The following is a 72,089-nucleotide window of genomic DNA, read 5'->3' on the forward strand; positions in this document are numbered from 1 at the left end:
GATCCCTGGGGCACAGCGGCTTTTAGGATCAGCCGAGCACTTTTGGAATTTCCTATAGATACGATTGGGGAGCGGTCACGAAATAAATTTTTAAGCAATGCGATAAATGGTCTACGGAAACCGAAATTCTGCAGTTTATAAAGAACCATCTTATGACTGACCGTGTCAAAGGCCTTGGCGACATCAAGAAAAATTGCACATGAACATAAGTTTCGATCAAAAGCACTGAGTAGTCGTCAGAAAAATCTTCCAGCAGTGGTTAAGTGTCGTTTCCAGCAACAAAACCATACACTCAAGCTTCTCAGGCGATCCTCCCACGAGAGCAGGCTTGACAAGTGCGGTTTTAGTTCAAATGGGGTGACGCCAGAGACCAAGAACTCATTTATCATGGAAAGAAGTACGTGCTGAACATTTCCAGTTTTGGTAGAGATCATTACTACGAATATTATCAACACCAGGAGATTTATTCCGTTTTAAAGAAAACAGAATGGGGTGTAATTCGTCTATCGTGAGAAGACGAAGAAACGCTGAGTTTGATACACTAGTACTTGGCTCATGGCAAGCGGTTTGAAATCACTGTCTCTCGCAAAGCCCGATGACGCAGCAACAAGTTTGCTAAAGTCGTTCACTACTCATTACAGATCTGTGCCGAGGTGTTTTTGAGGGAAGTTAATAAGCGAGGCCTTTCCTCCACGCCCTGTAAAATAATTAATCAACTTCCGTGTTTCACGTGGATTCGATCTTGCCTCAAAGAATCTTCGCTGAAAGTAGCATCATTTGGCAGACCGTATAATTGCATTGGCTTTGTTCCGAGCGCTTCGATACTCTGCTTTTAACTGCAAATTGTTTGGTGAATGACGGGAGCGTAACCACAGCGTATCTTTTTCTTTGATTGCAGTCATAATATCAGAATTAGACCATGGCTAATCGTCCTTTTAAATTAACCTTTTTCTTGGCGGCACAATAAAAGAATTGAAAAACCTCGACGGAAGCTTTATAAACCTTATAGAGGGTTCTACGGACATCAAGAGTTCGTTCCAGTCAGAGGCAGCGATCAAAGCATCGAATTTTACCGTATCCGTAATTGAAATACTAAAAAAATCGCGCCTGGTTCCTTACTCTTCGGGTGTCTGAGTGCCTAAATGACATCCAACAAAGTAATGATCGAATAGTCTATGAGTAATTACGTCAGACTTTACAGACATACCCGGAGCACGAATGTTGATATGGTCAATACAGGAAACTACTAATTATTCAACCAAAAGTTCTTCTCTAGTGGGTAAGGGGATAATATTTCCAATGCCATATTTTGAGAGTAGAGTCAGATAATCACAAACTATCGATTTATTAGGTATAAGAGTATCAATATTTAAATTGCCAAGGACGAAAAATTGTCCTTCCGAACGAAACTGGCTAAGCACAGCGACTAGTTCAGCAAGAAAGAGCGAAACATTTTCCGAGGGAGGCTTGTAAACCGCTAAGAAAAATAAAGAAAAACCTGACAAAGAAATTTCAACTGCCAGTGTTTCTCCATTGACAAGGGATATGCTCTGAGGCGACAGCAACCATGTATTTTTAAAGTATATAGGAATCCCACCACCTCTACCATGATCACGGGTGTAAAATGACTCCTTATAGCCATCGATAATCAATCGATTGCATTGCAAAGATGACACACCAATTTCAGTTAGAACGGAAACATCTATCGATGCGGTCAACGTATTAATTACTGCACGCAACTCATCTCAGTGTTTACGCAAACTTTGGATATTTACATGAATAATAATATTAATAATAATAATAAATTTTATATCAGCATTGCAAACATACCCACTTGTGTATCGGGTCTCGTGAAAGCAGCAGAGGTTTGTGGGACCATACTCAGCATTTTCTGTGGCAGACCGGATATTTGCACGGTCTCACATCACGTGCACATGGGAAAAACGTACACACACACACACACATATTTCAATGTTTCATCACAGTATAGGAGGAAAGTCAGAGTTGGTGTTTCAGTCGAGTTTCCATGTAGTTTGAAGATGAGTAATAAAATACAAACACTGACTAGCACACAAATCCGCACACGATATATCGTACTGAAGACACAAATATTTATCTGCTGAGTCTGGCAAATGCACTCTGGGTGTGTCCACACAAAAAACAAAATGCATTGCATCAAATAACAGATTTCACGCAATAAATCCACCAGTTAGTTTCTCCCGAAAAATCGGATAAATTAAGTTAGTCAGTAAAAAACAAAAGAATGGCACGAGGGAATATGCAAAATATAAGAACAAAGACATAAGAGTTAAAGGTACAAAGGTTCACTGTCTATACACGACACAGATCGACCTCCTCAGACATTTTTTTAATGTCTTGCTTGAAGTAAAGACAAGCAAAGAATCTGGGACATAATTAAATATTTTGGGACAAAAAATGAGCGAATACTTTCACCGTAATGAGTCATTAACCCGCAGAGTTTCATAACGCGGAGCAGACCTCAGATGACGAAGTGGACCTTACGACACCTTGAACTCACTTCCCCAGAACTATCGCCAGATAAGAGTTTCGGAGACATAGTGAGTTAAAACAAGGCACCTCGAGAGAGGCAAACAAGTTCTCACAAGATTGAAGGCTTTGCTATGATCGACACATTTCAACATTCCATTTAAAATATGATCAACTCTAAAATGGCAGAGCGAGGACAGTTAAAAAATACAGGGATGCCGCATCTGAGTATATTGTATGCTAAGCATGCGTAATGCTGTTTTTAGGTGACAATGGTAGAAATCCTTTTATATGGTAAACCAAACATAAAGCAGTTCTCAATCGTTGGCTTATTCAAGATATGTGTGTGTCCACGAAAGATCACAATCAAAGTTAAGACCTAGGTATTTTACAGAGTCTATAATAATAATAATAATAATAATAATAATAATAATAATAATAATAATAATAATAATAATAATAATAATAATATTTAATGCAGGTGCTTCAAATGGAACTATATACACATATTAGAACCGTCAAAGCCCTAAAGGCTTGTAGGACTAGTTCCTTACGAATTACTTAAGGCACACTCAAAGCAAGTTAGTATCAACCCTTCAGAGATCTAGAACGCGTGACAGAGAGAAATATATACAAACAGGGGAGTAGTGCACAGCGCACAGAAATCACATCAAGTAGAAAACAAAATGAAAACAAAAAAATTAATCGGCACTTTAAAAAATGACGTCTAGGCAGAGAGTCTTCAATCTACGTTTCAAAGCTCCTCGAGAACTTACGTCGAGTAGCACAGAAGGGAGGTTGTTAAAAATATGGGATACATAATATAGGCGAACGCATTTTCCAAAATGTGTTTTGATGCGTGGCGTTTGATATGTTCTCACGTCTCGAAGGGCACGACAGACAGTGTTGGGGGTCTTAAATGTGTTATCCCAGTAGTGCCTCAGCACTACTGTTTCCAAAAATAGTGATTTAAAAGTTGATAGCGAGAGGTCATTAAAGAGGTTATCAGATCTTTGGAAACTAGAACCGTAAGCTTCCTACGCAGGATGCCATTTAGTAAGGAGTTCACTTTAGATTCTAATAAGGCTGTACACTGTCCGAATAAAGTTATTCCGTAACGGAGAATACTATAAACAAGAGCGTGCGTCAGAAGTCTTTTTGTTGTAATAATAATAATAATAATAATAGTAATAATAATAATAACAATACTAATACATTTATTTTCGAGGACTATACTCATGAAGCTGTCAGGTTCGTCAAAGCCGACATGGGCTTGTGTGACTGAACCCTTTTGGGTAGAATCGGTAACATAATCGGTCAAAAAAAAAAGACGTTAAGACACTAGAAGTCCACAGTAAATGTCCACTTCAGCGGTACTAATCAATATAAATTATTTGAAGAAAACAGGAGAAAAAAAGAGTTAAAATTGGTTTGTCCGTCTGGTCACAAAACATTAAAAAAAAAATCGACACAAAACTTTGAGACACAGACTTCGGGATGAGGAGTCTAGCAGAATGAACAAAAAAAGGGCGCACTCTCACGGCACGTCTGTTCACAGCACATTCAAAGATCGACACAAAATATGAGGGACAGAAATACCACGCGATGAGTCTCTCCTAGTCACAAAAACATACTCCACAGAAATGTGAAAAAAAAGGACAGTTATCCTTTTTCTTTTATTATATCCATATGACGGAGGCGCTTTTTTAGTTCTTTCTTTGACGTAATGTTCCAGAGATCTGATGGTAATTGATTAAAAATGCCTGGAACGTAGAATGAACGCATAGTTTTGCCATACCGTGTGTAGCATTTCGGGACGAGATATTTGGAAACGTTCCGTAGCTGCCGTGAGACGAGACGTGGAGATTTAAAGTCGTCAGACCAGTAGTGATTGATCACAACTGTTTCTAGAAAATGCATCTAAAGTTCGGCATTGACAATGTCTCAAAAAGGTCTAAATGAGAATAATTGAGGTTATATCACACGTTTTTCAAAATCCCCTTTAAGATATTGTCTATTTTCGTTTGCCATAAATTAGAGCATGAACCGAAAAGAGTTATTCCATAGCGCAGGTGACTATAGGCTAACGAATAGGCAACGCGTTTGCGTAAGCCGAGGGGCGTGAAAGTTTTGATGTTATAAAGCAGACAAGAAACGCTTCTCAACTTCGAACATATTTTCGTTAGATGAGTATTCCACGAAATGTCAGAGTCGAAGTGTATACCAAGGTATTTTACAGAGTCGGAATACGGCACTTCAGCACAGTGGCACGAGCTACAGCTTGATGTGTGTAGCAAAAAAGGAATATTTAAGGACACTACTTTCAAGGGATTGCGAAAGCAGACGAGTTTTGTTTTCGACACATTTATAGAAATCAAGTTCCGAGAAAACCAGTCCATGACTTTGTTGGAGGATTACTGGAGCATCTGAAGGGCTTCTGGGTCGGAAGTATGACGTGTTAATAAAAGGGTGTCGTCTGCATATTGGTAAATAATGCAGTTTGAAACCATGCTATATAAGTCATTGACATAGATGTTAAACAATAGTGGAGAAAGAACGGACCCTTGCGGAACGCCATATTTTAAACTAACTGTGGAACTTTGCACATTGTTCACCGAAACCAACTGTGTGCGCCCAAGCAGAAAATTTTCTAAAAGTGACAAGAAAGGTCCACGAAATCCTATGGCTGAAATTTTGCTAAGTAGTATAGAGTGATTAACAGTATCAAACGCTTTTGACACGTCAAGGAAGCATGCGCAAGTGAACAAGTTATTCTCAAAGCCGTAATTTAAGTCATCGAAAACGAGTCCAAGAGAGGTTGTGTTCCTCGGCCAGCTATAAAGCCATACTGACTCGGAGACACAATCTTATATTTATCAATAAAGGATGCCATCGTCATATAAATATATTTTTTCTAATATTTGTGCCAGACATGGCAAACTAGATATTGGGCGATAGTTTTCTACCTCACTTCTCTGACCTCCCTTAAATAGGGGATTGACAGCAGCAGTTTTTAATTCACGGGGTATGATACCAGTCTCGATTATATTGTTGAAAAGTAAAAGGAGTGTATCTTTAATGTAAGTGAAATTTCTTCGAAGATCACTAATACGTATTTTATCTATTCCAGGGGATTTGTTCAATTTCAGGCTCAGTATTATAGATTCTAATTCGTTTGCTGTCATGTAAGGGAGAAAAGCGGAAGCAGGGTTCGAGTTAGGAATAGATGAACACATTGAGCTTTTTTTGGCTGTTCCGGAAAAAGAAGCAAAGAAATCGTTAAAGCGGTTTGCAGCATAATTGGGTTGTGTGTGTGTTTATACAGCCTAGAACTTGGTCTGCCTCACAGGGGCGACGAGTCTCCCAGCTGTAGATGAGAAATTTAGCCAGTGCGGTAGAGCCGCTAGCCTGGGGTCTTTAACGTGTATCACGCAGTAGTGATACACGACCGCACGCCGGTACGATGCTCATCCAGATCGAAACGGGCAGGGGTGGGGCTCGAACCCAGGATCCCTGGGTTCTGCAGCGCGAGCTTTCGCTCCACGTGCTCCGAGCTGGTGTGCGCTAGACCACCAATTCGTTTGCTGTCATGTAAGGGAGAAAAGCGGAAGCAGGGTTCGAGTTAGGAATAGATGAACACATTGAACTTTTTTTGGCTGTTCCGGAACAAGAAGCAAAGAAATCGTTAAAGCGGTTTGCAGCAGCGAGTGAGTTAATACCTAAGGTGTCTTTTAAAATGCTTCCTTGCACGCGCGGGGAGACACCGCGCAATTCGTTGATCAATGACCAGGTTTTAACAGCGTTGCTCCGAGATTCAGAAAACTGCGTTTGAAAATAAGCCCGTTTACCAGAGCGAATGAGTTCGCTAACTCTGTTGCGGATAGATCTGAATTCTACAAGCAGGCTTTGGTTGTGTGGTGAGCGCCGGCAGCGTTTCCAAGCAACTTGTTTAAGTTTAATTGCAGCTAATATGTCATTGTTAAGCCAGCGTAAATTAGAGTTCCTCTGCTTTAAAAAAAATACTTTTTTTGATGCGTTAGCAAACTTCTGGAAGAGTTCAACAAAGGAAGAATATACTTCTTAAGGACATACAGACCGTTGGAATGTTACCCAGTCATAATCGGAAACATGCTTGTCAAATCTCTGACGGTCAACTATTTCAATCTGGCGGATTTGAGTATTGGGCACAGCACCCACTACACCAGGAAATTCCAACTGACATGCTATAAAGTAGTGGTCTGATAGTTTCTGGGTTATAACAGCTGATTTGATTGTTGAGAAAGGTGCCCTTAGGTTAATGTGATCAATGGATGAGCTGACAAGTCTTGTATTTAGATATTCTTCTCCTGTCGGGGCTTGAATAGATGGTTCTATTCCGCAGTCGGCCAATAGAGTGAGGTATTCACAAACTATAGCTTTGGAAGGCTTTAAGAGGTCAATGTTAATGTCTCCTGTAAGACAAAGAGGTGCAGTGAGTGGCAACGACTATATACAGCACCGAAGTTCGGAGAGAAAGTCAGGAATGCTATCCGAAGGGGGTCTATAAATGGCCAGTAGGTAGAGTTCTTATGTAGAAGTAAAGACACGTAACGCCAGTGACTCACATGATAGGAATGATACAGAACTTTCCGAATATAACAATGTGGATTTGAGAAAAACAGCAATACCACCACCGCGCTTTTTGTCGCGAGTATAAAAGAAATTGTTGAATCCGGGTAACAAAAACTGTCCAATGTCGTCACTATGGATACTAATCTCTGTGAGAATGAGCACATCAGCTATCGGAAGCACGCTATCTACGGTTAATCTAAACTCATCCCAGTGCTTGCGCAAGCTCCTTATGTTGACATGGAATAACGTAAAAGATGTCCCTGTGTTCACATTAAAGTGTTCAGTGCAAGACTTGAGGTCCTTAAACTGAGAAAATTGAGCCATTAAGGTCTACACTACACTTAAACTGAAAAAAAAATGCGCCATTAGGGTCTACACTATTTGCTCCAAATCAAAAACATTCATAATGCGAAGCAAAGTTGATCCTTCGCATTTTTTGGCAAAAATGTGACCATGTCGAACCCACACAAACTTATAGCCCGTTTCCTTTCCTGTGGTTCTCGCCATCCAGAAGAGTTTTTTGTTGTAGTCGGTAAGATTGTCATTGAAATAGATTCGAGGCTGCGAGTCTCCGGAAGGAATAGAACTCAAGCGGCCACGACTCATCATCCAGCGTTCTTTTAGTGGAGACGATGAAAAACGAACCAGTATGGGGGGCACGGCATCACGTCTAGCAGGCAGGCGATGCGCTTTCTCGACATGCGCTGGCTGAAAGCCTTCAATGCTCAACTGCCCTGCAAGGTTAGTGAGAATGCCTCCAAGATTCTCATTTGGTTGAAAGGGAATGCCATGTATTTCAAGGTTGGACGTACGATTGGATTGATCGGCGTCGTTCTGTACCGCTCTCAGCTGCTGTATTTCAAGCGCCTGGTCCGATATTAATGACCTCAAGGCCTTGGTTTCTGTCTGAAGCTCTTTGACAGCTTTTTCGTGGGCTTCCGACGAATTCACCAGCGAATCATACTGAGAAGAAACAAAATTCAGGGGTGCTTGCATCTCATTAATGGAGTTGCGCATAGTATCGATCGTTAGTTTCAATGACAACAAGGCATCAATTTTTGGGTGCATTTCTTGAAGGTTATCCACGGCGTCTTTGAGAGAAAGTAGGCGATCAAGTTTCTGGTGCACCGTCGAAAGCTGATCTAAGAATCCAGGTGGCTCCACTTGCGAGGACGGGGAGTTGATGCTTAAGTTGGATTTTGCTTGTCCTTCACGGCATGCGAGGCATCGCCACTTGTCAAGTTTGGTTGCGCTCATACCTTTAAACGTGCCGTCGGCAATGCCAGAACATTTTTTACCTAAATGATAGTGGCTAGAACAGTCACAGCACCTCATGTTTCTGCCGTCGGTTGTCATAGGATCGGAGCAAGCACCACACACTGCAGGATTGGCCATGACCACAAAACAGCGACGACAAAGAAGTGGCACGAGACGGTGCAACGCAAATACGATTAAGAAGGACAATCCAATGTAGTAAAAAAATTCCAGGCTCACCCGCGAAATTAAATGCACCTTGGCGGCATTGCACGTGAGGCACCGGCGTCTGTCGTAGCTGAGCACTCTCCGCAGACAGTGCAGGAAACGTTCTGAATGTCCGCGGGTTTCTTGTCAAAGCCGTCGAACTCAGATGGTCCCGATGAGGCTCAACCACGGCGCTACAGCTTTCGTTGACAAGAGCTGGGTCTGATGTGGTTTGGTGGTGAGTCTTGAGCGATTATGTTGCGCCCGGGCACACGGAAGCGGTCTTAAAAAACAAAGACGGCCGTTGAATAAATCAAGGCGAGCATGCAGGTGAGCGAGGGATCACCATAGAGCATTTTTCTGCCTTGCGCATAACGGAAGGGTGTTGAGCGACTTCCATAGGCGCTGTCTTCGTCTTGGGTTGATAGAAGGACGTCGAAAAAGGTCTTCAATCGGCGAAATCATTAAACATTTCGAAAATGTTTAACCGAAACCAACATCCGAGCCCGGCGACTTCTTCTTCTTCTTATATTTCTAATTCTTATTCTATTCTAATCTTATTCTAATAATAATAATAATAATAATATTATTATTAATATCAATAATATTTTTTTATTATTTCAAAACACTACGTATCCACGTCGCAAGTCAGGTTCGTCAAAGCGAGCCAGGGGTTGTGTGACTGAACCTAATCTGCAGTGGTCTCATTAAATTAACTATACCAAGTAGTGAAGAGATTTGAATCAGTTCCAATAACAATTGTGAAACTCAGAAAAAATGAAAGAAAAACGTAGACACGAGGGAAAGCAAGTATACGCACACATGCATACATGCACAGACACGCAAACAAGTCATTTTCACCGTTCAAAGAAGGTCTTGAGAGGTGGTATGTTCTTGGTGTTGTTAATCTTTAGGCAGAAAAGCTGGGTGGTGTAGACGTTGTCATATAATCAAATTAAAACAAAATCGAATAAAATATAAAGTCTGGTGTTGAACAATTTTAAAATGTGTGAAGTATTATCAAATAAAAATTTAAAGAATTACACTACCCGTCGGTAAATAAAAAATAGCGAAGGGCTTTTTTAAGTTCCTTTTTGTATGTGAAGTCAAAGAAGTCGGACGGTAAGGAATCAAAACTCCGAGAAACTAAATAATAATACAATAATAATGATAAATTAAATGCCTCACTAACGCCTTATAATGAACCCTTTATCGCAAAGGTCAACAAGAGAATCGTCACCTCTGGGCTTTCGCTTAATGCCCTGACTCTGCACTAAGGAGAACTGTTTTACACCGATAGCTCCTTATGGGCTCTTCCCACCACTGCAAATAACGTCCGTCGTTGTTGTTTTGTCTCTAGTCGTTGTTAATGTTGTAGTTGATGTCGCCTAATTCTTGAAAAAGATTATCTGCCGCCCACGGGAGTCAAACCTGGGTACGCTGCGTGCGAAGCGGAGGTGTTACGGCAGAGCTACAGCACAGCGTTAAGAATCATCTTTACACTTAGGTTTGTTATAGGGAGCATTCACTGGCGGCCATAGCTGTATGCGCGAATGCTGTGCCCGTGCTGACGGCGAGCTTCACGGTTCTTTTGCAGCGTGCATTCCACACCATCAAGAGTGCCGGTCTTAGCAGCCTCTTGGTGTGAGCTCGTTCTGAGCATGCGCACTAAACAGTACCCACAGATATGGCGTCCAGTGAATACTCCCTATAGTACCCAGTGCCCACTTCCATAGCCTCCTCTGTACCCACAAAGCCTGGCAGTTCGACGACGGCGCCATAGAGTGCTCGGTCGCAGATTTGGAGTGCAAGGATCTGGCAGCACGGAGACTTTCTCCGGGAACCTTGACGTCGGTGCACACCTTTTGCATCGGCGAGCTCTCGAAACGTGGTCTTTCAATCCGACGAGAACAGGCGCGGTACCACGAGGAACGCGAAGAGCACCCGAGCGGACATTCCATTGTTCCGAAACAGTGTGTTTCGGAGTCTCCCTGTGGTGGAGCGCCCTTCACGTTGCTCTCTTCTCATGTGTTGTCTGCCGCTCTACCTTTTCAATTTCGGCGGCCGCCTCTCGGGACGACCTGCCAGCCTTTGTCAGTATAGAGGACACTGTGCCACTACATGCACTCCGGAATAATACAAATTAATACCCCCTAACAAAATACCATCGTAGCACTGTGCCAAGAGCTCATGCCCGAAGATGCGCTTTCACGCCGCTCCGGAACAAAAAAGAAAAAAAAAACAGTTTTAGAAAAAAAACGTTTTTATTTGTTAGCGTTTTTTTCATGCGCCCCACGACGCATGAACACTACGACCGTTCGCCGTGTCTTGTCGCCGCTATTCCTGTAGCTGTACTGTGAATTAACACAGGACTACTCAATCGTTCTCTAGTGCGTCCTGGCTAAGCGTGATCTTAATTCTCAACCACTGGATAATCACATGGAGCGCCGTATAAGTTATTCCGAAATCGTAGTGCTGGGTTTCCTAAAAAATACAAAAGCGATATTCGATCAAAGACAATAAAAATCTTCTGCTTGGAGCTCATTGACTTCGCCTGAGAATATATAAAAAACACGTAAAATAGAACGCATTTCTTTTCCTACAGGCCTTTGAACCGGATTGTTTAACGGGTCTAAATTAAACTTTGGTTTTACGGTATACCTAGAGCCAGGGTATTTTATGCGCGCCTCAAGCCGAAAAGGTTGATGCACGTAAAGGCACGTGTGCGAGAATAATATGTTTTCTTGCTTGAACAATAATTATTGTTCCCCAGCAGATGAGTGACAGGTTATTTTTCGCTAACAAAAATAAGAAAATGCGATCGTCCATTGGAAACCTACATCTGAGAGTAGCAACAAAAGCGTAACGCTATCCTAAGATATACACCGTTCCTGCGTGTATATGCATGTGTAAACCTCCAGTGACAATGATCGTTCTCTTTCTGGGAATCCTGTTCTTATGTTACAGTCATGTTACTTTATCTCAAAATAGCACAGGGGATTATCCTGATGCCAACGAGGTAAGAAAATACCATTCATGTAACCCGTTTATAGGGACGTAATGGATAATGTGTTTTGTTTAGTAGCTTAAACCCCTTACATGAAGGTGCGTATATGCACGTATGAAGTTTGGATTGTGAGGATGACGCTGTCGGCAGGAGCGAGGACAGGATAGCAAAAGATGAGAGAACAGACAAAGAAATTATGAAGGCAGGCCGTCACGTGGAACCTGGCTCAAGATGGTTGTGCGCCTTACTGCCCCGTCGTCGTCTTACCCTTGCTGACAGTATGTTCAATATGAAAGGGAACTTTCATCGCGTGACAGGTGGCTGCTAAATTAATACCAGCATTCTTACACCAATCATGAGCTTTAACAACTAATGTCCATGGGCAAGATCTTATGCAAAAAATGTCACGCCCGAGTGTCACAAAATATCGTTACGCACAGGTCGAGTCAACATAATAAATGCACACCCCATAGTAGGCAATCCGTGATATTCCAAGAAAAAAAAGTATCAGTCGTGATAATTCATACAAGCTTACGATCTGGCCAATTACAAAAAAAAAAAAAAAGAGAGAGATCAAGTGAGCAGCTCAGTGGGTATCAAACTCTCGAACATGCGAGGCGCCGAACAAAAGTCTTTGCTCGGAGCGACGGAAAGTTCTCTTCTTTCTTTTTAAATGGTGGGCAAGAAAATTACTGTAACTCAGTTTTCTATGCTTTCAGAGGCACGATGAAATAAACCACCTCGTATTTTTGTAGAAAGATTAAAAACCTCGCATCCAGAGCACGGCTTCAAAAATACTTGTGCACTACTATGGATGTTCAACCGCTAGGAACACATTTTACAGCTGAAGTACGCATATACGAAAAGTAACCTGCAGTTTCTTCACATCAGTATCAGCATGGCGAACCGACATTCACGAGTGTTTTTAATATGCTAAATAATTCTAGTAGCGTCAGCATGTCATTGGGAAGATCGTCGTAAGAATCTACGAATCCCAGTCGTACGTAGACAACTAAAAATATTATATTTTTATTCTGTGCTAGAGGACGTCCCAATTAAAGTATAGCATCCCAACAAAACCTAGATAGGCGAACGCGTGGCTCGACCGAGCAGCGCAGGCCAGTTTGAATATGAGCACCATTGAGACTAATCGCCCAGTCTCCGTCTTCCCCAAATTATTTGGTTGAGGTCTTGCGGAGTATCCGCGTCGCTAAAGAGAAGTTTATTGCACTCTGAAGCTTTGAAATCGACGACTGTCAGCTGTGATGAGCTCCTATAAAGAATCCTCCACGGGCGTTCCAGCCGCTGTAGCCTGCCCTGCTCCCAGCAAGTCCGACATCCTAAGGTTTTTGCTGGACTCCTTGAAGATGACGTGGAAGATTGGCTGGAAGTTTACAACAAATGGGATGATGGGGATATGCCCTGGAATGTTATATTTTTCCTTTCCAATGTGGCTCAGATATGGTTTACCAACCACCAAGATGAGATCGGTACATGATTACGTTCCAAAATTCAACTAGCCAATACAAACGACGAATTTAGGCAAAATAACAACCGAAACAAAAATATAATGTGTTCGAGTTTCGCCAGCATTCTGATGACCCTTATATATTACTAATATACCTGTCCCGGCGCTATATAAAAATTACCCCGTCGTCCAACTTTGTAAGTTGCTAAAATAATAAAAGACTTTTACAACTCCGTGTAATGCCAAATCAGAGTGCAGCTCTGGAGGAGGAGGAGGGGAGGGGTGTGCGAAAAGGAGGGTATGCTTTTTCTCTCTCTCTCTGTGCCCTCTCATCCTCCTACTCCTCTTCGTCTCCTTCCACTGCCCACCTCCTCCCTCTCCCACTCCTCCTCACCTCTTCCTCCTCCCTCCTCCTTCCCCTCGTCCTCTCCCTCCCTGCCTGCCCCCTCGTGACGTCAATCGTGACCCTCGTGACGTCATTCGTGAAGGCCTCGTGAAGTGAAGGTCGTGACATTCACGAGTGACCGTGACGTTACGCGTGACGTCACGTGTGATGACAATATAGGAACCGTACCATGATGAAATTCACGGGATCCTCGTGACATCACTCGGGATATCACGGTGACGTCATTATGGGAAACGTCCCATAATGCAACGTGCGGTCACGAATGAGACCCGCGCGTTGCACCATAGGACGTTTGCCACATTGCAACGCGCGGTTACGCCGACGCCGACGGTGACGGCGAGGCCGCTGAAGCCAAAAACGGGCGCTTGCGCTCTAAAAAACAAACCAAAAACACATAGGGCATAAGGTATACGGGTTATGAAATATAATTATTTTTATTGTAACCTATGCCCGGCAGCTTTTATCGAGCAGCCATTTTCTGCCTTCTCTCTACTTTCAAAGATATCGGGCGTGCATGTGATGTTTTATACCAGAGGTGGCCAAGCTGCGGCTCGCGAGCCGCATGCGGCTCTTTGCGTGTTAAAGTGCGGATCGCGGCTCCTTGCCCTCCCTACACACACACACACACACATACACACACTCCCCGCCTCCCTCCCGGTCACAGGAGCACTTCCCGAAAAGACAAATGGAAGGCGTTTTAAATCGAAAGACAGGTTACGGTTTGACAGTCTTGATACCTGTGCCACTCTACCTTGAGTGCAGGTGGGCTGCTTTTGACTAGGATAGATCCAAAGTAGTTCGAGTTTCGTTTAGTGGCCTAAACTAAATGTGCCCCCCCCCCCCCCCCCCCCCCCCCCAGCCCCCCGCGTCTTGTTGAAGTTTCGTGGTTTTGTTTGCGGCTCTTAGGCCGGATCAGCCCGGCAACTCCTGTTTTCTACTAAAGGACCAGCACTTTCACACATGTGCATGAGCAGGGTAAATAAAACAATAAATACTCTGACTAAGAAGAAGACAAAGTGAACATGTCAATGTTCTTCTTGTCTTGCTTGAGGGTTGACGGTTGTTGTTCTGTCGACGGTGGGAGTTTTTGCTGTCTATTAAGAAGATTCCGATATTAAAATGTGTAGTTGTGTTTAGAGACACCGTTGGGCTCGTTCCCTTGGTCCGCACATGGGTTGGGCACAGTGCTTTTTCATGTTTTGGATGGCCATGAACAACAAATCACATACCCCTCACAACTCCTTAGCAACGGATTCACCATAAAGTAACGCATTCACCATCAACGCGAACATAATGGAATGTCCAGCTGTCAACTAATTCAAAAACACCGCGCCGCGCCTTCACGTAACAACCTTGGAGTGGCCGACAGAGCGTGAGGATTCCACCGGATTTCGGTTACAGCAGTCCTCACTGGTTGCTGGTTCTTGTGGACTCCAGATGGGCTAAGGTCGTGTGCATGTCGGTCACAACTTCTGCGAAAACCGCAGAAAAACTACGATCAAATTCGCGATTTTCGGACTACAGGAAATCGTAGTTACAAAGTTGTTTTTTTTTTTTTTTTTGTCAGAGATAAAGCGAACCTTTGCGGAGCTAAAATGCGTCTGCGTTTTTTGCAGTGGTTTTGGTGGCGTCAGAACGACGCCGAGTTTTGATTGGTTCTGAATGAAGGATAGTGGGCGCTCCTGAAGGCAGCTTGTTTAGAGGTCTATTCACTATTTTTCAACCAAAGGGAATCAGAGCTCGGAGTCTTTCTGACTTTACCTGCACTCCTGCAAAATACATCAGAAGCCGTAACAATTTTACCACCCTGTGCCCAACGGGGTAACGTGTGGTTAAAGCTTTCAAGTATGTCATAAGTGCTTTCAAACACGGTTCAAGTGCGCGCTCGCCAGCAACCAAACACGCTCAGCGGCTGTGTATTTTTTTTTTTTGTGACTCACATGGGCATATGTTTTACGTAGTAGAGAAAAGAGCGAAGGGTAGGGGGGGGGGGGGCTTTAGTATTTGGCTTAACGGCTGCAGTGTTTCAGTTGTACACGGTCGCCGCCTTGGAGTTGATGCATGTTCTCGGAGGTTTGCTTGCTTACGGCCCTAATGGTGTTCTTTTACGCGCAATTATTATCACTGGTTGCTGACAGCCACTATCCGCTAGCCATCGTTTAGCCACCGCTATTTTTGCTAGTTCGTCCGCCTGTTCCGTCACCGTCAACGCCGCTTGGTTTACTGGCACGAGCCGTCTTATCTGAAACATAGATAGCTAAAAGGCCATGGTCGTCTCGTGCTTTCGAAAAGTGTGAGGCTCGAAAGAGTGTGAGCCAATCAGAGCACTGGATTTGCTTCATGTTTGTACTCCATGAGAAAGTTCCAATACAAACCACGGCTCCGACGCTCGGTGACCCATGCCTGCGTGTACTTCGCAGAGCGTGTCATTTCTCCGTCGGCACCAGACAGCGACCTGCAGTCTTACACAGCACTACAGAGTGAAGGAAGTCAACAGGGGCAAAGGCGTTATAAACCGGAATTTCGGGCAGAGGCCCGCCAGAAGCTGCCTCGGCTGCTTTTCAAGCCGAGGCAGCTTGGGGGGAAGTGGCATTAGCTGCCATGGTGTCGACATAAGCTTCTTTCGGTGAGCCTGCCAGCATAACCCATAATATGAGGTGCCCCGAATGAATTTCAATGATTTGTTTCCTGCGCACTATGGGTGTAATTGGTCACTGCTAAAGTAACTTTGTAAGGGCACAAATTAACATTAGGCTTATAATAATTACAGTTATAGTGTTTTACTTTTATTATGCTGGTTTAAGCTCCACCTTCTTTCCTGCGCTTTGCTTCGGGGGTTGCCAACGTATTTAACATAGAAGAGTTCCATCCATTTCCTATAGATACGGAAAAACGCCGATTTTGACGTAGAACTGCGTGTTTCTTCGCACTGGCAAGGGTGTCCAAAGCTGCGAAGTCGATGCCACGGAAACGTGATTACAGAAGTGACGGTACGCACGTCAAAGTTATTTTCAAGTTATATTGAACTCGGAAAAAAGTAAACAAAAGAACCCGAGAGCTCTCACGCGTGACGACGCTCCTCGCAGTGCGATACACCAACGACGCGGCAAACATGCCATCGTCTCCGCCACGGAGGCACCGTGGGCCCCTATCATCCGTATGGGCTTCTCACAGAAAAAACTTCGTATGGGATTTTAAAATGGCCTAATAGCGCTCCCAGTTTTTTTTCGTCGACTTCCTTCGCACGAAATTCCGCATATGCGACTCAGACATGGCGGCGCGGGGTGCTGCGTAATTGCTTCTACGGCACTCTGAGCCACAGGCATTCACTTCTGACGCAACCGCCATCGTCATACAGCAGGATTCAGGGGACGCATTCCTAGCTGGCATAAACAATATATTTCAGACGAGTATACAAGGCACGACATCAATTAAATCACTTCGTTCTTATTTCTTGTGCCACTCACACGTTGTTGAATAGAAATTTCGGCAGCATAGCACGCCTATGCACCGACCAATTTTAAATTATTTAAAATGAACGGTGATGCATTACTTTGAATCTTAACCGAATTATACAATGAAATATAGAAAAAAAATATTTTGTAAGTAGCATGAATAGAAAACAAATGCTGCAGTACATGTTCTTCAGGTTTTCTTTTTGCTACTTCATTTCTTACGCATACACGTGTTTTTCCCTTCTGTCCTTTCAGGCGGTTACATTGAGGTGATTGACCATTCTATTTAACTAACTAAATACATTTGCAGGTTATGAAGAAGCTACCTCAAACATTCTTGCTTCATTCACTTGGAAATTATTCGAGTTTAATATGTGGTTACCAACATTTCTACAATGAGACCTTGGGAGCTCAGACTTATAGAAAATATAACTTAATATTTAAGTACCCGAAACAAATGTAAGTACTAAATGTATTAATACAATTTAAAAGAAAACTGTAGTGTGCGTGTATCACAAAAAAAACTTGACTTTCAACCTGTTTACTTTGCAGATATAGTCAACCTCTCTATGTAAGAAATGTGACTGGGTACAAAATTTTTATGGACACTGATCCAGGTGAGCTCAGGTTAATTCTTTAAATTCTTAGTTTGTTCATTCGGAGAAGCAATGATATAACGATCAACGTCCGAAGTCTTTTGCGAAAAAAAAGGATATTGGCTTATGAGTATTCTTCGTTCGGATTATTCACAGAGTCTGTAAGCAATTGCGTATTCTTTTATAGTTATGCCAACGAAAATTAGGAAATACTCTTGATATTTTTAAGACAATTTTGCAATTCGTAATTTAATTGCTTTATATTTACGCAGATATGATGGCTGTGTCTTATTCTTTTTGATTTACTTGACAAGCTTTTGATGCGGTTTTCTTTAAACGTTGGGCTGATGTACTTAAGGAGGAAGTAGGCGGTGTTAATATTGTGTATGTGATACGAATGTATGCCAGTACGCTGCGTGCCAGCTTGCTCCTTACCTAACTGAATATATGTGCCACCAATAGCATTTCAAGTCCGTATGCAGTCTGTGGTAACGTTCTAATCTCGAAAGTATGGGTACGCTTTAAGATAAAAATTAGCAGAGAGCCCGTATGCTTCAAATGCTGCAGCAATCTCTGCCGCAAAGTTGTCACAGATTGTTTTCTACCCAATATATTCGCAATAACCTTGTTTTGCGAAACTACGCTAACTTGGTCGAGTTTTTTTTTTGTGGCTATATTTCATATACTTTTCGACAGACCCATGGATTCCTGCGACATTCAGTCACGAAATATTGTTTTCGAACATGAAATCTTGTATGATAACAAGAAACCCAAACCCAAGGTTTCCGAAAGGTTGGTGCCAAAATCTATCTCGTGAACAAGTGGTGTCTGTTGACGGTTCAAAGTATTTACATCAACTGAATGTTTAGAGTTTAGTGCATCTACATTAGTCAATAGAATGGAGCGCAAAACAATATTACCTGTGGTCAAGGTATTAAATGAATTTTAAAAATACAACATTCGTTTTTAGTTCTGCGATTTAGCAGTAATCTTAGCCACAATTATGAAAAAGCATTTGGCTGTGGAGTGGCATCCACCCCTAAAACCAGAAACGAAATCATCTCGCACTTACAAAGAAGCCGAGACGCTGTCCCAACTTTAATTCTGCTTGCGAAATCCTGTAACTTGACACGAGAATTAGTTTATTCTGACATAACTTGACCTGTGCCAGGGGAGGAAAAGAGAGATACAATAATGAACAGAAGGTAACGGCGCAAGTGAGCTACTGCACATCAAACATTTTTTTGAAAAAAATCCTAGACTATGGTATTGACAGACGACGACAAGGAAGAGAAGGAGAACGCCTTAGACGAAGTTTTCTTTTTCTTTCCTGTCGTCGTCTGTCGATACCTCCGTCTCAGCTTTTTCGCATAAATGTAACATATAAAAAGCGGTAACATGGTTGTTGTTATGTTCCTGAAGTTATAGCGAGTTTTAGGTTGACATAGTAGGATGAAGACTTGGGAGGTTTGCATATTCACGATTATAAACGACGCCCGCCATATTTCCGAATTTGAAGTTACTCGTCTCGTCTTCTAATTTCGCGCACCTCGAGATATTGGTTTGCCGCAATTTCTTTTTCCTAAAAAGTTTCTGGTGCTTCTAAAGTTTAACCGGTAGTCTGTGTTCGGTGCACAGGGCGGTCAACGCTATCTCTTCGGGACGCAAAACGCTTGAGCGTGCTTAAGAGATTGGGAAAATATCAATTAATCTACTTATCAGCAGTTTTTATGAAAGTCAATGTTCATTACGTCTTACTTAATGACCATCTGCTACAGTAACGGTTTACTTCTACTCCTCCGAGATTAACCTTATAATTTTTTTTATCTGCCAAGTTATATTTCTGTTACAAATGTGTGGGGTAATTTATTTACAAGACAGTTGCTACGACAGTTTTTTAATCACTGGATACTTTTTATAAGTATAAAAAAAATTCATGCTTCGAAGCTTCTATACCTCATTTCATCATATGTTTGAGCGCAGTCAAAATATTAATAATAGTAATAATAATAATAATAATAATATTTATTGTTCTCTTTTACAATACAGAAAATCGGGTCCGTCAAAGCCTAGTGACTCGTACAACGGGGCCCGGCAGCCGGAATTAGTTATCTATAAACGCTACTATTTTCGTTGAATAACCAAACAAAACAACAACAATACGTCAGTGACAAGTTCATTTACTTTGATTTTATACATGAATATAAGGCGAAAAAATTACTTTGTTGTTTCATTATCAGAACTAAACAGTTGACATACAAAATATCACGCCCACCAAAAAAAAGAGAACATCCTCTTTTTATTATCAGAGCCAAACAATAAAACGGCAACGTTTAATCGTAAGCATTTAGAGCAAAACAATTCTTGTAAGGTGAAGTAACTTACAGAAGAGAACAGCAATGTATACAAAAATGTTTACGTCTGATTTTGCAAGCACCATGTTCTAAACTTGTTTGTAACTTGTATTAAAATTCCTAACTAATGAATTCTTCTGGTATCTTATATTAAACATGAATGACATCAAAACTTATCATTCCTTTTTCGTAATCCGTGTTTATTCTTCGCAAATAATATCTGCCTCTATTTCTGAGAAGGTTTCTCTGTACCGAATGTTTGTATTCTTTTTTGGAGAAGTAATTAGTTGTTATAGCTATATATATATAAATAAAGAACTCAATTGCGTTATATAAAATGCTTTTTGTTAATGAGGTCCAAATGTTGAACATATGTACCTTATGAGATATTGATGCAGTGAATAAACAGGTAGAGCAATAACGAACACACACACTAAAAGCAATGTTTAGGGCATGGCTACGCGACGATATAACGGACACATAAATATAAAGTACATAATAACATTGCAGTTTTGAAGTTTTTTTTTTATTGGTCTCATCGGCTCGTAGAGTAGACGGCGCCCAAACTGAAGATGAAACGAAGCATAGCTATGCATAGGTAGTTGATAACGCTGCAATAATAGATTCAACCAATAGAACAGTGCTCATCAAACTCGTCTAAGACTTTGTATTATCTTTTTCTGAACTCATAGAAGCGCTATTTTGGCGGCATCCGAAGAACTACGGCTTTATATAGCGCTCAATCGAGGAAGCAGTCCAAGCAGGGGTGACCGCTCGCTCAAGACTAAAATTCCACCTGGACAGGAGAAAAAAAACAAGTTTGGCTATGATGCAATCTTAGGCTATACTGTCAAAACGTCAAATGTTTACTGATTAAAATATCCAAACATTGACTTTGCAACGTAATTAATCTATGCGCCTTTATACGAAAGGGGGTGGTTAATATTGATTGGCCGGCCGGCAAAAATATTGTCGTGTCCACGATTCAGGAAGTGGGCTCCCCTGCTTGGATTTTTCTACGGCCCCTACGTCGAGCCGTTCTTGAGCCGCCGACAGGAAAGATCCTCCTTGAAATAAGACACCGTTTGTGTGTCCCGCTTAAATTTGGTGACCACTGTACATACAGACTTCTTGAGGCTGACGGCTTCCCCTAAAAAGTGTGGAAACAAAAAAATCAATTCGTCACAAAGTACTCCGTGCCAAATAATACTTGCTTCGTTCAGCTGTGTGCCGTTAACATACATAAGATAGGAGCGATTGGTCAGTCATTTATAAGCGCACGTATGAAATGCAGAAACTACGCACTTTCGTATTGTGTAATAAGAACGTTCCTTATACAATTCAATCAAAGTATCACGTTAAAAAAATAAGTGTCGTGTTCCTATTAAACAAAACATAATAAAGCAGCTAAATGAATGCAAGTGCTTTCCACAAGAGAACAAATTACGTAACGACTACACTGTAGCCATAAAGCAGGGCTGGGCTGTACCTACTTTACAATTGTATGGCGATAGTTTATTAAATACATATTCTTGTATCCATAATTCTATATCGAAATGCCCAGACAGGTATAAAGGAAAAATAGATTTTACACGACAGTTCGATGTTATACTTAAAAATGATTTTATTTTTCAGCCTGTAGCCTGATGGTCACAAAAGAATGCTTTTCTGCACCTCTAATAAGATGCCGACAAAAATTTGAACAGCACTGCAAAGGTCCTGCATTCAACTATAGTATAACTAACTGTCCTTACCCGGAGACCCTGATCTAAAATTTTATAAACACTTTAAAGGTCGCGAAATTTTATTATGCAAGATATATAAAATTTATATTCGAAACCTCCTCGTTTCCCTCTCGATTTATTCGTTTGAACACCCCAAATTGTCAAAGTGATGAAAAGGTACAGTACTGCGTTAAAATGTTTATTTTTTTTTACGGGGTGTTTCTTTTCTTTTTTTTTAGCTGCACCAAATTTTCAACAAAAAAAAGAAGAGCTGCGTTAGGGCACTTTTAGTTACGCCATTAGAATGCCAGACCTTGCGCCCACTAGTAACCAAATATTTTGTGCAACTAGGCGACTAATCAGCGTAGATCTCTTAATTACGTTTTTAATTATTGTTTTTAGAGGGCCTATTGCATCTACGAAATTGAAGCCCAACCTTAACATGCTCCAACCCCACAGTGAAGTAAAGGCACAAACAATTTCTGCGCGCGTTTCTGGCTAAATTATTTCATTCCCGCGGGCTCTTTCAAACCTAAACTGACCAGAATAAGAGCGTCAATGACGTCGACATCTTCGCCCTTGCTTGGCGTCACAGCAGTGACGTCACCTGTGATACAGGCACTGCCTCAGCACTTTTGCATTACGTTGCTCTCTACTTAATGTTTTGCTTACCGCGGTAGATGTGATTTAGGCGTCTGCGGTCGGCGTCAACTGTGCTGTGTCATATCCCTCTCCTGACATGCGGGCGACGCGACGCTTTCGTTGGAACAATAAATGCAGCTGTACACATTACCAACGGCCGGCAACGGTAGACGAGCTTCTTGCGTGTTATTTGGGAAAAATATTTGTTTCGATGCTGGAGCCTTCTGCTACCTATTATTTGCCACCGCTGCTTTATTTCTAAGTTCTTGCTTTTTGATGCATTAAACTAGCCAGATTTTTTTTAAAGCGCAAAGTAATCATGCTTGTGTAATATCACTCGTTGGCCCCTCTGGCAGTTAAACTATTGCAGCGTGTAACAAAATATTCTTTCTTTGTTCTAAGTTTTATTGGCTCTTAATAAAATAAGGAAAGAACCTTGCATCGGCGTCCTGGCTCAGGTTACGGTAGTCATGTACTGTGCGCGCCACAGTGTGAACACGGCATCGGCGCCTTTTCAAGTGCAACTCAAACAGGTCACTGTTGAGAACTGAGTTTTACTGCCTCACTTAGAGCCGCAAATAATACTGAAAGAATAAACAGAGGGACGCACAGAACAACGCATCTTTCGTGCTTCCGTGCCTCTGTCCGTCCAACTCTCTGTTTATTCCACTGTCCGTCCCTCCGCTTATTATTTCAGTATGATTTAGTTTACCAACACGCTGACGTCTTACGTAGACTTCCAAACAAGAACTTTTCGCAGCACCAGTATTTTCTTCGGGAACCTTTTAGTTCGTCAAGAAAAGCAGGCAAAAGTATGGCTTAGCGCATTTTGGTACTTAAAAAAAAAAAAAGAAAGCTTGGCAGCCAAAGTGATTTTGGCATGTGATAAGCCACCCAGCGTGTGCCGCCACCTGGCCACTTTATGAAGTTGAAAACAGTTGCATTCAAAGCAAGTGCTCAAATTGAAGTCCATCTACAGAAACCCACATCATCAGTCGGCTCCGCATGGAACACAACACACGCTCGAGCATTTCCGGCTAAACTGCGGCACAGGCGGCGACAATTCTTTGTTTCAGGTTGTCCACGCTGCTGGGTTCTGTGGCGAAGACTTCATTCTTCAAATAACCCCAAAGAAAAAAGTGAAAGCCGTTTACAACTCCCTGTAACGCCGAATTGGAGCGCAGCTCTTGAGGAGGAGGAGGGAAGGGTACTGAGGGGAGGGTAGACCCCTCCTCCTCCTTCTCCTCTTCCCCTCATTCTTTAATATGCTCCGGGGGGGGTCACCTGACCTCGGGGGGAGGGGTCACCTGACCTCGGGGGGAGGGGTCACGTGACTTTGGGGAGGGGGCCACGTGACCTCGGGGGGTCACGTGACCTTGGGAGGTCACGTGACCTTGAGCTGACATTGGAAGGGGTCACGTGACCTCGGGGGGGTAACGTGTCCTTGGGGGTCACGTGACCTGGGGGTCACGTGAGCTTTTGAAGGGTCACGTGACCTCGGGGTGACCTTGGGAGGGGTCACGTGACCTCGGGGTGACCTTGGTTACGCCGACGGCGACGGCGACGCCGCTCAAGCCATAAACGGGCGCCTAAGAGCTGCGCTCTAAAATCTAGCGGGCTCAGATCTGGTGATTGTGCCGGCCACGGAACTGGACCACTGCGTCCAATCCACTGCTCTGGAAAAGTTTTGTGTAGAAATCGAACAGCACGCGAAGACGATTGCGCCGGAGCGCCGTTCTGTTGAAATTACGTATCCTTCAGCACGCTGAGAGGCAGGTCGGCAATAAACTCTTCCACGAATCCCTCAAAGATTCTCTCCGTGTATAGTTTTCCGTTCAGTGTGCCGTCAAAGAAATATGAGCCAACGATTTTATCATTAAATATTCCACACCATACGTTAATAGACCACCTCACTTGATGTTTGTGCTGACGGAGCCAACGAGGATTTACGCTGGCCCAGTAATGGGCATTGTGGAGGTTCACCGTTGAATTTGTGCAGAATTGAGCCTCATCACTCCAAATAATACTTTTCAAGAATCCAGGATCCCGGTCCATTTCAATCAGGGCCCAATTGCAAAAGTCCAGTCGTCGTTGGAAGTGAATGCCACGTAGCTCTTGGTGCAGGCTAACGTGAAACCGATGCATGCGATGCTTCACAAGCACTTTCAACACTGTAGAGATCGTTGCCCCAGAAGACCTCGCAATTTCGCGCACGCTTGCTTCAGGCTTAGCTGTTACGTACGCGAGAACGTCAGTCTCGAATTCGCGGCTAAGGACATATTTTTTCTGTCTTCGCCCACTCACCACCGTGCCACTTGATGCAAACTTGTTGAAAACGCGTATGAAGGAAGTGTCAAAGATGAAAGAGCGTGTTGGTGAACATACTGGAGTCAAAGAAAGAATAAAAACATTTAAGGACAAGGACAGACAGCACAGTTCTTTCAACTCAATTCAGTTGAAAGAACTGTGCTGTCTGTCCTTGTCCTTAAGTCTTTTTATTCTTTCTTTGACTCCCGAAGGAAGTGTGGGCAGGAACGAAGCGACCTGGGTGCTGAGCGGCATAAAGTTGCGCAGCAGGACTATCATTCTTTTGCATAGTTAAATATGCGATCACCATGTCTGTTCTTTCTTCAACCGAGAGCCTTGTCGCAATGAGCGACGCCATTCAGATGTGTTCCTTGCCACAGTCAGAGAAATAAGGCACTGCACTATGAATCGCATAGCGCCTGTGTTATTTGTAGCCTTCGTCCTTCCGAAGATATGGGTGCAAACCTGCGTCTTTTACGTCAGAGGAGCAAGTCACGCAGCGTTCGTCGCTTTGTAGCACCATTGGCACACGTCTTCAGAGCAGCCTCTATCATATCAACGAAAGGAAAGGGTAGCGTCACGATGCCCGCTGGGACAGCGTGATTTATACCTGCCGCGGTAAGCACAACACTAAGGAGAGAGCAACGTATTGCAATAGCGCTGACGGCAGTGCCTGCATCACAGGTGACGTCACTACTGTGATGCAAGGCGAGAGCGAAGATATCGACGCCATTGACGCCCTTGTTCTGCTCAGTTTCGGTTTCAAAGAGCATGCGGGAATGAAATAATTTAGCCAGAAACGCCCGCAGAAATTTTTTGTGCGTTTATTTTGCTGTGGTGTTGGAGCATATTAAGGTTGGGCTTAAATTTCGTAAATGCAGTAGGCCCCCTAAAAACAATAATTAAAAAGTTAATTAATATATCTCTGTAAATTAGCCGCCTAGTTGCCAAAAATTCTTTGTTCCTAGTGGGCGCCAGGTCGGGTATGCTATTGGCATAACTAAAACTGCCCTAACGCAGCTCTTCTTTTTTTAAAAATTTGGAGCTAAAAAAAAGAAGCCTGTATATATGCCGGAGTCATATTCGAGTTGTGCTCCACATCTGCGATCAATTAATGACCTTTAAACGTTCAGAAGCTACACATACACCTTGCCTAGAATGGGACTAAATAGTGCAAAGCATCCTCGTAAAAAGAAAGAAAAAACCTCGGTGAAAAGTGCGTGTTCTAAATTGAGAATTCACTGCTTTTTTTTATGTTGATTTCATTGATACCTTGATAATGAGAAAACCTGTACGTCTTTATATTGAACTGCACAGGTCCTTACGGGCCACCATAATTCACGCATCTTCCACTAACGTGGCTATACCGGTTTCCGGTGCACGAATGCGGGCCACCCGGTATCGAATACCGGCCGCCTATACGGGTTTTATGGCCACCGTTAAAGGGCTACTCTCAACACCGGTACGGTATTATTCGAGAAAGATCGCATTGCCAGGCGACCGCTATTCTCGTAATGGTACCGGGATTTTCATACCGGCCTCTATACTGCATCTCATGAGTTGCGTGCAGCAGAGGTAAAAGCACAGGCGCGAGGGCCTGGCTTTCATATTTGCTTTCCTTTCACGAGCACTCGCGAAAAAAAAAGCGAATTTGAAAGCCACGTGCTCGCGCCAACGGCTTTGCCTTTGGTTCACACAACTCCTGAGATAGAGTATAAGACATTTTTTACGGATGAAAAAGAAGAGACAATATAACACCGATCTGAAACAAAGGTTCAATCGGAAAAGCCGTGCTAGAAACAAGAGAAAGAGCATGCGTCACTAAATACGACAGCTTCTTGCGAACAAGAAACGAAAATAGATAGATGGTTGGTGTTTCATTTGCTATGCCTTTTGGCGTGCACATTATGTTTGTTATGTTTCAAGATTCCTGCAGAGTTCGGTTTCAACTATTGTAAAATACCGATCATGCGCCCAGGTCGCAGAAGCGCCTACCCTCTGATTCGGAACGATCCGCAAATAAGCAAAGGGCATACCAGACACCCATCCACCTGTTTTGAGCCGTGCTCAAAATATTGAAAGAGCACATCAAGCGCCAGGTGCTGTGGCGTCTTTGCCACAATAGCGCCAGTCGCAGAGCTGACAGATCCGTGCCTGGCACAAGCCATGGCATGGCCTTTGGGAACCAGGGAATCGAGATTAAAGAAGTAGCGCAGAAACTGAAGGCGAGTGGTGAAGGTGAGCAGAGTTAACAGAAAACAAGGACGAAGGGAGGTCCGTCGCATGAGGCATCTGTGTCCCGTGCATGTAATTTTGAGTGTGCTGTAGGTGGCTACCCCAAAAAATTGTTACTTGGACGTAACTAATCGCAAATCTCTCTTGCAGTTTCCACGGCCCACAAGCCAGCCCGCGCCAGTTCGTTCTCGTTCAAAGGTGAGGATTCTAGATTTTTTAGATTGCTCTGAAGCAGCAATATTGAAGCCAGACAAGCGGTACGGCATATTTAATTGACAGAACGACTGGGAACGCTTTCACTGAAGCTAGTTTTGCTGCAATACCCGTGTGTATTGCAGCAAAACAAGCTTCAGTGAAAGCGTCCCTACTCGTTCTGAGCTCCGCCAATTAAAGGTGCCGTACCGCTTGTCTGTCTGGCTTCAGTGTTGCTGTAGGCGACAAAACCTGTGCCCAGTTTTGTCACAAGAGGCATATTATGTCACGCACATGTAATTTTGAATTTATCCGGCTTAGTGTGCTGTAGGTGGCTGGTCAAAGAAATTGATACTTGGACGCAGCTAATCGCAAATTTTTCTGGCGGTTTCCATAGCCTAAGAGCCAGCAGGTCCCAGTTTGCTTTTCTTCAAAGATGAGAATTCCAGATTCCCGAAGCAGGAATACTGAAGCCATACGACCAGTACAGCATTTTTAATTGACGGAGCTCAGAACGACTGGGAGTTCCTGCATTGAAGCTTATTTTTCTGTAATACAAGCGGGCGACATTGACACGTGCCCAGTTACGTCGCAAGAGGATATCTATGTCCCGCGCATGTAATTTTGAAGCTTTCAGACTCAGTGTACTTTACGTGGCTACTCAAAGTAACTGCTACTTGGACGCAACTAACCGCAAATCTCTCTTCCAGTTTCCACAGCCTACAAGCAAGCAAGCACCAGTTCGTTTTTCCTCAAAGGTGAACATTCCAGATACTCTAGTTAGGTGCGAAGCAGGAATAGTGAAGCCAGACGAGCGGATACGTATATTTAATTGACCGAGCTCAGAATGACCAGTGGCAGTGGCATTGAAGCTTATTTTTCCACAATCAAACGCAGACATAATTTTGAATCTATCCGGCTTGGTGAAGGATTGCTACTTGTGGCTAACTAATCACAAATTCTTATTTTGCAGTATCTATATGGCTACAGCTAGCAGGTGCTGTTTTCATTAAGGTGAGGATTTCACAATCTGTTTTCAAACATCAAGTTTTTGAATGAGAGTCCTGAACAATTAACTTTTTTTTGCAGTAAATGCCAGATCCTCCAGTTCAGGAATATGTTAAATATATTTGGTATGGATAAGTCCAGTGTTTTGCTTCTTTATTCACAATTTGACAACAGCAACATTTTTTTTAATTTATCACTCAGAAATACACACAAGAAGAGACTGCGTTGCAGAGAAATGTTGCGCTAAACGTTATATTCCAAATCGTATATAGTTTTATTGGTAGCCGATATAATTGGATTCCAATATCCATGATACGCTGAGTATATTGGAATCGTAAACCCTTATTGGATCCCATTGTGATGAGGTGGACTATAGAAGCGAGAAGAGAGGAAGACGAAGTGGGGCCGGGCAGTGTGGTGCGCGTGAAAAAGGGGGCTTCTGAAGGCAGATCGGCAACTGCGACGCTAAAAAAGACATCGGTGGGCTCCCGCGGTCCCGACGGCAGCAACGACTGGTTCTGGACGGGCGGCTAGAGGCCCGTGAGAGCTAGCCCTGGCCAAGGGGACCGCCGCCTACGCCGGAGAGCGAACATTCCCCAAGCCGACCCAGAAGGCAGCACCCGTGGCCGCCGCCGACGACGACGTGAAGGTGCGGTGCCTGACTCGAGTGAGACTACGTCATCTATTTTCGTTTTTTCTTCTGTACATAATACACCTCTCTTTCTTTCACTCGCCGTCCTCGGGTTCTTCGTCCTTTATTCACCATCTTTACATCACAATATCTGGCGTCCGCGACAGGACTCTCTATTTGTTAACAACCCCTAGAGAGCAGAACCCCGGGACGGCTGTGTGGGAGAGATAAGAGCATGGATGCAGAAAAATTGCTTGGTGTTGGTAAAGAGCTCGGGTACGTGGGCGAAGAACTCCGTACCTGGGTTGAGCAAGAGCGTGGTAGGCAACGCGAAGAACGGGTCAGATTGCGGGAAGATGCGCGGGAAGCAGCTAAGGAGACACAGGACACCGCTGACCGAGAGCTCCGCAGGCTCCAACAGGAACAAGAAGTGTTACAGCTGCGCCTGCGCTTACAAGAGAATAGCGGCTCAGCTCATGATGAGGTCCACCACACCAATGGCAGGGGAGAGAACTCGGGAGCACAAACTTGTCACCGGAGTCCCCACAAACTAATTCCACCATTTAATGAAAAGAGAGACGACCTGGACGCGTATATCCAAAGGTTTGAGCGGGTTGCAACTAGCCAGGATTGGCCTCGAGAAAAATGGGCAATGTCCTTAAGCTTGTGCCTCACCGGTGAGGCATTGACAGTTGTGGGTCGGATGACACCAGAGCAGTCATTGGATTATTCTAAAGTCAAACTTTCCCTGCTACAGCGGTTTCGTTACACCACTGAAGGGTACAGAGAGAAATTCAGGGAAAGCAAGCCAGAGGAGGCAGAGACGGGGAAACAATTTGCAGCCCGACTTCTTGGGTACTTTGATCGCTGGGTTGAAACTGGAGAAATTGCGAAGACGTTCGAGGCCCTGAAAGATCTGATAGTTGCGGAACAGTTCTTAAAATATTGTCACCCAATGCTATCAGTCTTCTTAAAAGAGAGGAACTGCAAGACGCTCGAAAACATGGCAGTAACCGCGGACCACTTCTTAGAGGCGCAGGGCCAAACTAACTTGGCAAAAAGGAACAATGACAGCCTGAACAGTAACAAGGGTGGAGATCGAAGTAAGGAGGATACCCGAATTCCACCCACCGCTAGGGGGAGGAGTCAATGTTTTCTCTGCAACAAGCCAGGTCACAAGGCAGCAGACTGCTGGGCGAGCACCAAGGCTCAACGCTTACCCGTGTGTTGGAGATGTGGGAAAACGGGACACAAGGCAGCAGCATGTAACTGGAAACCGCAAGACAAGCAGGATAGACCTCCTCAGGCTTCCTGTATGCTTTCCGTTCGACCAACACCTGACGAGACCGACCCAGATGACACATATGTCCTACTGAAAAACGGGGACAAAATCCCAGTGGTGAATGCGGCACTTGGAAAGGCTCCACGATTTCTAGTAAAAAACATGCCAGTGGTTCGGGGAGAAGTGGGAGATCGAGCTGCCACAGTATTGCGAGACAGTGGGTGTAACACGATTGTAGTGAACAGAGACCTGGTTACGGATGATCAGCTAACTGGGGTTTCCAGTCCGGTGTTTTTGCTGGATAGGACGGTCAAATATCTGCCAGAGGCAGAAATGGATGTAAGAACGCCTTATTTTACAGGCAAGGTATTGGCGAAGTGTATGGAGAACCCTCTGTATGATTTGGTACTCGGGAACATTGAAGGGGCGAGAGGGATTGATGATCCAGATGAGGAATGGGAGGGAGAAGGATCAGGGAGATCTAAAAGAAGTGAGGAGAGTAACATGCTGATAAGCACGTCCGTGCGGCACGAGACTGCCGGCAGGATGACCCAAGACGAGGGTGAAAGGATGCCAGACGACGGTGTTCTGGATAAAGAAAGAAAATACGCAGGGGCGCTCAGAAAGGGGCGCTCAGACAGCCAAAGGACGTTTTCCGAGTTACCAGTCATGACATTGGATCCGATTGACATTGACCACGCTAAGCTGAAGGAGGCACAACGTAGTGATGAAACACTGAAGAGGTGTTTCGCTGTCGTTGGCACAGCGTTTGTGTCGGGAAAATCGCAGGAATCCGAGTTCTTTCTACACAACTGTATTCTCTACAGAAGATACAAGGACTCGTCGCAAAAACAGTGGAAACAGCTGGTGGTCCCCAAAGAATTCCGGCAGATTGTGTTGAAGCTCGCTCACGAGGGGATCATGGCTGGCCACCAAGGAACAGGAAAAACCACCGATCGTATCCGTGAGGAATTCTATTGGCCGGGAATAACAGCGGACGCGAAACGATTCGTGAAATTGTGCGACATTTGTCAGAGGACTATCCCGAAACACTTGGTTATCAGGGCACCCCTAGAAAATATGCCTATCATTAGTACACCATTCCATAGAGTTGGCATAGATATCATCGGACCTATCAATCCGGGTTCAGAGTCCGGCAGCAGGTATGTTCTGACGGTGGTGGACTTCGCAACCAGATACCCTGATGCAATCCCATTGAAGAGCATTGACACCGCGGAAGTCGCAGAGGGTCTGTTACAGATATTTGCCCGAGTAGGCTTACCACGAGAAATTGTGAGCGACCGAGGGTCATGCTTCACTTCAGCTTTAATGAAGGAGGTCAGCCGCTTGCTCTCGCTCAGACATCTGACCACGACGCCTTACCATCCAATGTGCAATGGATTGTTCGAAAGGTTCAATGGGACAATTAAACAAATGATTAAACGGATGTGCCAAGAAAAACCGAGGTGTTGGGACCGGTACCTTAATCCGTTGTTCTTCGCGTACCGGGAGGTGCCGCAAAGCAGCCTAGGATTTTCACCCTTCGAACTTCTTTATGGCCGACATGTTCGCGGTCCTATGACAGTGTTGAAGGAACTCTGGACAAATGAAAGCATAGACCCCGAAACGAAAACAACCTATGGTTATATGGTGGATCTTCGACGGAGACTAGAAGAGACTTGTAAGACCGCCCATGAGGAATTGAGGAAAGCTCAAATGACCCAAAAGAGGTACTACGACAAGAAAAGTGGAGTTCGACAACTGAAAGAGGGAGACAGAGTCCTCATCTTGTTGCCAACGGACAAGAACAAGTTGATTCTGCAATGGAAAGGACCATTTCCAGTATTGAAAAGGAGGAATAACGTGGACTACCTAATAGACCTAGGAAGAAAGTCTACTGTATTTCACATCAATATGCTCAAAAAGTACGAAGAGATGGAAGTTCTATGTGCTCCCCGTCAAGCCCTGGTTGGCATTACCATCGAAGAGGAGTCAGAGGAGCAAGACATTCCTAGTGTCTGCCTTAGCCAACTGGAAGGCTACAACGATGTACAGATGTCAGAGGAGCTAACTGAACGGCAAGCAGGAGAGGTCTATCAACTGCTAGAAGAATTTCGAGACGTATTTTCGGACTGTCCCGGTCGAACCAGTCTCGTACAGTGCAAACTGAGATTGACAACGGACACACCAATTCAAGTACGCCCGTATCCTGTCCCTCTAGCACTGCAAGACGCTGTGGAAATGGAGGTAGACGAGATGCTACAACAAGGCATTATTGAGAAATGTGACTCAGCCTACAGTTCACCGGTAGTTGTCGTCAAAAAGAAAGACAAGACCACAAGGCTCTGCATGGAGTTTCGCCAACTGAACAATGTTCTAGTACCTGATTGCGAACCTATCCCCCGCGTCGACGTGATGTTCGCTAGAGTGAGCACAAAACGTTACTACTCCAAATTTGACTTTGCGAAGAACTACTGGCAGGTACCAATGGCTCCAGGGTCAGAGGACGCAACGACTTTCTCGACAACAACGGGATTATATCGATTCCGGTTTATGCCCTTCGGCATCAAAACAGCCCCGGCAGTATTTACACGGCTGATGAGGAAGATTCTTGATGGCGTACCGGACGCTCACTACTACTTTGACGATGTTTTAGTTGCGTCTGACTGCTGGGAAGATCACTTAAAAGCAGTGCGTCAGTTTTTGACCAGGGTGAGAGAAGGAGGACTAACGATCAAACCCAAAAAGACAGAGATTGGCTTCTCCAAAATAACATTCCTGGGCCATAAGGTTGGGCAAGGATCCTTCGAGCCTCTAACGGAGACCCTGGAGAAAATCCAGGACTGTAAACAACCTCGAACCAAAAAAGAAGTAAGATCATTCCTGGGATTAACAGGCTACTACAGGGAGTTTATCCCAAACTACGCGGAGACCGCACTTCCTTTGACGGAGCTGACGAAACAAAGAGCGCCTGACAAAGTTATCTGGGAGAACAAACACGCAAAGGCATTCGATGAACTGAAAAGACTGCTTTCCAGAAAGCCTATCTTGAAATCACCAGATGTGACGAAGATATTCGTACTGAGGACAGACGCCTCAGAAAGGTCCTTGGGAGCCGTGCTCATGCAAGAGCACGACAACGTTCTTCATCCCAACGCTTATGCTAGTCGTAAACTACTACCCCAAGAGGTCGCCTATTCCACCATAGAGAGAGAATGTCTAGCTCTCATATGGGCAGTAAAAAAGTTTCATGTATACTTGTTCGGAAGACACTTCACCCTACAAAGCGATCATCAACCGTTGCAGTACCTTAATTCAGCCAGAAAATTAAACAACCGGGTACTGAGGTGGAGTTTACTACTCGCCGAATACGACTTCCACGTCGCGTACATCAAGGGAAGCGAAAACTTTGGAGCAGACTTTTTGAGTCGCTTGTAATCTGCACTGGCACATCACTGTCATCGTGAAGACCTGTCCATCCCTTTCTGTATTGCAACTTTCTATGACAAGATGAAAACATGGCTTACACATGCAAGTTTGGTAAACACAAGCAATATGATGGCTTGCGAAACTGGGACGTGAGAACGCGAACAGCCAGCTGAGTGAGTGTCAACACCGGCCAAATTACTTAGTTTAACTTAGAAAAGTAGTGCGATGTTTCTTACTCTTATGTTTTTAGTTCGATTGTTCGTTTGTCCCTTTTTGAAACAATTGGAACAATTGTCTTAAAGGGGGGGGGTCGTGTGATGAGGTGGACTATAGAAGCGAGAAGAGAGGAAGACGAAGTGGGGCCGGGCAGTGTGGTGCGCGTGAAAAAGGGGGCTTCTGAAGGCAGATCGGCAACTGCGACGCTAAAAAAGACATCGGTGGGCTCCCGCGGTCCCGACGGCAGCAACGACTGGTTCTGGACGGGCGGCTAGAGGCCCGTGAGAGCTAGCCCTGGCCAAGGGGACCGCCGCCTACGCCGGAGAGCGAACATTCCCCAAGCCGACCCAGAAGGCAGCACCCGTGGCCGCCGCCGACGACGACGTGAAGGTGCGGTGCCTGACTCGAGTGAGGCTACGTCATCTATTTTCGTTTTTTCTTCTGTACATGATACACCTCTCTTTCTTTCACTCGCCGTCCTCGGGTTCTTCGTCCTTTATTCACCATCTTTACGTCACACCCATACGACACATGGGGATCCAATAAGGGTTTATACGGTATTGGATTCCAATATTTTCAGCGTATAATTGATATTGGAATCCCATAACAAATCCTTATTGTAATACAATACAATAAATGTAATGTTTTCCAATACACTGTCTATATTGTATTGCAATACAATAAAAAGATATTGTTTACCAATATCCATAAAACGCTGTTCATATTGGGGTTTTCCAATAGGGCCTACACTCCGTCATACTAAGTCGCCAATCATAAATTCTTTGAAAACACATTACAGCCATATTTTAAATTTCTTTTAAGTTTATTACTAGAGGCAACCTGCAATGCAGTTTGGCGCTACATGTTACGCCATCTAGCGGCTGCAAAATAAAGAAACTGGGTAGGCCAGGACTACGCGGGTCGCGGGGGCTGCGGTCGGGCGCATCCAGAAACCACGTGTGAACGTTGCATTTCGGATCGGCGTAAGTTTTTTTGGATCCGTTTTTCGTAAAAGTAAGACCCAACTTCACGTCTCTATAACCTCACCGGGTTCCTGTGACATCTCGCCTACTCCTAGAATTCCCCCCAAAAAATAAACATTGCTACTGCTGCATGAAGGACGGCCACAGTCGCGAAGGTGACTCAAGGATCAAACTTCACCACTTCCCCAGCTTCCCTTCGAGATCTTGGGAAGCGACACGGCGACAGAAGTGGATTACTGCATTATAATAACTCTATGAATTACTGCAGTACGACGCAACAAGTAAGTGAATTTTACAGAAACTGTTGGGAGGGAAGTGAACGAAAATATATGTGCAGGCTTGGAAAGTGGTCGGACGAACTCATTTTGCAGGCTACTCGGCAAAATAACATATTTATACAAGTTGCATTACGAGTCGCTTTGACAGCCACATAAGGGAGGTACGATAGGAACAATCGGGGCGATTGTTGCTTCGCTGTGGCGTCGAGAATGGGGTGATCAGGTCTTCAAGCGAAAGGCCCGTCGGCCCGTTCCGGCACTCCTAATGCCGTTCGGCACGCGTGGTCGCAACCAAAACCTTCCAAACCTGCGAGTTTTCGAATAGTGGATTTTTGTAGCGCAAAGTTTTGTTTGTTTGAGCAACCAAATTTAATGCTGAGTCTGGTAACAAAATGTGACGGCGTGCAGAAAGCAGGATGCTAAAGTTTTTCTTTACAAAAATCTCATCCGAAGCGTAAATATCCGTCTTACGCGTACACTTTGTTGCCTGTCGCCATTTTACACCAGGCTTTGCAATGTGCGTACGGTTCTGTAGCATGCAGAGTTTGGTTCTAATTACCCAAATTTTATCCTAGTGTGTGTGGGCGTCGGGAGGAGAGGACGGCCCAGCGAGGCGCGAGCGGGGCCAGCCGGCGAGGAAAGAGGAACAGCGTGCTGCGCGAGGCTGGGGCCGGGCAGGAACGATAGAGCCGTTCTGGCTGGTCTGGCCCATGGCGATTCCCGGGAGCATTCCACCAGCGAAGTTCGGATCAGGACCGGCGGAAGCGGCGAACCCTGACCTAATCCATGACGATCCCGGAGTGGTTCCGCAGCGAGACTCTGGCAGTGATAGCCCAGAACAGCTAGCCTACGCAACACTGGCGTGGGAAGGGCGATCCGCAGGCCTGGACACGGGCTCCGACTGTGAGCTCTGAACGACGGGCGAACACCAGGGTCGGCGGGTCCGGAGTGCCGGCTCTCAAAAACGGGCAACCGGGATGTACAATTAACCCATCCGCTGCCTTCTTAGTGTATTGTGTCACTTCCTGGGAAACGAGCGAAGTACAGACCGATCGGGCGGCCACAAGTAGTGAAGACAACTCAAACTGGTGTCCAAATGACAATTCTACAATATTCTCTCAGCACTTGGACCTAGCAAGGCTCCCGATTAAAAAACCGCATAAAAACCAGGGACGCAGGTACACACGGGGACTGCTGAAATCGGGGTCGCCGCCGCTCGCAACGGCCCGACGGGAAAGCTGGCCGCCCCATTAACAGAGACGCCTCCGCTTGTGGCGCTGAATGCAGTCGCTCTCGTGGCGCCGCCTGGCCATTGCCGGCTGCCTGTACAATCCGATAAAAGGGTTTCGGACAACAGAGGAATATTTGAGCATAAAACGACCATGTGACAATTAAAACGATCCTTCGATAGATTGGAGTACTTTTTTAACATTGTATATCAAGACCCCAACCATGCGCGAGGCCTTCAGGAATTGAGTCAACATTTGCCATCCACTGCAAATCGAAAGTGAAGAGTACACCCGGATATATCTTAACAGTTTCTAGGCCTTTTTGATTTACTGAAAAACTATATGATGGCGGTCATAATTTATTTGTAAAGGTGGCGTGTACATTTGCTTTATGTTTAAAGTAATTTGTCGTGGGTGATACCAAAATTCAATGGAGAGCAAGTGTCTTTGCACAATCAGGCTAGCATGTGCGGTCTTGATCAGTCTATGCTACACAACCATCTGCAAACTTTCTGAAGTAGAACGGACATCATGAGCAATGACATTTAAATTAATGAGCAAAATAGTTGTAACACAAAAAGAGCCTTGCGGCACACTTGAAGTAATATAAAACATATGGGATTATAAGCTGTTCATAACCATCTATCAGTTTCTCAACGACCAAATTTGAAAAACAATTTACAAACTTTGTCATCAAGTTTATAGGCACAGAGCTAGAAATTTAAAAATCTTATGGAACTTCATCAAAACTCTTACTGAAATCAAAAAATACCTAATGACTAGCTGAACCCACCGTCACAACTTGATTGACATAAAAAGGTCATAAAAATTTCAATAGCGTACTACAAGAATAGCCCCGATGAAATGCGCGTTGCGATGAAAGAAAAAAATTTAATCCGCGAAGGTGAATCATAATATCACTATAAAAAGTGTTTTTCCTTGTCTTGCGAAATATGTTTGCCAGCGCTATCGGTCGATCATTTGTGACACTGATGCTAGGGCCACTTTTATGCAATGAGATGACTCAAGCAACCTTCCCATCTAAGGCAGAGAAGATTCGAGTAGTGATTTTTCGAGCAGTACCTTAAAGCAAAGGCACCACGAAATAAAGGAAGATTTTACAATACACGAAGGGATACCATCCGGACAATTACGTTTAGTTTTGTATAAGTTACTCAATTGATTTACAAATCTATACATACTGAATTTAACTGCGGGCATCAAGTTTGTCGCCGCTAGATCATTGAGGTGTGCCGAAGGCGGCATACAAGATCTCAAATCCGACCGAAAGTGTAAAAATAAAGTTCTTCATATTTTCAGAATCGTTATCGATGAGAGCATCACTGTGCCTGAGCGTCGGAAAGGAAGAAATGTGTTTACTGTTACTGCAGACGTATTTCCAGAACTGGTCTGGAGAACGCCAAATGCTATTTCCTAAATTGACAAAGGCCTTATAAATGCTCTAACCTGTCTCAAACCGCTCTTCCGAATTATTTTGTTTAGCAAGATACTCGGAAGCCACATCTTACTGAATTTAAGACAGGCCCTTCACCTCTTGTTGAGTAATACACGCCGCTCACGTGTAAACCACGGCTTGTCACGTGCTCATTTTTGCGTATGCATACGGGAAGGAACGAACTCTTCCATTGAGCGAAGTATTTTTTTCTTAGTTTTATTCATAGGCCATTGATGTTCGAGCGTTCCAACAAGGTTTCAAAAACAGGAAGATAAGATTCGAGCTCAGATATCCTATCTGCCTAATCTGCCCGGTCATAAAATTATCCTTCGTTCACGCCATTTGCTCATGCTCACACATTTAAGTTGGCTTTAGGCACGACAGATTTATGGTCACTAATCCCTGGGACAGTGTTCCAGTTGTCAAAGGTCCAACAAGTGTTACAACGTAAACAATCCACCAGATGGCTCATATCATCATTCAATTTTGGTTCTAGAACAAACTGTTCAAGTGAAAAGAAAAGTCCGATAAGCTGTATAACTCAGTGTACAATTTACCACCAGTGGCACCCCCGAAGTTTTCACCATTTTATGCAATCGCTTGAAGATTCAAATCCACGCTAATATTAACGTGATCACCTAGGTTACTGCAAATATGTTTAACCGAGTAAGGCACTGAACTTTATGGCCGAAAAAAAAACAATGACTAAGCATTTTTCGTTAAACAGCCTTATCTGGCAAGCCAAAATTTCGCCATCTTGAGCGTTCACTGGAATCTCGGTAGGATAACTTTTACTTCAGAAATCACTACTTTCGTTGTCTATAAATTGCGACAGCATTTGTCATGAGATTCAGGACGCAGTTCACTTTGATACGACGACGCGCATTTTGAGAAAACACTTTTTCATTACTGGTTTACGACATAGCTCGTAGCGCGACTGCAGAGAGTCATTTAGGAATCCAGTAATTCTTTCCTCTCTCTGTCATCGTTTACAGTTCTGGCTTTTTGCAATTATTTAATGTTCAACTTGTTTCCCCATCACCATTAGAGATGCATGTGTCTTGTCTTCCCACTGTGTAATCGTTTAATGTTCAAGTTGTTTCCACGCCATCATTGACCATGTGCCAACTAGCTTAAGTTAAAGCCATAATCGCTGCTTAGCTTGTGCGGAAATGGGAATCTGTGCATATTGCCGCTCCTTGCATCCGCGGCGCGGGTTTAACTGGTTGCTAAAAGGACATCTAGGAGAACATTCTAGCACACAGAGTCACGTACGACGACTAAGTTGACCTCTAGGACGACCTCTAACGCGATCTCAAGTACTATTCGTGCGAACGACCTCAAGGGCAACATCCTGCACAGCGTCAGGATGACGTCCGCATATGCGCAGCAACTTCCTATGCGGACGTACTTTGTTTACACGCGCCGCGCTTTCGCACGGCGCATTCGAGGCTGACAATAGCAAGAGACATCTGGAAGGTTGCTCGCGGGTGTTCACGTACTCAGTGCAGAACAATCCAATTTGTGACAGGATTCCAGGAATATGTTGCACTGTCTAAAAACAAGCTGTCAAAATTTAGGATTGCGTTCATGCCCTCTAGCCGAAATGCGTTTGTATAATCCCACAGATGTTAGTTACTATTCGCAAACAACTTTCGAAATATCAACGGATATGACGAAGAATTCTCCACCTTACGAGAAATTGTGAGGATGCTTTGTTTTTCCTTAAAATATCTGAAGTTAACAATATGCGGACGAAGTTTTTTTTCTGCAGAAAACTTGCCCAATCCTTGGTCTCACTGAATCACAGATACGTAAAATCCTAACTGAAATCAACGGAGCTCCTTAGCTACGGCTTCCGATCACAAAGGCGTTTTCCATAAACTGGTGTCCCGAAATTCATAGACAAGAAGATTGCAGCGACAACAGGGTTTTAGAGTCTTCAAGCTTTCCAGACAAAACGTCTGGATAATTTTAATGTCTCTGTCATTTTGTTTGCAAGTCGTTAAGAATGGCAAACATATGCCCCTCTTCCAAATTTTAACTCAATTGAACATACTGGCAAGCGAAAGTCGTTAAGCACGTATCAGATGCCTTTTGTCTCTCTTCAATTGTGACAAGGCTGTTCATCAAGCTGTTCTGAACTTCTAAAACTAATTAACACTATTACAAAATACGATGTTCACTACGAAAATCCCACGATAACATATTCCCAAAATCCCACTATAACATATTCCAAGCACGTTCACTTCATACATGAGTCTGTTTAAACATATGTGTGCAAAGCTTTTGTAAGCGATATCACAGGACTGTAAGACAATGACGAAACCTGCATCAGAGAGAATCCGCAGGCTGACCCTCTTATGATGACCTGGCGGTGTTACCACGGCTTAACGGTTCGTCTCTGACACAATCTGTAAACCTGGACAAACATGCCTCTGGCAAAACCTAGATATTCAGGTACTGTTTCCGGAAGAGACGTTCAACATGGGAGAAGCTAAGCCCCAATGAAACATCGCCTGTCACTTTGAAGTTTCAAGGTGTCTTTTTTTTTTAATTTTTACTCAAAAGCTTTAATCTTTTCTTTTTGTTGCTTTGTTAACTGTCGCTCGTGGTTTGGTGTAGGTTTTATTATGCAAGAGAGAGTTTTGAGGAGGCCTAAATATTTTAGGTGAAAACTTCCACGTGCATAGTTTTATACGCATTGCACTGCCTGCCTTTACATGTATGCGATACAAGGACATCGAAATAACCTAGCCCCATTAACCGCCTGTTATCAAGCTAAGCGGAATGAATCACATTTGGTCTGATTTTCTAGACGGATGTAATCGAATATTTCTAATTCTAGACGAGCACTCCACGTCCGCTATAGTATATCGAATTAAGTGCCCGCACGATGAATCACTGGATCGTTCCCTTTTGCCGGTAAGGGGTGCTGCGCTACCAACATGGCTGCAGCCAGGTAAGCAACTAGCCGCATCGTTTCCAAGTTCATGGAAAGTTGCCGAAAAGTAAAACTGATACCAGGCGGAACGGAACTGACGGTCCTTTTCGATGCACCGGAGAGACACAAAGAGCTTCGAACTTGCAAAGCTCGCAACTGCCGATATACTCAGAAACCTGCTAACGGTAGGCAAGTAACGGGGGTTGTGTTGTAATCACTTAACAGCAGGTGCAAACCGGTATAAACCCAAAAGACTATCGGTTGCCGAGTAGGCTACCGGACACCAGCTCACAGCACATGAAGCAAACGTTCGAGCTGTAACACCCAGAAAATCCTTTGTTCAAAAGCCGCTCCTGCCCTTTCCAATCTGAACCTGCATCGCACCGACATCCGGTCGTGCATCACTGCTGTATGGTACAGCCTCAACGGAAAAAGAATAGCACAAGTGACCGACGACCGGAGCGGCGAAATCGCGACACGCGGCGCTATTGTCCCCGAACCCGCCGATAGCGATAGTGCCAGTCACGTCCCATGTCTCAACGCGGGGGGTGGCCGGCAGAAAGCAGCCCATCTTAAAGCCCGCATTTGGAAAGCTATCTTATCCCTCATTTGTCGGCCGGACGATGCATAAACCTAGGGTGCCTCACTCCCTGCATAAACCTAGCGCCCACGCAAACCCGATTACCTTGAGCATAGTTGTAACCCGAGACTGGGGATACGGACAAGGGACAAAACACAGAACGACAGGGACGTTGTCCCCAGTCTCGGGTTACAACCCCAGTCTCGGGTTACAACTATGCTCAATTTACACCAGCTAGCCTGCACCCTCACCATTGGTCCGATTACCTTCTTTTTTTTTTTTTTGCTCGGGCGTTGTGAACGGCGCTATTCTCTTTATTGCATTTTTCCCCTAAAGCGACACTTTGCTGGGCGATAGACTGTCAAACGTTGTGGCCGTCAGAGCCTGTGTTACAGGACAGCAAAGGCAAAGGTGAAGTCCCCGTAATTTTTTTCAGAATGACATAGGATGCCGAGGATTGATAACGCGACAAGGGTTCAGATATTGACCCTTGTGCAAGAAGGTCGAACGAGGAGGGGTATTGCTGCAGAGATTGGGTGCTCACTAGGAGCCGTAACACGTATTGTGCGTGCTTTTCACGAAGGGGCGAGGATTAGGGACGCGGATCGAAGTGGGCGCCCAAGAAGGACCACAGTAGAGGAAGACAGATGGATTGTGGCCGCAGCCTGCTGTGATCCTTTTATTATTGCCCAGGAGATACGAGAAGAACTTGGCCTGCAGGTGTCCCTGACTGTCATAAGAGAACGCCTGCGTTCAGTCGGGCTCCGCAGTAGGATGGCTTGCCAGAGGCCTCTCTTGACCCAAAATCACAAGCGGCTTAGGCTGGTGTTTGCCACTAGGCACCTTTCGTGGACTGTCGACAATTGAATGAATGTCGTGTTCACGGTCGAATCAACGTTTTCTAGCAAGTGGAACCAACAGCGCCGTGTTTGGCGGCTGGTTTGCACGCGGTAGGTAACGTAGTTTTCTTTCTCGGAGAATAGAAAAGTGACACTTCTAATTTTTGATATATCTTCCATTGCACATCAGACACCGAGAACTGAGTGACAGCCATGATTATGGAAGTTACACCATTGGTCATTTTAATGTATTCTATTCTAACATTCTCGGCCATTTTACAAATCTGTAGCTGACAAGTTTACTCTTCAGTTCAATCATACTGTGCGAGATTCTCGAAAATAAATGTTAACCTGCTGGCTAAAAAACAAGGTCTTCATTTTTTATTTGTTGCAGGTATAATCCAAAGAACGAGCAGCACGTTACCGATAGCGGCCGCCGTTCTGTTAATGTGTGGGGTGTAATAACACATCAAGGCTTTGGTCCGTTGATCCGGATAGACGGAGCCATGACAGCTTCCGTATTCAGACCTACTAGAGAGGGTCTTTATTCATTTCATTTTGGATGGCCCATTTCCGGATGGGTGCTTTATTTTTCAGCATGACAGGAGCCCCATCCACACATCCAGGTTAGATGTCTTGTGACCTATGAAGTCCACACTGAACGAATTATAGAAAATGTTTTATTTCAAATGGAACAGAATAAAAGAGTGGGCGAGAGTTACGGAGATGCTGTGTTCTCCGCGTGTTTGTAGGGCTCGGCAGACACTATAAAAGAAGATAACCCTCAGAATATGTGTTGACTAATTAACCGAAATGTGTTAATGAACTTTTTATTAATAATTTTATGCGGCATGTCGAAATTGCAATATAAAGCGAGTCATTATTGAAGGCTATTCCAATTGACACGATTCGCGAAAGGGCAATAGGCTTTAAGATATTCATCGTTGTAACTTTGCGTTTTTTCACCTGATTTAAATAAACACGGGCTTAGAAAAGGGCAAGAGCTAGCGCCGATAATATCGCGTAGACGATTGTCGTTTTGGACACCTTGTCACTGTCTCTACAGCATGTCCTTGGTAAATGCGCCTCCCAGAGAGTAAGTTTTAGTATAGCGTATACGAGCGAACGGAAGCCCTGTGCGTTTGCGTTAGCGTTGCGTGTTCCACACTGCGGGTGCGCGGAGCCCAAACCTCGGCCTTGGATTGGCGCAAGGCGACTTCGCGCATGCGCACCGTGGAACACACAACGCTAACGCAAACGCATAGTGCTTGGGTTTTCTCGTATACGCAATACTAAAACTCACCAATGGCGACGTGGCCGAAACGACTACGTCAATCATCCACGCGACTTTATCAGTGCTACTTCTTGCGCTCTTTCAAGCCCGTGGGTTTGAAGTCAGGCGAAAAAACGCAAAATTGCAGTTGCAACATGCCCCATAAAATCAACCATTAAAAAGTTAAGACAGAAATTTTGGTAAATTAGTGAACATATTACGACACTTATCCCCTTATCTAATGCCCGCCCTGCCCCACAAACACAGGGTTAAAACGGCATCCACGTAACTCACCGCCTTTTTTTTTTAAGTTCTGTTCGAATTAACATGGAACACCCCGTATATAAAATCTGGGCTCAAAATTGCTCCCCGGATGCCATGCAGTGGAGGGGGCGTGTTAAAATAGAAAATTCAATTGCCTAAAAAAAAAAAGATGAATTGCGGTTGCGGTTTGCGCTTACGGATGCCTTTCTGGGGCTTGTGATTGTTGTTGCTAAATTGTACTCTTGGCCGCCACTCTTTTTCAATGTTTTCCAGAAGATCCTTAAAGAAGCTGACATTATTTTTTTTTCTTTTGCGAAACGATTGCTTTCTTGCGTTTTTTTAGGAAGGTCATACCACGAGAGGCTTACGAAAAATGGCGATCACTTTCATTAAATGTAACCCCATAACTCATGTTCATAGTGAGTCGTGCACAAATCTTTCCAAGACAAATTATCAGCTTTGATTAATATATATATATATATATATATATATATATATATATATATATATATATATATATATATATATATATATATTTATTTTGTTTTCTCTCTTCAAGACTGGTGCGAGAGAAGCTTGAGGAACTGTGCATCCAGGAGCTTCCATGGCCTCCAAAGGGAGCAGATTTTAATATCATAGAAAAGGTGTGGGGCGTGATGAAACAACGACTGGAAAAAAAGAACCTGCATGGAGCGTCACAAGACCTGCTTTGGGAGGCTGTGCGAGAAGAATGGACGAGACTTCAAGGCCTCCCTCATTTCGCGAGCAGCCTCTATAGATCTTTTCCGCTTACGCTCGCCCCCGACCGCCAAGTAGGCATATCCGGTATGGGCGACGAAAAAATATTAAAACGTCTCAACCTGCAAATAATAAAAAGATAAAGGGGAGGCAAAACGAGAATGTGTGACGGTTACGTTTTTGTCCTAAATGCCTTCTATTGGCGCGGCGACGGCAAAACAATGTTTTCGCACATACTGGAAGTGACGACAATTCAAGATGGCGGCACCCTTACGAAAGAGGTGTATACCACTCTGCCTGCGCGCGCACGCAATGTCCTGGAGGCTGGTGGAGTGTTCGCAAGACACTAGAGCAGCTACCTGCCACGGCTTCTATTTCATTGACTGTTGCAAATCCACTGTATATTTTTATTTTCTCTAGTGCACGTGCAGTGCTAATATTCGATTCGAATTTTTCTTTTTGTAATTAAAGGAAAATTACAGAGTTTATTTTCACTGCGAAAAATAAATGCAGCACAGTTTAAAACACCATCTTGGTATACTGCAAGTTATTTTACGGTGGCTTGCATTTGCACTGCCGCACATAATCTTTAACAGTCTGTCGCCCAGCAAAGGGTCGGTTTAGGGGAAAACTATTGATCCCTTTCGAAAGGCTGCCCCGTGCTGGCAGCTGTGCAACCCCTGCACAATGGTGAACTAAAATTGCAATGTCGCGGCACCCTGTGGTCGGTCTGCCTTGCTGCATACCCGACCCGGAGGAATAACACGGAGCCAACGGTTTCAACAACAAGAAACTACATTTAATGGGACGTGGACGAGACGATTAACATGGTTACCAGCGGCGCCTGAGTCCAGGCAGCGACTCTCCGTGCGCCGTTTCTGATCTGCCTTATCAAGGCGGCGCATCCGATGTGCGCGTGGCTGGCGTGACGTCGCCGCCACGCGGGAAAACTTCGGCACCTTTGCCTTGCAGTCGGGCAACTTGGCTGGGGAGCCGCCAGGGTGCCCACACTTCCCCCCCCCCTCAAGCTTTGTCCGGCATGTCGATGACGGGAGACGTTGTGGGTGTCAGGGGGTGGATGGCGCTGTTGGGCGGACTGACGTTGTAAGTCCGGCCGACGCCTGCTGGACGAGCGCGGCGGCTGCTGACGAGCGCGGCGGCTGCTGACGAGCGCGGCGGCTCGGTCAGCTCTAGCTTGTCACTTGAGCTTGTTCTGAACCAGGCCTCCAGCAGGTGGCTGCTCTGCACGTGGTCCATGGTTCTCTGGGCTGCCCCTGGCGCGCCGACGTCCTTGGTGGCCTGGTCCACCATGAGACCGGCCACCGTGTCATTCCGATGGCGGCTGTGGTGACGGTGGTGTCCATGAGCCAGCTCCACAGAAAAACAAGGAAGCAGACGACATGGAGCTCAGTTGAGGGTTGAGCCTGACGTTATCTTCGCACCCCTTCCAGAAAGTTTGACATATCGGATCTGAGGTGGGCACACAATCTTCTCCCCCCTCTCTTGAAGAGGGGGCAGATCCGTGGAAGTAGACAACTACTGCCAAAATGCGAGAGAGGCCAAGGAGACAAAAAAAAAAAGGGTTCCTCTCTCTTTGGTGTCACCGACGTCGCAGGTTATACCGCCGCCTCGGTGGAGACAAGGGGGTTTCCGGAACGGGACTGCCGTCAGTGTCGTTCCGGTCCTGCGAGAAATCTTCGTCTTCTGCTTGAAAAAATCGTTTAAGGTCGGTGACATGAACAGGTCCGGTTTCCTCACTAGACTCACAGTTAACTAGTTTGTAAGTGAGTGGCGGGCACTTTTCACGCACGCGAAACGGACCTTCCCACCTGTTGGCGAGGGAGGCTGCGAAGCCTCGAGCGGCGTCACTCAGTGGGTGAGTACGCCGGAGCACAATATCTCCCACCTCGAACTGCAAGTCACGTCGCCCCCGGTTGTACTGTTCAGCCTGCTGTACCCGGGCGACGTCTAGATTTTCTCTGGCCTCTCGAAGGTTATCCGAGAAGCGCTTTCGCAGGTCCTCTGCGAACTTCACGTAGGGGCGAGGCCTTCCTCCAGACTCTGTAGAAAGGAGGCTGTTAGAAAGCGGGAATGCGAGCTCCTTGCCGAAATTTAATTGGGCAGGAGTGAGACCCGTTGACCGATTAGTGGTTGTACGGGTTGCGAATGCCAGCTCAGGCAGTTTCGCGTCCCAGTCCTTGTGGCGCTCGGTGTAGGCCACTTGCATCATCTTAAAGTTTCGATTTACCCTTTCCGTGATGTTTGCTTGCGGGTGGTACGGGGAAGTTCTTTTGTGCTTGATTCCCAGTACCGCGCATGCGTCCACAAACACCTTACTCGTGAGATAGGAGGCATTATCGCTTACAAGCTGTGCAGGAAAGCCAAACCTAGCGAATGTTTCGAGTAGACACTCCCAGATTTTTTGCGAATCTAGCTTCCGCAAAGGGAATAACTCGACCCACCTCGTGAAGTGGTCGGTTACCACGAATAAGTACTGATTACCCCGGGTACTACGTGGGAAGGGGTCCATGACGTCACAGGAACAAATCTGCCAAGGGCTCTGACTCGCGATTGGTTGCATGAGACCGGGGGGCTGGCCACCGCGTGGTTTTGCCGTCTGGCACACCGAGCAGCTACGAGCGTATCGGAGCACATCCTGCCTCATGCCTGGCCAGGTAGCAATTTGGGATAACTTTTCGTAAGTCCTGCTCCCACTGCTGTGTCCTGCCAAGGCAGAGTCATGCATGTATTGGATGAAAAGCTTACGTAGCTTCCGGGGTATCACGGTCCGGAATGCCGAGCCATCCGGATCGTCGTCGGCCTGGGGGATGTAGCGCAGCAGGAGGCCGTCGTCGCGCATCAAGTAGGAGTCGAACTCCTCGTCACTTGGGCGGTCGACTGGACCTCTTGCTGCCAGCCAAGCGGACACGCGTTGGCAGAGTCCGTCATCCAGCTGCGCCTTGCGAAGCTCCTCGCGGCTCACCAATGTACCCCACCGTGAATCTGGGGATCCTCGTGTCGTGGCCGCGACGGTCACCAAGCCATGGGAATCCTGCGAGTGTTCCTCGGGAAGTGGAGCACGAGAAAGCGCATCAGCAACTTTGTTAGTTGACCCCGGGCGGTACACAAGGGAGTAGTCGTACTGTTGTAGCGTAAGCGCCCAACGAGCAAGACGTCTAGCTGGATTCTTAAGCCCCCTTAGCCATGATAGCGCTAAGTGATCAGATTGAATCTGGAACGTTGCGCCATCTAGGTACATATCGAAGCGCTTCAAAGCATGAATAATGGCGAGACATTCACGTTCTGCGACACTGTAGTTGCGCTCGGCTGGAGTTAGCGTGTGGCTCGTGAAAGCAACTGGCCGAAGCACACCGCCATACTCCTGCAGCAAGACAGCACCCAGGCCACAGTCGCTTGCATCTGTCTGCAGAACGAACGGCTTGTTCAAGTCTGGGAGCTGTAAACAAGCGTTGTCAGTCACGGCTCATGAAAGGGCTGCGAATGCCCATTGTTGTTGTTCGGCCCAACACCACTTGACGTCTTTTTTTAGAAGGTGATTGAGCGGTTGCGATATCTCGGAACAGTGTGGAATGAAATCCCTGTAGAACGCAATCATTCCGAGGTATCTTTGTAGGTTCTTTACGTCATGTGGGCTTGGGTATTCCGTTAGCGCGCGCAACTTATCTTCGTTGGGGCGGAGCGTGCCGTTATCCACAACGAATCCGAGGAGGTTAATCTTGGGCGCGGCTAACTGAAACTTTCCGGGATGAATCGTGAGCCCAGCATTACGCATTCGCTCAAGTACAATGCGAAGGTGCTCTACATGCTCTTCGATAGTTCTCGAGAAAACAACCACGTCATCCATGTATGCCATGGCAAATTCGTACTTCGAGTTCCCAAGTACAACATCCATCAGGCGTCGAAAACTGGCTGGAGAGTTAGACAAGCCAAACGGCAGCCGGGTGAACTCGAACAACCCTCTGTGGCAGATGAAAGCCGTTTTTGGAACGTCTGATGGGTGAATCTCGATCTGAAGGAACCCGCGACTGCAATCCAGCGTTGTAAACACGGTCGCGTTACCGAGCGCGTACATCACGGAGGAAATGCTGTGGAAAGGGTAGCTGTCTCGTACGGACACATCGTTAAGCCGCCTGTAATCCACACAGAGTCTGGCTGTTCCGTCTTTTTTCGGGGCGCGAACAACGGGGAATGCCCAGGGGCTCTTCGACTCACGTACTGAACCGGTGTCGATCATTTCCTCGAGCGCCGCATCAAGGAGTGCCCTTTTGTGGACGCTGATCGGTCGAGGGTTGCACCTCCGAGGCAGCGCGTCACCGGTTTCAATACGGCGCAGCAGAATGTCAGTCTTTCCAGGTGTTTCCGTGAACATCGGTGAGAAAGACTCCAGGACGGCTTGCAGCTCCTGCTTCTGCTGGCTGCTTGCGGGGCACTTTCGCAACGATTCTCGAACGCCGGCAGGCAAGACGTCTTGCACCGTGGTGAAGTGGGCTGCAGTGGTCGAGTTAGGGATGCAGTCCTCCCTTTTGGTAAACGGAGTCAGCTCCGGTTGTTGTCCCAGCCGGTATCCACCACCAGAAAAGTCGAGTGTCATGCTTTCGCCTGTAATGAAATCTCGGCCCAAGATCACAGGTACCACAAGTCCTGGCATATAAAGAAATCGCTGACGTCGCTTCTTTCCATTAAACCGAATCTGCAGCCTCACGGCTCCTCCAGCTGTTATCGCTGTACCAGAAGCTAGCTGCAAACGGGTTTCGCACTCCCGGAGGCTTATCTTTTTTGCTTTGCAGAGTTCGAAAAAGAAATCCCCTATGAGCGAGATAGCGGCCCCAGAATCCAAAAGTGCGGCAATGGGAAAATCGAGCAGTGATATTGTCATGCGCGGTTCAATGATGTTAGGCTCGGGCTGGATACGACATACCGATGAAATCTGTGCCGCGGCCTGACCGCTCCCAGGGACTGCACAGGCCGTCGGCGAGTGGCTGTCTGGTTTCAGCGTTGCCGGCCGTAGTAGTTTCCCTGGTTGTTTTGGTTCCGGCCCTTTGCCGCCGTCTCGTGCCACCTCTTGTTTGTAGTGTCCAGAAGCCTTGGACACTGCTTTCGGTGATGGCCGGGCTGCTCGCACTCGTAGCAGCAGTCCGACGACAGTTGCCTGCTTAGGCCACCCGCACCGAGGTGCCCGTCGGACCGCCTCCAGTGATCGGATAAGGAACCACTATGGGAGGGCCTCCACCAGGCTTGCGACTGGCTGTTGTGGGGAGGGCTTGTTCCGTTGCGGCGGGGGTCAATGCTGCTGGGCTGCGGGTTTGCGACCGCACCATGCCAGTTTTCGCCAGCACTTGCAGGAGCAGACTGATGAAGATGGTTCGCTTGAGTGGTGATCTCCGTTGGGCCCCAGCTTACGATAGGGCACGGCCAACGACCTCCCACCTGTCGTGGCGACCCCCGCCCGAAACCCTCACGGGCCTCGCTGTGACCTCCGGGGACCTCTCGGGGAGAGTTAGGCGAACATACGCTTCTCCCGCACGGGATATCACCATGCATGCCACGCCAACTCTCCTGGTTGACGTGGTGGGGAAGGGAGGTCTCGTTCGGACAGTCCACTTGCGTGGAGGCCTCGGGGCCCCGCCATGCGCATGCCGGTTCGAGCGCGTACATGGCTAGTGGCGGCGGCACGTAGTTCCGCTCGGCATGAAGAGCTTCGTCGATGAGGCGGGCGCCCCGGGCTAGCTCTTCAAGGGTCTCAAAGGTGCGGTTGATCAGGTAGACGTGGTGCCTTGGGTTGATGATGATTGGGGTTTAATGGCGCAAGAGCGACTTTGGCTATATTGCGCCAGACAAATTACTTAAGACGGCTATACTAGGAAAGAGATATTCAAGTTTTCATGGTAAAAGTTACAGCTGATGTATATATCCGGTCTTTTTAAGATAGTCAATAACACGGTTAAGTGGCACTAAAGATGATCACCAAGCAAAAACATAGGATGAAATGGAAGGTGACCTCTAAAAAGTTCAGGAAAACTTTGTCGGCGATGTTGGTGATGAAATCTACAATGCCATAAAATGTGCAAAACTGTCAGTACTTCTCCACAATGAGCACAAAGCTTTTCGTCTTCGCCACAAAGAAGATGTAGATGAGTCAGACGTGAATGGCCAATCCTCAGGCGGCATAATAGAACCTCCAGTCGACGTTCCTTAAGGAATGAGCTCTCCCACAGAGCAAAGATGGGCTTAATGACATGAAGTTTATTGCTACTCTCCGCGTCCCACTCCGGCTGCCATGCCTTCAAAAGTGATTTCTGCGAAAGTGGCCTAAGGTCCTGATAGGGTAACCCAAGAGTTGTTGCCGAGTCCTTTGCACCTGCAGCCAGTTTATCTGCTTGCTCATTCCCTGGAATTCCAACATGACTGGGCACCCAGCAGAATATTATGGTGTGTCCGAGTTTGAGAGCCCGGTTTATTTTGGACCGTATATGTAGTACAAGAATATTCTTTGTGGGAAGTCTAGAAGAGACAGCCTGTATCACACTTTGTGAATCGACAAAAAGGATAGCCTTTAATATTTTGTTACCCATGATATGTTCAATGGCTAGAGAGACACCATAAAGCTCTGCAGAGAAAATGCTTGCCATACCATCCATTCGTAAAGCTTTCTCAAAGGAACTAGAATATACGGCACAACCAACAAAAGATGAAGATTTCGACCCATCAGTATAGAATTCAGTATAATCTCTATATGTCTCCTGCATCGACTGAAACTCCTGCTGCAGGGCTTGAGGGGAAATAGCCCGTTTATCATACTTTGTGAGCGACCAGTCGCAGAAAATCGGCAATTCGACCCACGGAGAAACTTTTTCCTTGTGCTTTAGTATGACAGCATCATTCAGTGGAAACTGGAGGGAGGCCCAAAGGCTTTGAATGCGGAAGTTAATAGGACGCACGATACGTGGCCTGTTTTCAAAAAGTTGATAGAATCGACAGGTACGGATGCTAGTGTAGGATGCATGTTGCGGGTCAGAATAGACCCTGCAAGCATAAGAAAGGCTAAGGTACTGTCTACGCTTCTCGAGAGACATCTGAAAGGTTTCTGCATATAAACTCAACACAGGTGATGTGCGAAAAGCACCTGTAGCCAGTCGGAGCCCCAGGTGATGAACCGGATCCAGCATCTTTAGTGTAGATGGATGTGCAGATCCATACACAATTGCACCATAGTCGAGGCGAGACCGAACTAAGGAATTGTGGAGTCGCAGGAGGCAGCGCCTGTCGGACCCCCACGAGTTGTGGGACAACACCTTGAGAATGTTTGATGATTTTAAGCATTTGCGCTTCAGTTCTTTCAAATGAGGTACAAAAGTGAGCTTCTTGTCAAGGATTATGCCCAGAAATTTGTGTTCCTGGCGAACAGGTATGTCAATGTGGTTTAAATGCAAATAAGGATCAAGGGACAATCCCCGGCGGAGCGAAAAGGGAACGCAGACAGTTTTTTCGGGAGAAAAAGTGAAACCGTTTTCATCTGCCCATTTGCTCATCCTATTGACTGTAAGTTGTAGTTGTTGTTCACAGCTAGAGAGGTTGTAAGAAGAAACGGAGATCTGTACATCATCCACATACAATGAGTAAAACACAGACGGTGGAATCACACTTGCAAGACTTAATTTTTACAGCAAACAGAGTAACACTTAAAACTCTTCCTGAAGAACTCCATTTTCCTGGGGGAACACATCGGACAGTGTAAAAAACAAGCGGACCTGAAAAGTCCGGTCGCTTAAAAATTTTTGTATACACTGGAGCATGCGGCCTCGTACCCTATAGTTGTGTAGATCCTGAAGAATTCCATACCTCCATGTGGAATCATAGGCCTTTTCCAAGTCGAAGAATACCGAGACACAATGCTGCCGATGTACAAATGCCTCACGGATAAAAGTCTCCAAACGAACCAAATGGTCTGTGGCTGATCGTCTGATCGTCCCTCCCGAAATCCACACTGATTAATTTCCAAAATATTTTCTTCCTCCAGAAAATACACCAGACGCCGGTTGATGAGCCTTTCATAAGTCTTCCCAAGACAACTAGTGAGCGCAATGTAACGGTAAATCGCTGGAAGAGAGGGGTCTTTACCAGGCTTCAGAAGAGGAATGATGTGGGCGCTTTTCCAGCATTGAGGGAAAGCAGCTACTTTCCATAGATGATTGTGGTACCTTGGGTGACACTGACTTCTGACCCGAGCTACTCTGTCCGACTTCGGTGACTTCGGGTCCGCCCTCTTGAGAGCTCTTGCATGACCCGAACGTACTGGACCAGACTTTCATCCCGGTGCTGCGTCCTTGCCTCGAGCTCTCAGAGAATCTGCGTCGCGTAGCCTGCAGACAGGAACTCTTCTCGAAGCCTTGTCTGGAAGTCCGCCAGGCTGGTGAAGGGGGCCTGTGACCCCAACGCTGGCTTCTAACGCCAGCGGGACAATCCGGTCCACGATGAAGGCTTCCGAGGCACCGGAGGCAAGGTGGTACGTCTGCATCTCGCCCAGGAAGTCTGCCACGGACTTGACGTCGTCGTACCCCATGTAGACCGGAACAGTCAAGTGTGGTCGGGGCTCTCGCGGTGGGGTCTCCTGCTGGCCAGGCGTGTGGGCCAGGCGCTGCATCACGGAGTCGCACATCTCCGTGACCTTCGTGAGCAGGTTCATTTGTGCCGCTGCGGCCATCGCGGCTTCCTGCTCCAGTTTGAGCATGCCTGCGAGCACAAAAAAAAAGGAAACGCTCCCCAAAACCCAACACAAGCGCGCAAAACGATTGCCGCGGTCACAAAAACACAGTCAGAAACACGCCAATACAACAAACGCGGACGTGACGGAAGCACGGAACAACGATAGGAAACACGGGGTATGGGAAAAAAAAAATTACCGAAAGAAGAAACCAAGCACCGTGAAATTCCTGCGAGTGGGTAGCATACCACGGTTGGGCGCCATTGTGGTCGGTTTGCCTTGCTGCATACCCGACCCGGAGGAACAACACGGAGCCAACGGTTTCAACAACAAGAAACTACATTTAATGGGACATGGACGAGACGATTAACATGGTTACCAGCGGCGCCTGAGTCCAGGCAGCGACCCCCCGTGCACCGCCTCTGATCTGCCTTATCAAGGTGGCGCATCCGATGTGTGCGTGGCTGGCGTGACGTCGCCGCCACGCGGGAAAACTTCGGCACCTTCGCCTCGCGGTCGGGCAACTTGGCTGGGGAGCCGCCAGGGTGCCGACAACCCTTAACGCGTTTGGTTGGGTTCTAAGGCAAAATACACACACACGCACACGCACACGCGCACGCACGCACGCACACACGCACGCACGCACGCACGCAGGCACGCACAAACAAACAAACAAAAAGTAGATGAGCACAGTGACGTCGGACTTTCGACGCTATGTGATTGCCTTCTAGGCTCCTAGCGTTGGCCGACCTCCGACGTTCAGTATCTTTTGGAATGACTTGCACTTTCTGCGTCGTCAGTTGTTTTGCCAGTGTGCGGTGGCTCTAACATTTTAATAATCGGAACGTGAATTTCGAAAGGGGTCAATAAGAAAAAAAATACCGCCCATCAGTCGACCACTACGCCCGTGCAAAAAAAAAAGAAAAGGAAAAGAAAAGGACTTTGCGTGCGCAATTACGTTGGCACATTGCTCGGCCGACAAATGAGGGATAAGATAGCTTTCCAAATGCGGGCTTTAGGATGGGCTGCTTTCTGCCGGCCACCCCCCGCGTTGAGACATGGGACGTGACTGGCACTCTCGCCATCGGCGCGTTCGGGAACAATAGTGCCGCGTGTCGCGATTTCGCCTCTCCGGTCGTCGGTCACTTGTGCTATTCTTTTTCCGTTGAGGCTGTACTCGGGTTGCAGGCGCGTGTGAACGTGCCGCTGCACAGTTTTTTCGTGTCTTATCTATGTTTTCACATCGCCCGCCTTGTGCCCGTTATTTGATTGGAATACCGCACTTTCCACCCGCTGTCTTTCTAAAACTTACCTATTTAATGTTTCGAACGACACTCAGCAAGTTTATAATTAATATAATTGGCTTATTTCTAGTAATGGACAAATTAAATAGACACAAGTTAAACATTTAACTTATAGTGCCCCCTAGTCACCTGTAATAAACCTTATCGTTCCAATTGGCGGCTTTGTTTACAAATAAAGCTGGGAAAAATAAAATAAACACCCTATATAGAGACATAAATTTTGTGTAAACGTTTTCGCTGAGCAGGCATATTTCCTTCCATTTTAGCTTAGTTACAGAATAGTCAGATTCTGTTTTCATGCTTTCTTCAGTTCGTGTCTTGAATATTTTTTTTTATGTGCATGCTTCACAACACTCAGTTCTTCTGAATTCCCATTCGTCCATTAAAAAAGCTGGTGTTCGCGAATATTAGCTGCCGAGTTTATCCGTTTGAAGCAAGCTGCAACGAAAAACTGAAATCTACCGTAAATATGACGATGTTCTAATCAAACAAAAAATACATGCATATGTGTTTTTTCTTTTTTGGTGCAAACATTTCCACCTTTATGGTTATCATATTGGTCTCTACCGCCAAAACATATGTGATTTGTTGGCTTCATTTCACTCGGAAACTTGAAGTCCAGTGTATGTTGCTTTATTGAGTGAATTTTACGCAGCTCCGTATTTTTGTACGAAATGTATTGTATGAACATGAGCCCTTTTAGTTAGGAATAAATTTTGCTCTTAAAAAGTTACGTTGGATTTTCGCCTATTCATACCTACTGTTTTCTGCATGGTAAACATCTTAATCCAGGCATGATTTTTCTTCCTACTGAAACTCAAGGCACCATTCGTGAGTAAAAAAAGTAAAAATAAAGTAAGGACGAAAAACGGTGATTTCAAATGGTTTCGACTCTTACAGCCTTCTTCACTTCCCTTTTGTTATTTCTTAAGAATTGCGTCTTGTGACTTCAAGCTGTGCAATATGTTCTTGAACTGACAAGAATGATGCGTTGACCCTCTCTAGGTTTTCAGTTATCACAATCTGGTCACAAACATGTAAAAGAGCTAATACAGTTTGAAGAAGGAACGCAACCTCAATTCTTTATCTCTGGCAATAATAATGAAAAGAAATTTGAAAAAATCCTGCAAGTATTATTAGTTTTGTACAGTTTTATAAAGAGCGTTGTTTCTTCTCACCCATGAAAAACATTTTGAATATGTTTCTTACGAAATATGAACTGTTCCCGGAGTACTCTAAGCAAAAAAAAAAAAAAAAATTACGGTTCGACAAAAGCATTAGATTTTCCGCGCCCGGTGCATGACCCGAGATGTTGCATTCCTCGGCAAATGAGTTGAGTAACTCAAAGACAAGCTTATGCCATAAATAATTAAAAATTTGCATAATATATTTGTTATAAAACTAGTCACCTCTTGTCATAATGAGTGCTCTTGGAAATAAATAAAAAACATGTATAGTACTCACAGCAGAGAGTTCGCACCGTTCCACATTTAAACAGATAACGGTACCCATAGAAAAGTCAGAAAGAAGCTGTTCTTATGAAGATATTGACCAAAACTAGCTTAGTAAGAGAAAGATCTTGATTATTTTCAAGTGCCCAAGGAAAACCTCCGATGTACCTCAGATATTTATTTGAGTATGGGCGCTAGTAAATATATAATTGTGTCATATAAATAAAACCTGAGCAGTTAGACGCAACGTCGACCTAAAACATTCATCTTTATACTAGGACAGCCAAGGAGATAATTTCCCTGAGACATTCTAATTCAAAGCTTTTTCTTCATATACCAGTATCAACTCAGCCACCTTAATCAGTACTCTTCTGAGTTATTAATAGTACAAAGCTTGTATACTTTATGGTGCCACAATTTCCCACCACCCATACTATAGCAGAGCTTGTGTGATCTGTTACGGTATTATAACAGTGATAAGTTCGTAAAACCAGAGGGATGGTTAACTTTAGACATTTGAGATAAATAACATTTTACCGCATGAAAATTAACAATGCTTATCTGTATTATTTTGGTAGTACTTTTGATTATATAAACAAGAGAGATTTCAATTCACAGCGCGCGAAAGTCTAAAATATACAAATTAATAAAATCTAGTGCGAAAGCTACGAAAGCTTTTCCTTCAACAGGATTATTAATTATTTAACATATAACGCATAAATAGCAGGGGCTGAAAAAAACGTTCTGGTTTAAAAATTATTATCCAAAAAGCAACCAAGCTTTTACTTAGACTCTCTCTTATGCGTTATATGTGTATTCTCTAGCTATAAAATAACTACTGGTCGCAGTTCTGGTAATATTTTGTTTGATAAGGTTTGTTTAAGCGTGGAAAAAGTATTAAAATTTGTTTTAGATGGATTAAAAGCGTTTAAACTTTCAAAGTAATCAAAGAGGTAACCCGCTAATACATGCTCCAGTATATTGCAAAAGACGCCAGTGAGGAAAATAGGACGGTAGTTTTCAGTGTTATGCTTGCTGCCAGTTTTATGCTCCGCGGTAACATTTGCTATCAGCCAGTCGGTAGGAAGAGTTTGAAGCCCGAGTCTGCACTTAGGAGAATTGTTCTACAGCGATAGATGTTCTGGGCTCAACCCACAACTGCTGCAGCTCTCTTTGTAAATAATGTTGTAATTGGCGCTGTAGGGACTCCGACGTCGATGTTGTCGAATTCTTGAAAATTATAATCTGTCGCCCGCGGGAATCAAAACTTTGTCTGCTGCGTGCGAAGTAGAGGTGTTACGACAGAATTACAACACAGTGTTAAGAACACGCTTCAAACTTAGGCCTTGTGTAGCACCCCATGCCCACGGCAGCAGCCTCCTCTGTAGTCACAAATCCTGGCATTTCGACGACAGAGGCACAGAGTGCTCGGACGCAGATTAGGAGCGCGAGGATCCGGTAGCACAGATCATTTTTCGGGGAACCTAGATGTCAGGGCACAGCTTTTGTAGCGGCGAGGACTCAAAGCGTGGTTTTCAAACCGGACGAGAAAAGAAGCTGTACCGCGAGGAACGCGACGAGCACGAGCGGACATTCCATCGTTCGGGAGAACTGTGTTTCCACATCTCGCCGCAGCGGGGCGCACGTCACGTGGCTCTCCTCTCATCTGTTGTCTGCCGCTCTATCTTCTTGAATTTCGGCGGCCGCCGCTCGTGACGACCTCCGGGAAAATACAAAAAGCCGACAACAAAATACCGGCGTAGCACTGTCAATGGCAAGAGCTCATGCCGGGAGATGCGCTTTCACGCGCTCCAAAAAATAAATAAATAAATAAATAAGAAAAAAAACGAAGGTGTTTGAAAGAAAACGTCAGCATTTTTCTTCCTTAAAGGGATGCTGAACCGAAATCTGCATTCCCCAAATCACGCGGAAAAAGCGTGCAACGGGATGCTACAAACACCAAAGCATCACTCATACAGCGATATCTCGAACGGATGACCGTATTTTCAAAAAAAGAGGCGCATTTGGCAGGAATGTTGACGTCATGTTTCTCCGAGAAGGAGTGGAAACGGCCTCGCGTCTTCTCCGCCTCGCGGCCTTGAGGGAGCGAAGCGAAGAAAGGAGGAATTAGGTATCTTGACGTCACGCGCCTCGTCGGCCTGGTTCAGTCCAGACGTTTTCCAAAAATACGGCCGTCCATTTGAGATATCGCCTTACTAGTCGCGTAGTAGCGTCCCACCTACATCTCCAGCATTGTTTTTATGAAATCGAAATTTCCGTTCACCATCCCTTTAGCACTTTTTTTCCATGCGCCCCAAAATGCATGCATTTTGGGGCGCCGTGACGTGCCGTGACGTGCCGTGACGTTCCCCGTGACGTGCCGCAGCTATAGATGTGGCTGTACAGTGAGTTAACACAGGACTGCTCAATTTTCTTCTAGTGCGTTCTGGCTAAGCGTGATCTTAGTTCTCAAGCGCTGGATTATCGCATGGAGCGCCAGATAAGTTATTTCGAAGTTGTCCGGCAGGTTTACTAAGAAGATACAAAATCGATATTTGAACAACGACAATAATAATCTTCTGCCTGGAGATCATCGACTTCGCCTGTGTATAAATAAAAAAAACACGTAAGTTTAAACGCATTTCCTTTTTTAAAGGTATTTGAACTACATTGCTTAACAGGATTAATTTATAAGTTTTCTTTTGCGGTATGCGTAGAGCCAAGGTATTTTGTGCGCCCCTCAAGCCGAAAAGGTTGGTGCACGCAAAAGAGCGTGTGAGAACATGTTATGTTTTCATGCTTGGACAATGACCATTGTTCCCCAGCAGTTGAGTGGCAGGCTATTTTTCACTAACAAAAATAAAAAAAGGCGATCGTGCATTGGAACCCTATGTAAGCGAGTAGCTATAAAAGCGTAACGCTATCCTACGACATGCACTGTGGCTGCGTGTATATGAATGTGTAGACCTAGAGTGGACAATGATTGCCCTCTTCTTGGAAATTTGGTTCTTATGTCACTGCCATGCTACTTTTTCTCAAAATAGCGGAGTAGATTATCCTAATGCAAACGAGGTAAGAAAATACCATTCAAGTAACACGTTTATAGCGAGGTGACGGATAAGGTTTCTTTAGTAGTTCAAACCCATACATGAAGGTGCATATATGCACGTATGGCGTTCGTATTGTTAGGATGATGTTGTAGACAGAAGCAAGGTCAGGATAACACAAGATAAGAGAACACATAAAGCAATTCTTAAGGCCGGGCCATCACCTGGGGCCTGGTGCAAGATGGTGTTCCGCGCCACTGCCTCGTCCTCGTCTTACCCTTCCTAACTGCATGTTCAATCTGAAGGGGAACTCTCATCGCCTTACCGATCGCCGCTGAATGTGTTACAGCACTCTCACACCAAAGATGAGTTTTAACACATACTGTTCATGGGAACATTTTTGGAAATAAAATATCACGCCCGGCTGAAACAAAAAAGTCATTACGTGCAGGTCGAGTCAATATAATGCGTGCACACCCCCTCCTAGGAAATGCGTAACATTGCAAGAAAAAAAAAACTAAATGTCGTGATAAATCATACCAACTCACGATCAGCCAAATTACAAAAAAAAAAAAAAGATATTTCCCGAGCTGCTCAGTTAGAATCAAGCTCTCGACCATGCGAAGCGCCGCCCAAAAGTCTTGTGACCAGTTCGTCTGGGCCCGCATCGCACCGGTGCAGATCGGTTCGTGGTACACGGAAGGCTAGAGGGGAGAGGGGAGCTTTCTTCTCTCCCCGCCAGTCTTTCGTGTACTAAAGTGGAAAGAGTTTATTGCGCTGGACGGGTGCGGTGCGGGCCCAGACGAAATGGCCATCAGTTTGGCGCAACCGGAAGTTCTTTTTTTTTTCTTAATGGTGGGAAATTGAATTACTTTTTACTTACATTTCTGTGCCTTTATACACACGATGAAATAAAGCACCGTGTCTTTTGGTAAAAATATTAAGACCCTCGCATTTAGAGGTGGGCTTAAAAAATACTTGTCCTTTCATGTACATGTCAAACGGTTTGGTACACATTTTACACTTGAAGTACAAATACACGGAATTTCACATGCGACAGCTTTACATCAATATCCGCATGGTGGACAGGAATTCGTGTTTTTAAAATGCTAAACAATCCTAGCAGCGTTAGCATGTTATTAAAAACGCCATCGTAAAAAATCTACGAATCAAATGGTGCGTCGGAGAACAACTAAAATATTATTATTGTTAAGCGCTAGACAATGTCCCAATTAAAATATGGCAACCCAACAAAAATGAATGCCTGTTCGCGCTGCCCAGCCGGGCAGCGCATGCCAATTCGAAAATGACTAAAGTTGAGTAGACAGTTGGGCGAGTTGGTAGTTATTGAACATAGTGACAGTTGCGCACACAGGGACAAGGACAGAGAAGAGGAACACGTAGACGACAGACAAGCGCACACTCACAACTCATGTATTAACGAAAGAAGAAAAGAAAGTGGTACAGAACGCGGAATCCGCTCGAGCGTTGGCCACACAGGCACGAGGGACCAGAAGCCCGAGGGCTCGAGGGGTACTGTTAAAATTACCCACACGAAAATGATTTTAAAAAGGCAATTTCCTCCTCTGTTAATGACACAGACGGAAAGCTGACACATCGCTCGCCCATGCTTAGAATAATGAAAGCTTCAAAAATCTCTCTGGTGTGTTTTTCCCGGTACCTGCCTATTATCTTGGTGTCCGCTAAGGATGGCGTACAATTACACGATTCACAGTGAAGGGGTAGATGGCCCCCCACCGTAGACTTTAGAGAGAGATTGTGCTCTCGTAGCCGGTCGTTCACACACCGTCCGGTCTGTCCAACGTAGCTTTTACCACACGAAAGGGGGATACTATATACTACACTCAGGGAGCAGGGCACATAAAAGTGGGAGTGGTTCTTGTGGCACGTATGTTTTTTAAAATTGTTTACCTTAGCATGAACTTTTTGACAAATTTGAGCCATTTTTTGGGGGGCTGACATCACTAAAGGGACCCCGTAACGGCTAGCCACATTTTTAAGATTGTGGGAAATTTTATGCATATACGGGACGACCACAATTCTTTTTTTGTCAAAAGCGGGCTTAGGTTTTTGAACTCCCTTCACTCTCTTGACCAGAGTTCCTACTACCTCAGTCAGCACCTGCATAGGAAAGCCCGAGGATGTCAGCCTCTCAATTTGTGCTTCAAAACTACATTGGAGGGTATGATAACAAGACTTATTTAAGGCGCTTGTAAGGCATGACATAGCTATACCCCTTTTAACGACTTTGGAGTGAGAGGACGTGTAGTTTAGGATGCCTTTCTTGGAACGAGGGGAAAAGGTCCAGCACAGGTGATTGGGTAGCAGAGAAAGCGAAAGGTCCAGAAATTGCAAAATTCCTTCCTTTGGCGTTTCACAGGTAAAGACAAGTCCCAAACCACATTTGTGGAAAATGTCCATTGTCTTACAGACAACATCATTATCGACCGTTTTTTTGTACACCAGCAAGAAGTCGTCGACATATCTAAACACTTTTGTGACAGTCGTTGAATCAATGGAAGACTCAATAGCACGGTCAACACCCGAAAGAAAAATATCGCTTAAAACCGGTGCTACACATGAGCCAATGCACACACCCGACTTTTGTAAATAAACCCCATTTTGCCACTCTATGAAAGTGGAACTAAGATAGAAATGGAGAAGTTCTAGGAAACTTTCCAACGTTATCCCACTTGAGTTCCGGAACGAAAGTTCATCATGTGACTCAATGCAGGACCTGACAGAGGCGAGCAAGGAATCATGGGGAAGTGAGTAGAAGAGGTCTTGAACATCCACGCTGAAGACACTGTGATTGTTAAAGTCATTTGTCTTCAGAAATTCAAGAACAGCCTCCGAATTGCTGATCAAAAAGGGGTCGTTAATTTTTAACCCTGAAAGGTGTTTCTGCAGATATGTCGATACTTGCCGTTGCCACGAACCTCTTTCAGTAACAATAGCTCGGAATGGGCATGCTTCCTTGTGTGTTTTGGCACTGAAGAAGATTTCTAAGTGCAGCTCTTCAGCTTTTCTGATGTTGGCAGCTAACTGTGTTAACGTGAGACGTTCGCACAGACTGAGAGCCTGGCTCTTCACTTTTTTCATCACAATCTGCACCTGCCGGAAGTTCTCTTGTACTGCTGCGCAGGCTTTTTCATTGTACATGCCTTCAGGCATTATCACGGAGGAGCCTTCTCTATCGGCCTCCAAAACACGCTGTTGGTTGTCGACCAAGAAGTTAACCAGACGCATAGGATCCTGGGTCTGGACTTTCCCCGAGACAGAAATAGCGTCAAAATGACGCTATTTCTGCCTTTAAGTTAATTAATGTTCAAAATGACTACCGTCGAGACTGGTCGCCCAGACTCCTTCTTCCTCACATTACTTGGTTGAGGTCTTGCGGAGTACCCGCGTCCCTGAAGAGAAGTTTATTGCATTCTGGGGCTACGAAATCGACGACTGTCAGCTGCGATAAACTCCATTAAACAATTCTCCGCGGTCGTTCAGGCGGCTGTAGCCTGCCCTGCTCCAAGCCTGGTCGGCGACATCCTAAGTTTCTTCTGGAATCCTTTAAGATGACGTGGAAGATGGCTGGACGTCTACCAGCGATTATATGTATATTGCAAACGGGATGATGGGGCTAAGCGCCGAAATGCCATAATTTCCCTTTCCAATGTTGCTAAAGTAAAGTTCACAAACCGCCAACACTACATTGCTTCATGGTTACTGATGCAAAACTCAGATAGCCAAAACAGACGACGAATTTAGGCAAATAAAAATGGATCGAATGTAGAGTTGGTTAAATTTTCGACAGGATTCTGTTGACGCTTGTAAATGGCTAATATCTCAGTGCTGTCATTATGTAAAAATGACTCCGTCGTGCAACTTTGTAAGTTCTTGAAAAAAAAAAGAAAGACGTTTAAAACTCCATGTAATGCCGAATTAGAGCGCAGCTCTTGAGGCGGAGCAGGGGAGATGACGGAGAGGAGGGTAGGCCCCTCCACCTCTTCCATACCCTCTCCCTTCCACGTCTTCTCCACCTTCCTGGTTCTCCTCCCTCTTCCTCTCCTTCTCATTCTCCCCCTCCTTCTCCCTCTCCTCCTCCTATCATTCTTTTCCCCTCCACCTGCCCCTCGTCCTTTCCCTCCCTGTCTGCCCCCCCCTGTCGTCAGTGTCACCATCGTGACGTCACTCGCAGAGGCTTCGTAAAGTGAAGGTCGTGACCTTCGTCGTGCCCTTCACGAGTGACCGTGACGTCAGGTGTGACATCATCATGGGACGTTTCCAAAAATGTAACGTGCGGGACCCACGTGACGTCACTATGGGAAACGTCCCATAATGCAACGCGCGGGTCCCGAGTGAGACCCGCGCGTTGCATTGTGGGACATTTCCCATAACGCACCGCGCGATTAAGCCGACGGTGACAACAACGACGCTCAAGCCGGAAACGGGCGCCCAAGAGCTGCCCTCTCAAAGCTATTTTATAAGTGGAATATATAGAAACGAAATGCTGCGGTACTTCATGTTTTGTTAGGCCTCCTTTTTGCAACTTTTATTATTCTATTGAAACTTATTTCACCCTTCTTTCCGTTCAGGTGCTTAGATTGATGTTACCGGACATTCTATTTAAATACTTGAATGCATTTCCAATTTATGTGGAAACTTCCTCAAACATTCGTGTTTATGTCACGGGGACACTATGGGTATACAGGTGGTTACCAACGTTTTTACACGGAGGCCAGTGGATGTCAGTCTTTCAGAAAATGGACTTTTATATGGAAGTTCGGAGATATAACGTGAGTACTAGTTACGTATTAATAGCACTACACACTGTATCGTTCATGTCTCACAACAAAATTGGAGTTTTAACGTGTTTATTTTGCAGAATGAATCTAGATTTCTATATAAAAAATGTGACTGGGTATAAAGTCTCTTTGGCAAAAGAACGAGGTGAGCTCAAGTTTTTCTTTAAAGTTCTAATTCGTTCAATCGAGGAGACGATGGCATTACAAACAACGTCCCAAGTATTTTCACACAAAATGGATATCGGCTTACGAGTATCCTTGGTTCGGATTATTTTCTGAGCCTGTAGGCAATTGCGTATTGTTTTATAGTTATGTCAACGACGAATTAGGAAATACCCTTAATATTTTTAAAACCGTTGTGAAATTCGTAATTTAATCCATTCATATTCAAGTAGCTTTGATATTTGTGTCTAATTCTTTTCGTTGTACTTGAGAAGCTACTGATACGGTTTTCTTTAAACATTGGGCTGATGTGCTTTACGAAGAAGTTGGTGGTGTTACTACCATATATGTGATATGAATAGCTGCGTGTACGCTACGTGCCAGCTTTCCTCTTGCCTCGCTGGGTATCTCTGCTGCCGATAGCATTTTAAGTCAGTATGCAGTGTGACCTTTCTTGGTAGTCACGAAAGTACGGGGTTTTGCTTCAATTTAAAAATTTCGAAAGTTATCGCAGATTGCTCCCTACCCAATTTATTTGCAGTAACCTTGCTTCCGTAAATTTTTGTCTGTGACAATGCTTCACATACGTTTCAACAGGATCAACAGCTCCTGCAACATCCGAACGCGAAATATTGTTCTCGGATATGAGAAATTGTATGGTGTCAAGAATCGCGCTCTCAGAAACGGATTCAGGTTGGTACGAAAAAACTATCTGTTGCACAAGTGGTGTCTCTTGACGGTGCAAAGCAGTCCCATCGACTCAATGTTTAGAGTTAAATCTGTCTTACATTAGGCAACTGAAGAGCGCGCATATCAATATTACCTGTGTCTCAAGGTATCAAATACCTTAGAGAAATATAACAATCCGTTTAGTTCTACGATTTAGTAGAAATGTTAGCTCTAAAATTTTGTAAACGCCTTTCGCTCTGGAGTAGCGTCCCCCCCTTAAAACGAGCAACACGATCATTTTGCATTTACAAAGATACCGAGACGCAGTCACAACTTTATTTCTGCGTGCGAAATCCTGTAACTGTAGTCTGTGGTCGCTGCTCAGGGCTGTCAACCTCTCTTTAGGATGCGAAGCGCTTCACCGCGCTTACGAAATCGGGGAATTATCAATTACTAAACTTTTAACGGTTTTTATTAAAGTTAATGTTTATTACTTCTTAATGTCCATCCCCTACAATAAAGGTTTACTACTATTCCTTTGTAATTCTCTTATATTTTTTATCTGCCAAGATATATTTCCTTTAAAAATGTGTCGTATGTATAATTTAATTACAAGGCAGTTGCAACAACTTTCTTTAATTACTCGTTACTTTTTATAATTATAAGAACAATTTTCACGCTTCATTGTATCTATACCTCATTTCATCATGCGCACGTGCGGAGTCGAATGCATAAACTTAAAGAGCCTAGAACACAAATTCTAAAAGAACCGTTATTATATAACACAAACAAAAATGTTAAGAACATCATAACATTTCACTTTTGACGTTTTTTTGTTTCGTCTCATCGGCTCGTAGCGTAGACTGCGCCCAAACTTAAGATAAAACGAAGCATAGCTGTTTATAGGTGGTTGATCACACTGGAATCTTGGATTCAAACCATAGAACAGTGCTCGCAAAACTCATCCAGGACTTTGTCTCATCTCTTTCTTAACTCATGGGAGCTCTATTCTGGTGGCCTTCGAAGAACATCTGCTTCATATGGCGCTCAATGGGAGGAGCAGTTCAAGCGGGGGTGACCGCTCGCTCAAGACCGAAATCAAAGCTGGACAGGAGGAAAAAAACAAGTTTGCCTACGATGCGAGTTTGCGTCAAACCGTTGAAACATCAAATGTTTACTGATGGAAACATCCAAACATTGACTTTATAACTTCACATATGTACCTTCATGCGAAAAATGGCGGTAAGTATTCATTGGCCGGGCGGCAAGATTAGCGTCGTGTCCACGATCCACCAAGTGGCCTCTCCTGCTTGGGCTGTTCTGTGACCACTACGTCGAGCCGTTCTGGAGCCGCAGACAGGAAAGATCCTCCTTAACATAAGACACCGTTTTCGAGTTCCGCTTAAGTTTGGTGACCACTCTACATACAGATTTCTTGAGGCTAACACCGTCCCCTAAAAACTCTGCAAACACAAAAAGGCTTTTGTCACAAAGTACTGCATGCCAAATAATAATTACCTCGTTCAGCCGTGTGCTGTTAACATCTATGACATAAAAGCGAACGGTCGGTCGTTTATTAGCGCGCGCATAAAAGGCATACGCTACGGAATTTTCTACTGTACAATTACCTATTTTATTGGTTTGTATATTATCAACCGTCTTTACAATTCAATCAATATATGAGGCTAAAAAGATTTTAGGTGTTTTTCTTATTCCAAGCAAAACATAACATAGGAACAAAATAAATGCAAGTGCTTCACACCAATGAACAAATTGCATGACGGCTACACTATAGCCTTACGTCAGGGCTGCGCAGTATCTGCTATACAAATGTACCGTGATAATGTATTAAAGATACTTTCTTGTATCTATATTTTTATATCGAAGTACCCATAACGCAATTTTTATTCGCTCTTTTAAAAGGTAAAAGTTATAACCTAACAACAAGTTGCTTTTCATAGTGTGAAATGGCGTTTTTATAAATACGGGAGCGTTAGGCAGTCTTTCAGTGTGTTCAAATTGTGGCTATGACAACTAAAAATTGCTTTAATATTTTGTTTATGTAGTGCATTATTGAAGCACGCATAAAGTGAAAATAGATTTTACACAAAAGCTCAATGTTATATTTAAAACTCATTTCATTTTTCAGTCTGTTACCTGTCGGTCACAAAGGAACACAGTAAGAGAGCAGTAGATGTATGCCACCGAAAATTCAAACAGCACTTTGGAGAAGCTGACAAAATGTCTGATATAACTAAGTGTCCTTGTTATGGACCCTGATGTAAAATTTTATGTACACCTTGAGGGTCCCGGAAACTTTAATATTCAGGTTATATAAAATTTATATCCAAAATCTCTGTTTCCGTCTCGTTTTTCACGTTTTGACACCACAAATTGTCGAATGATGAAATTGTACAGTACTGCATGAAAACGTTTTTTTTTTTTCTACATATGCTGCAGTCATATTTCAGTTGTGCTACATATCTGCGATCACCTAATGACATTTAAAAATTCAGAAGCTAGACAAACGCTTTGCCTAGAATGGGGCTAAATCGTGCATAGCGTTGTCATGAAAAGAAAAAAAAAACGCTTTGGAAAAAGCACGTACGTGTTGGGACAGATGATTGACTTCTTTCGGTTCCTGTTGATACCATTGATACCTTTAAGGAAGAAAGCCGGTACATATTTGTACCGGTCTGCAGAAGTCCATACAGGCCACCAGAATTCATGCATCGTCCACTAACGTGGTTATATCCCTACTGAAAAAAACCATATGAAGTTATACCGGATCATACCGGTCCGGTATATTTAGCCCGGAGTCCCGGTAGCATTATAGCGGCGGCCTGGAGTAGCTTTACAGTGACCGGTGTCCGTTGTCCGGAGTCCCGGTGACGTCATAGCGGCGGCCCGGAGCGTTTTACCGGGACCGGTTTACTTAGCCCGGAGCCCCGGTAGCTTCATAGCGGTTGCCCTAACTGGTGTACCGGACTGTGGCTCCGGACATAGCGGCGGCCCGGAGTAGCTTTACCGGGACCGGTGTACGTTGTCCGGAGTCCCGGTGACGCCATAGCGCCGGCCCGGAGTGTTTTACCGGGACCGGTTTACTTAGTCTGGAGCCCGGTAGCTTCATAGCGGGTGCCCTAACTGGTGTATCGGACTGTGGCTTCGGTCATACCGGGCATTACCAGAACTCCAGGAAAGCAAAGCGGTCGCCCGGTGCGCTAAGCCGGTGAACCGGATAGTCATGGCGGTCACCCGGTAACTCTACTGATAAGCGGGAAAGCTGTGGCCCTTTATCAGTTCGTGATACCGCGGCGAAGAACTGAAGCGAAAAGGCCGGCGACTCGCGAAAAACAAAAATGTTTTAATACACCTGTTTTTTACAAATTTAAAGCAAATTAGGGACAATGAAATAAAATTATCTACATAAAAGTGGAGCACGCATTAAGAATGTCTGCAATTGTAGTCTGTATAAAACAAAAAGATATATATCAGAAGTACAAAAAAGGGTATTTCACAGATCTTTATGAAGAGACACAGAAAAGGTATTTGTTGTGGAAATTTTTACTCACCCATCTATGGCCCAATCTGCCCTCACAAGATATTTGTAGCATCAAATCTCCTTTATTTTTAATGCTGCTCAAGAATAAGATACTCAGGTTTGCTGCCAGTTTTTCAGTCATGTCGTTACGCACGAGGTTGTTTTAAGGTTGTAGAGCAGGTGTCTCCAAACTTACACTGTCCAAGAGCCGCAATCAAAATTGTCAATTTTTCGAGAGCAGCACTAAGAAGGGGGGGGGGGGGGGGTGACAGGAGGGAATATTGTTCTCTCTTGGCCTTTGCAATAACTGATTGTTTAGCAAACATACAGGAACTATGTTTCACGGAGCTTTGGTTTCATATCTGATCAATATCTACCTTCATTTTCTGTTAAGTAGAGGGGAATTTCGTATATCAACGTATATCATATAATTTTTTTTCCTGTGTTTCTTTAAGACACTTTGAGAATAATTTCGCGAAGAACTTGGAATCTTAATCCCGCAGGGAAATGGGAAAGCTATTTAACAGTAATAATGCATGATACAAAAGTTTATTTAAATATAAAAGTAGAATAGCATTGGCACTGCAGCTTAAAAATACTAAAACACTAGACAAATTAAAATATTGCATAATACATATCATCATATTTCATAATACACATTCACAAACTATTTACATTTAATATTGAACACAATCTTTTCTAATGTAGTCGTAAAGGGCCCCTGAAAAGAAAAAAATATATTTGTTTTAAACAGTCTAGTTGGGACACGCGTGCAAAAAAATAAAAAAGGCAAAAAATTAATTTTTTAGAGCAATATTGATGGCGAGAGATTTATTTCAAATTCTGTAAGCAAATCCCATGACGTCACGGGTCATCCCGGAATGACCAAGTCGGTCGTAAAGGCAAAGCCGATCAACCTCTCCTCCACGCGCCCGAAATGCCGAGAGAAAACAAGTGGAAAGGATGTGACTGCCCAATAAATCGCGTCTCGCGCCGTCAATATTGCTCTAATTTTTTTTGCGTAAAATTAATTTTTTTGAGACGCGTGTCCCAACCAGATTGTTAAAAAAAACCTTTTTGTTCTTTTCAGGGGCCCTTTAATGGCCATGAGCTGAGGTGCTCTGTTGAAACCAGCTAATTTCACTTGAGTTGCGTTACATTGTCTCGTTTGTTCCCACAAAAAACAAATGGAGAAAGGAATCGGTAGTAGATGCACGACAGATGCTGCTAATTTGCCTTTAAAATGCAGAAAAATTGAAATGATCTTCTAAACATCTAAATGAGTTCACAAGCATGTTTTCACTTAGGTCACTACCTTCTTTTCCCAACTAGTCATACTCAAAACTACTAGCACTTTGTCATTTGGTGAATTCCTAAACAGCACTTTGTCCAGAATTAGAATCTGTAGTAATGTGCCGGCTTAGAATGCTCAGTCACGTTCTACAACATTTGGCAAGTCACAAACATAAGTGGTCTCCTCGGGTACAAAGTTGATAAAAATGCACACGCAGGTTACAGCCTTAATGTCGATGGCGGTCAGTGTCGCTTGTCAAGACAGAAAGCACTCGTTGATGTGTCTTGGAAGCCTGACATCAGCCTCGACCTCTACAATCTTTTTGCACAACAACAGAGATTGTGTTTCACTACCAGTGTTCACTTGCAAGATGCGCATTATCTTGAAATGTTCCCCTGTTTTAGCCAGAATTACACTTGAGTCACTTTTCTTGGTTCTCGAGTACTGGTCGCTGTTGTACACCATCTTGTCTAGTCCAAACCGCTTGTACTCGAGAACAGTGGCAGGTAGGGGAATACCTGCCACTTCAAGTGCAGCTTCTTCCTCTGACGTTAGCCGTCCCACAGCTGTGGGAGAGCCCAGCATACAAGCACCATCTGTGTACCAGTACTTCTCCACCCTCTTGAAGCCCAGCATGTCTTGGCAAAGCTTTTTTGTGGCCTCATGAACTGGAATGCAAGACAGAACCTGTCGAAGTTCCTGAAGGACAACTTTTTCCACAATTTGCATTGGAACTCCTTTAGCGGCGGTTACAGACTTGACTATTCTTCCGTTATCACTTTCAAACACAAATGCTGAATGCGCCCACAGAGGCCCCATCTGCTCCGCCGCCTTCTGAAGATGGAGCAATTGATGAACATTGTAAGTCATGCAGGACTCTTTCTTGTACAGGCGCTCCACCCTTGCCACGAACTTCTGCAGAAGGTGGCCTGAAAATATACAAATATATTTTTGAAGACATATCTTGGCAGACACATTCAAGTGAGAGGTCTCTGGGTTTTGTTGCAATTGTATCCAAATTGTCCGTTTTAAAATGTTTTGCATAATACAGTATAGACCACCTTCAACGTAACCGCTTATAAAGCAGGACTGGGTATAACGCGGCTTTCTTAAACCACCGGTTCGCCTCCCATAGAACTCCATGTAATTACATACCGCTTAAAATGCAGGCGCGCAAAGGGAAATACCGGTTATTGTGCTGTTTCTGGAACAGCCCGCCGACCGTGCCGACCAACCAGCGCAGGGAGCACGCTTCCCTGTGCGACACTAAATAACGGCGCTGGCCGCAAGCGGCACTCGCGGGGCAAGGAAATTGCTCGAAGAAGCGGGGAGAAGCGAAGAAAGAGGCTTTAGTTGCCATAGCGACGGAGGGATGCACGCACGTGTCATTCACATGTGTGCGTCCCTCCGCTGCGTTGGAGACAACCGCAACGACAGACCAATTGCAGGTTGAGGAGAAGTGTTCGCGCGCGTTGCATGCCGGTCGCGGGCCGGCTTCTTCTATCCCCAAACATGGCGTCGGTTGTGATTGTCGACGTAGACGGCGTGGCGAAAGCTCATCGTTCGCGTAAAAGCGCTATCCTTCACTGTGAATTTTCGTTGTGTGTCGCTACGATAACCCAGCACGTACTAGAAGGGAAGATTCACCTATTCGTGTGGCGATGTCGTGGCGGCACTCTCAAGACGGCAGAAACGCCCGTGCCGTCGTGTTTGTTTACTTCGACTACAGTGGTGTTTTCTAAGCATTCGTGTTTTCGAACATCGCCCGGATTTCTTATTTGGAGCATTTCATGCCTGTGCTAAAGTTGAAAGTATTACTGGTGCGTACCGTATAAAGGATGCGAATTTTCACGCGTTTTCATCACAGAAGAAAAGTGATTAGGGTTAGCAATCCTGAACGCTCGCAACGTCCGTCCGCAACCCGCGATGCCGTTAAAAGGCTGCGCCAGGCAAAAGTCGCTCATTTCTTTCAAAATGTGTGACACACTTGAGAGAGAAGTGTACTTGTCTGGTGAATTAAAGACTTTCCTCAAGCTACGCTTTATTTTTCATCTAACATAAAATAAATTATTTTACAAAGGTAAGTTGTCTCATGGCATGTATTTTGGCCTGAAAAATGTATGTTTTGGTTAATATGCGGTACCGCTTATAGTGCGGATTTTTGTGAATCCCGCGACATACGTTATATGCGGTCTACACTGTAGTGCTGTGCAATTAAACCTTTAAAGGTACTTCACAAGCAGCAAACAGAAACAAAAGTGCTGACGGGTTGCGAGGACCTTCCATCATGTGAAAATGTGCAGATCATCTAGGTACAGACAAAAAGCGCAAGCTCCACGATAACTACTGGCGCCATTCTCCTTACTACACATCTTACAGCTTGTTCTGGCCACAGCTCGTTACACTAACACGTGGAAACAAAAGGGGCTGTTGACATTAACCACACAGGAAGGGTAAAGTATGACTGCCTTCCTAATGACCTGGGGTTTGCACTGTAAAAATGTCAGATCACCCAAGGGTAAGAACTATTCAATGCGCCTCACTTCAACATAGCTTTCACAATATCCCCATATTAGTATATTCAATCAATTTATTTTAAAGGCATCAATGACATCTTTAGCCCTAACCTAAATAGTGGGGTGAGAAAAGGATAGTACAACATGAATTTCCACTCACCCCACTCTCCAGGGTTCTAGGGCCCATACAATGCTATTTCAGCCACTGCTTTTTTCACGTTATTTGGATTTCCTATTGGCTAGCCAGAATTGGAAAACAAAGGGTATACCCCAAAATATTAAGGCATCATATTTTAATTCGACATTGAAAAAGGCTTTTCAAACTACGGTCGCCTCTCGTGGTGTTAAACGTGCGCGGCTGGTGTCTGCAGAGGTGTCCGTTTCGTGATTGGCCAAAGCGTTCAGATGTTTCTTTGTGGAAGCGAAATAAAAGGCTTGATTGGG

The 72,089-nt window shown here is 44.9% G+C and overlaps 2 protein-coding genes across 2 annotated transcripts; both read left to right on the forward strand.

Annotated features, from left to right (window-relative positions):
- Positions 1-11,506: 11,506 nt before the first annotated feature.
- On the forward strand, positions 11,507-21,638 carry LOC115325018. The gene is made up of 5 exons (XM_040219304.1): positions 11,507-11,599; positions 17,227-17,375; positions 17,469-17,533; positions 18,209-18,304; positions 21,502-21,638. Exons 1-5 carry the CDS (start codon positions 11,507-11,509, stop codon positions 21,636-21,638), a joined length of 540 nt encoding a protein of 179 aa, XP_040075238.1.
- Positions 21,639-29,257: 7,619 nt separating this feature from the next.
- On the forward strand, positions 29,258-33,325 carry LOC120847507. Its single transcript, XM_040219303.1, has 2 exons — positions 29,258-32,194; positions 33,194-33,325. Exons 1-2 carry the CDS (start codon positions 29,258-29,260, stop codon positions 33,323-33,325), a joined length of 3,069 nt encoding a protein of 1,022 aa, XP_040075237.1.
- Positions 33,326-72,089: the final 38,764 nt, after the last annotated feature.

This window comes from Ixodes scapularis, unplaced genomic scaffold (genome assembly GCF_016920785.2).
Source record: "Ixodes scapularis isolate PalLabHiFi unplaced genomic scaffold, ASM1692078v2 PGA_scaffold12__126_contigs__length_90152505, whole genome shotgun sequence".
NCBI lineage: Eukaryota > Metazoa > Arthropoda > Arachnida > Ixodida > Ixodidae > Ixodes > Ixodes scapularis.

What these genes read in the sequence shown, in the direction of transcription:
- LOC115325018 (XM_040219304.1), top strand. Translation starts at nt 11,507, where the DNA reads ATGATCGTTCTCTTTCTGGGAATCCTGTTCTTATGTTACAGTCATGTT. An exon ending in TTTAAGTACCCGAAACAAAT is followed by an intron (nt 17,376 to 17,468) that starts GTAAGTACTAAA and finishes TTTACTTTGCAG; the next exon opens with ATATAGTCAACCTCTCTATG. An exon ending in TTTTATGGACACTGATCCAG is followed by an intron (nt 17,534 to 18,208) that starts GTGAGCTCAGGT and finishes ACTTTTCGACAG; the next exon opens with ACCCATGGATTCCTGCGACA.
- LOC120847507 (XM_040219303.1), top strand. Translation starts at nt 29,258, where the DNA reads ATGTCCTTAAGCTTGTGCCTCACCGGTGAGGCATTGACAGTTGTGGGT. An exon ending in ACTCAGCCTACAGTTCACCG is followed by an intron (nt 32,195 to 33,193) that starts GTAGTTGTCGTC and finishes CAACCGTTGCAG; the next exon opens with TACCTTAATTCAGCCAGAAA.